This window comes from Crinia signifera, chromosome 1 (genome assembly GCF_055691185.1).
Source record: "Crinia signifera chromosome 1, ASM5569118v1, whole genome shotgun sequence".
NCBI lineage: Eukaryota > Metazoa > Chordata > Amphibia > Anura > Myobatrachidae > Crinia > Crinia signifera.
In genome coordinates this window covers 266,803,128-266,875,216 of record NC_139217.1, presented here as the reverse complement: position 1 = coordinate 266,875,216, position 72,089 = coordinate 266,803,128, and the positions used below count along the sequence as shown (strand labels likewise).

The window sequence follows — 72,089 nt, the reverse complement described above, 5'->3', positions numbered from 1 at the left end:
ACCTGCCAAACATAAATTGGGCACGAGACCCCAACAGCATCAGCACCTGGGGCTAACTGCCTGAAGCGCTCCCACTGAAAGCGCGACAACGCGTCCGCTACCTCCTTAGTGACGCCTGGAACATGCTTTGCCTTGAACAGAATGTTGTAGCGTAAGCATTGCAATGACAGCTGCGCCAACACCCTCAAAACCTGTTGTGATTTCTCCTTCTGATTGTTAATAGCGTGGACCGCGTTGTAATTGTCACACCAGAACAAAACACTACGATTCGCCAGCCGAGAGGCCCAGATCTCCATTGCTACCATAATGGGGAAAAGCTCGAGAAGTAACATATCCCTGACAAGACCGCTCTTCGTCCAGGAAGGAGGCCAAGCTTGCGCACACCAGCTACCGTCTAAGAAGCAGCCAAAACCGAAGGAGCCAGCAGCATCAGTATAGAGTTGAAGCATAGCATTGTCCGTAACAGGGGACAGCCAAATGCGCACGCCATTAAAATCCTCCAAAAAGGAGGACCAAACCGCGAGGTCACGCCTAATCTCAGCGGACAGTCGAACTAGATGATGCTGTCTGGCTACTCCGGCCGTGGCCCTCTCCAACTTGCGGCAGAATAACTTACCCATCGGGATCACCCGACATGCAAAATTCAGCTGGCCTAGCAGGGACTGGGCTTGCCTAAGCGTTATTTTGCGCGATGATTTGCACAGCTCGATTGTGCTCCTGAGCTTGTCAATCTTGTCCTGGGGCAATAGGCACAGGCCAAGGTTTGTGTCAATTTGGATCCCCAAAAATGACAGACACGTCATTGGACCCTCTGTCTTTTCCTCGGCTATAGGGACACCGAATTCTCCAAAAAGAGATCGGATAGCAGACAGGAGTCGCATGCACTGCTCAGAGTGCTGCGGTCCCACGCATAGAAAGTCGTCCAGGTAGTGAGCGATCCCGCTCACACCTGCCGACCTCTCCACACACCAATGCAGAAAGGTACTGAACCTCTCGAAATAAGCACAAGACACTGAGCACCCCATCGGCAAACATTTGTCGATGAAGTAATCGCGCCCAATGCGGAAGCCCATGTACCTAAATGCATTTGGATGTAATGGAAGTAGCCGGAATGCTGACTCAATGTCGACCTTGGCCATGAGCGCCCCGTGCCCGTAGGACCTGACCATCTCAAGAGCATCCTCGAAAGACTGATAGAAAACTGAGCAACAATTCTGTGGAATTGCATCGTTGACGGAAAAACCATCTGGATATGATAGGTGTTGTATCAGTCTGTATTTGCCAGGCACCTTTTTTGGAACCACACCCACCGGGGATAAAATCAAGTTCTCCAATGGTGGCTCCAAAAAAGGACCGGCCATACGCCCCAGTAGCAGCTCTCTGTCAACTTTTTCCCTAAGGATGGCAGGAAGCGATTGCGCAGATTGCAGGTTCCTAAACGATCCACCCCTAACTTCGCCTTGAATAGGCAACTTGAAACCAATTGAAAAACCATCAAATAAAAACTTAGCTATCTCAACATCTGGGTACTGTCGTAGCCAAGGGGCCATGCGCTCGACTAGTACCGGAGTAGGCGCTCTAGCGAGATGGTCCTGCTGCCGAAGGTTTGTGTGCAGCCTGTGCGCCCGCCCCTCTAGCGGGGCGGCCTCCTCGAAAGCAGGTGGAAGCCGGGTGGTTACCCGAGCAATTGATGCACACATGCTTATATTTGCAGCGCTGCCCCAGCTGGCAAAAAGAGTTGTTGAACGCGTAACATTTCCCTTTGGCAGAACCTGGGGCAAATGTCCTGCCCCCAGGTGTGAAGCGCTTTACTGCAGGAGTTTACCCAGCCTGTCGTTGCTGCCCGTATGTTTGCGCTTGCGCGGCTGGCAGAGGTTGGGCTTCAACGCCGACCTCGGTGTGGACTCTGGCTATCTCCATCCATGTCTCAACGTCCTTGCAGCCAAAGTCCATAACATGCAGGCAATCTTGCTTGCGCCTAAATCGCTCGTCGTACGTTCTCCATGCCATTCCGCCGTAACGCACGTGCATATCATGGACCATATGAATGTATCTAATGACATTCATGTGCTCCTCTGGGCGGTCCTCTAAATAGCAGGCAGCGAAGACGCAAAAACCAGCCAGCCAATTATCATAAGAGCGGTAGGCTTCTGCCCCAATACCGCCCTTAGCCTTAGCTGCCTTATAAGCCTTCTTTGACTCGTCAGTGAGACTGAACAAGTCAACGAAGTCACCCTTCTCTATTTTCCTCCTGCAGCTATCCCTAAGCCCCCGAAGCACTGCCGTGTAGTCACAGTGAACCACGGGAGGCAAATTCCTACGCTTCCTTTCTCTGCGCGAAATGCGTTCCTTCCTTTTGCGCTTTCCTTGCTTAACCTGCCGACTCGCCTCCTTTTTAGCGTATTTGGCGGCCCGCTTGCGAGCCTTAGCAGTACTGCCTACATCTGAACCCTCAGGAGAAGAAGAGGAGGAAGAGGAAGAATAGTGCGTTGAGTGCGATCCCCCCGATGTACTGCTAGACCCTTCAGCCTCCTCATTGTCAGAATCTCCCTCACCTGATGACTCGGGCTGAGCCGCCCACGTGTCATCATCATCATCCTCATCTGCATGCTCCTCCGTGGTGTCATCAGTTGTCACAGCTCCTTCATCACCAACATCTGTGTTGAAAAAAGAAGGGGACCCAGGGGAACGCCTACGCCCTTTTTGGCCACTTCTACGCTTGCTATGTGCTGGCCGGTCCCTAGATTGCCTGGATTGCTCCCTCTCCCTGCTGACAGTCTTGGAGCTGAGGTTACCAAAAGCCCTAACAAATGCAGCACACCCCGGTATGGTTTCCTTTCCGGAGGACCTGCGCCTGCTTGAGCCTGCAGCTCTCCTGCTGCTAGGTACACCATCCACCAGAGGAGCCAGTGCCCCAGCTACAGAGGACAGTGCTGCAGATAGAAAAGCCGGGTCGAAGTCGGGGTTCACCGGTCCCTTGCGGCTGCTGTGCCTGCGTGCCTCCTCGGCTCCACAGCCACTGCGCCCAGCAGACCTACCCCTGACACTCCCGCTGCCTCTGTCCCTGTCATCGCTGTGCCCCCAACATGCTGGTGACCCTGCGCGCTCCCAGGATGGCCTGTAAGCAGCGGAGTTTCCACTGTCAGCTCTGCAGGCGTCCTGCGTCCTCACAGGGCCTGCAGCACCAGCCTCATCCCCAGTCCCATAGCTCCTTACTGCACTATGGCCGGGGCGCGGGCTGCCACGCCCCCCAGGCGACGACGCCATTAACTCCGCGTCCGCCATTACCTGTGGAGACTGTGGCGCCGCGCGCCCCGAATCCTGTGGCCGTCTTCCCCTCCCCTGACCCCTGGCGGGTGCCGGAGTCTCGGCAGTAACCCGCCGACTACCATTGCCTCGGCCGCGGCCTGACGCGGCGCGGCCGCCTCGCGTCGCCGACCGCCCGCGCCCAGCCTCCCGCGTCACAGCGGGGCGCGCTGCAGCCGCGGCCCTGTCAGGACCAGCGGTGGCGCCGCGCCTACCACCGGAGCCTGCGGAGGGGGCCGGAGGATCGACCTCAGCGTCAGGTAAGGGGTCTGCGGGTAGGCCCGAAACGGCACCCTGAGCAAAACGGGCAGGGGGCCGGGTGATACGCTTGGGACGGGACGCGGGTGTCTGCTTGGACCTGGGCATCCTAACTTCCACTAAAATCACCAATGGAATTGACCTAATGTGCCAAAATAAGCACGGTAAAGGCACCTACAGGGGCAACACGTCTACTCACTCAGAATTTTCTGGAAAGAGAGGCAGACTCCTCCTTTCCCAGCTATAATATTCCCAGCTAACAGGCCAGCCCACAGATCTAATAGGGTCCCCGAGTCACATGACCTACTTGTCACACACAGCCTATCATGTTTAAACTACTCCCTGTCTATCCAGCCACTGCGTTGTTCCACTAGCTGCACTTTGTTTTAATTGCGCACTTGTGGTTGGTACATTTTTTGCTGTTTCCTAATTCACACCTCTGCCCAAATGTAATAGCAATATTACACTAAAAGTACAAAGGGCTCTTTGTACTTATCTGGTGATTGGAACCATCGCTTATAGAAAAAAAAAAAAATCCAATGCTATTTTGAAGTGCATGTAATGTTATGCTTGATTAGCATTTTTATTAAACTTTTACGTTTAATTTTATCCTTATACTCACAGCGCCATCTGAACCGTTCTTTCTTTTTTCGCATATATACATACATACATACATACATACATATACACATATACACACCTACACAAATACATCATAAAGAGGAGAGGATAGGCAGCAGTAGGGGACTTGGGTGGAGAGCCGGCCTTAGGCATAGGCAAACTAGGCAATTGCCTAGGGCATTTGGAATGCCTAGGGGCATCAGCAGCTTCTGCTGATTAAAATGATATGCAGCATGCCCATATTCTGTTGTGAGTGAGGCTGTATCTGCATATGAAATAGTGCATTCATGGAAATCACTGTAACATAGCATTCTGTATGCAGGTACAGCCACAGTCAGTGGCGTAAGTTCATCCCAGGTGCCCGGAGGCAAGACACATGTTGGTGCCCCCCTTCATGCCCGGGAGATATATATATATATTATATATTCCGGTGCCCTCAGTCTAGAGCTATGCAGTACTGAAAAGAACAAATGGCGGCAATCAAAGAGTGATGAATAAATAATGTATTCAAAAAAAGTTTGCATGCTACAAATACAAACATAGTGGGCATGTAACAGATCAATGTTTCAGGGCCTGGAGCTCCTTTGTCAAAGCTTCAAAGCTTACAGCGCAGTGTTAGGCAGGGCAGCTCCCACTGTGCTCAGGTCAACTGGGTAGGCATAAACATTATGGGAAATGGATAGAACTACAGCCTCTGAGCCATAGATATATTGACCAGGTGGGTATTCATCTATGGCTAAACAAAGTGCAATATAGAGAGGGAGAGAAAGAGATAGACATGGGACTATGTAAAAACCGGACCAGGACTAGACTCCGGACCGCCGGACAGGACATCAAAATCTGCAGTTCGGAGCTTGTAGGGTCCGGTCCGGGGGGGTGTCCTGTTCGGGGGTGTCTTGTCCGGGGGGGTCCCTGTGATAGCTATCACCAGGGACATGGGGGAGGGGAGATTACAGCCTCCCCGTGTGGTCCGGACCGTCCGTTTTTTGCTACATGCCCGGACCATACAGGGAGGCTTTATTCTACCCCTCCTCCTCTACCTGGTGACAGGTGTGACAGGCAGAACCCCCAGACAGGACACCCCCGGACAGGACACCCCCTGGACCGGACGATACAAGCTCCAAAATGCAGAGTTTGATGTCTGGTCCGGCGGTCCGGGGGTTTTGTCCTGGTCCGGTTTTTACCCATACCCAATAGACATAGATATCTCTCTCTCTTTAAACACACATACCTCCCAACTGTCACGATTACAGCGGGACAGTACCGATTTTAGGGTCCTGTCCCGCTGTCCCACCCGCGGCAGGCATTGTCCCGCTGCGGGGGGTGGCAGTTGGGAGACCCCCCAATCTAGTAGAATAGACGCTGTGCGCATGCGCACAGCGTCTATTCTCGTATGAAAATGAGGTCGCAGCTAATTAGCATAAGCCGCGACCTCATTTGCATACGCCCGCCCCCTTTTCGGGCGCTCGTGGATATAATGGTATGCAAATTGGAGTGCCGGGCAACTTTGAGCCATGTGACTGTCCCCCCAAAAGTTGGTGTCCTACTTACACTGCCCCGATGGTAACTCAGGCACTCATCTCCTGCCCAGCTGACTGCTGTCTCTACGTGTAGTGTACTGGCCTCACACGCTGCAGCGTGTCTTACCCGGCTCCCAGCTCCTCGTCACAGTGCCGCAGCTGCATCAATCATCTCTCTCGTTACCCGCACTGGCTGCGGAGTCTCCTGCCTGGCCCGACTCGTCACTGTTGGCTGTCTCTCTCAGAGCAGTAAGTACAGCGGCAGTCAACCAGGGAAAGAGGAGCAGGGGGACGCACCGCAATGCGGCATACAATGAAGGTACCGCCAGGCAGCACCAGGCTAAATGCAGGCGTGTGAGTGGAACATCGGGAGGCAATGGAGCCAGTGCCCCCTTTAAGGCTGGCGCCCGGCGGCAGATGACTCCATTGCCTCCGGGAGTTCCGCCACTGGCCACAGTTGCACACAGAATATAGGCATGCCGTATATCATTTTAATCATTGGAAGCTCCTTGTGTGTGCTGGTCATAACGATGCAAATAAGATGAATATTCAGCAAAAATGGCACCCAACGTTAGCAGAACTGGGCAGGAGCTGCATGGCCTATTGAGGCAAGATGTATGAGGAAACATCTGTATCCAAGCAGAGGCAGAGGTCACAGTAGTAGCGGCTGTGCGAGTGCTGTCTGTGGGTGGGTTGGTTGTGCAATAGTGTTCGGCATCTGTGTAAGGGGCATTATGAGTGTCATGTTTAAATGCATTAATAATGTGTGACATATGTGTAACAGGCATTATGTGTGTCATGTGTGTAAGGACATTAATAATGTGCAACATATGTGTAATGGGCATAATGGGTCAGATGTATTAAGCCTTAACAAGAGATAAATGCAAGGGTGATAAGGAGAGATAAATGTCCAGACAAGTGACCTGCTAACTGCCATGTTACAGCCTGTGTTTGAAAAAAGTCAGTAAGGAGCTGATTGGCTGGACGTTTATCTCTCGTTATCACCCTTGCATTTATCTCTTGTTAAGGCTTAATACATCTGCCCCATGTGTGTCATGTGTATAAGGGCATTAATAATGTGCAACATATGTGTAAGGGGCATTATGAGTGTCATGTATAAATGCATTAATAATGTGTAACATATGTGTAACAGGCATTATGTGTGTCATGTGTATAAGGGCATTAATAATGTGCAACATATGTGTAATGGGCATTATATGTGTCATGTGTATAAGGGCATTAATAATGTGCAACATATGTGTAAGGGGCATTATGTGTGTCATTATGTGTATGAAGGGCATTAACAAAGGTTGGCATAATATGTAAGGGGCATTATGGTTATAAGGACATTAATAATTTGTGTCATGTGTAAGGGGCATAACTGTGTGGTATTATCAGGGGTGCCGAGAGAAAGGGGTAGGGGGTACAAATTACCCAGGCCAAAGTCTGATGGAAGGGCCCAGTGGGGGCCCCGGGCCCCCTCTCCTAAAGTGACAGCAGCAGCTGCAGCTCTTCTCCTCTGCCCAGCACACACTGCTTTGTGCTGGTTTGCAGTGTGGCCATGGAGGTGCTTAAAATACAATATTTTCTCAGGATATTTTTCAAAGGGTATAATGTGAATAATGTGAGGAGTAATGTACATAAGAGAAAGTGGTACTACTATATAATGTGAATAAAGGTGCACTACTGTGTGGCATAATATGAATTAGGGGTACTATTGTGTGGCCATGCCCCTTCCCAGCAAGAACACCCCCTGTTTGGGCTGAGCACCGAATGTGTGCACTGTTTCTATTTATAATATTGCGGGTAGGAGCACCAAAATGATGACTGCTATGATGAGGGTTGATGGTGCTGGTAAAGGGGAGCAGGGTCAGAGGCGGAACTAGTGGCGGTGCTAGGAGGCACCAGCCAAAATCTTGCCTAGGGCGTCATTTAGGCTAGGGCCGGCTCTGCTTGGGTGACATAAAAGATGAGTCAGAAAGATGAAGATTAGCAGCACAGGTGATATGAAGAATCAGTTTGTTAGAATGAGTAGATAACTGATCGACTGGGGCACACAGGATCATCGAGGATTGGGTTAGAGAGGAACAGTCAGGAAACACTGAGTTTAAGAAACTGTAGATTGGACCTTTGATCAATATGACCTAATGACCCTCATTCTGGTTTGCAAACTCACCTGTAGGTTTCTGCGGGGAATTGGATGTTGAAGCTCTGCGCATATTCACATATGTGCAGGGGTTCTATCTGGGTGCATTTGGAGACTTGCATTGTCACCGAGGTGCCCGCAGTGGGGGGAGTGTAGGAGGCAGGCAGGGGAAATTCGCAGGCCCTGCTTTTCCTGGGTGTATCCACAAAAATGCTGGGTGTGCCCAGGAAAACGCTGGGTGTCCCTATGTGAGCGCAGGCAGGCACCTGGCTTCCAAGGGCAGGCAGGTGATGTCCCCGGACGTCAGCTGTCTGCCCAGGTCTCTGAATGCCGCAGATCTAAGTCAGGAGAGACTGACTTCGCTTTTTGAGCACTGCAGAAATAATTCGATGGTAGGCGACCATCAAATGATTTCGGCCCACATGCGATTCTGCAACTGGATGTTTATGCAAGACATCCATTCACAGGGCACCGGGGGGTGGGGGGTGGGCATTCGCATGCCCAGAGGGCAGCGTTAAAAGGCCTGCAAAGCAGCAAACTACCGCTGCTTTGCGAGCCATCCTGGATTACCTCCAATGTGTGGACAGGACAACCAAGTATGGTGAAAAGCTGCCAACACGGATTGGAAACAGATGGGCAGATTTTATGCAGATGAGTTGGGACTAGATACCAACAGGTATATATATTTTGGGTATGGATCAGTAGGTCTACAAGATGTTGGTCGACAAGCATTGGGTTGACACCATTAGATCAACATGCAGAAAGGTCAACATGGATCTAGGTCGACATGGGGTTTTTCACTGTTTTTTGAACCGACATGTGCTGACAGGCGGTACTGTATTTCATGCCATCCACTAGGGCATGGTGGGAGGATAAAATAGTGTGCCAATCCTGTGACATCAGGCCACACCTCCATTCTGGAACCAGCCCGTCACCTACGTCAGGATTCCCGCGTACCTCCTCGGGAGGTTGCTTTGTGCAAATATCTGGGAATATAAAATATAATAAGAACAAATCAACAAAAAAATTAGTTAAGTATCGTGAAAACGTATGTCTAAAAAATATAACTACTGGCATTAAAGGTTCGCTCAAAAAAGCTTTAATGTACATATAAAAATTAAGATTAAAACAGAAAACTCAATGTGAAATGGTCACATAATTGTGCAAGAGACATCATGTATAGTTTTAACACTTTTGTTAACCAACATCTAGAAACTAATGGCTAATCTTTAGAAAGTATGTTTGTAGTAAATTAGACAAAAGCACTCCAAGATTTATTTTCATTGAACCCATTGGGAACCAACGTAGATCCACTCAAATTCTCTTTGTGTCAACATTTTATGTTGATCACCTCCTTATGCAGGAGGTAGAATATGGTCAATTATTTTACATTTAAAGTTGGAAAGATAATGGCAAAATTGTTTAAAGTGCTTTTCAACAGGCTGATCCAGTGGCATAACTATAGCCCTGCAGCCCCCGCTGTGGCGGGGAGGCGCTGAGTAACTGTGGGCGCCGGTCTCCGGGGCTATGGTAACTAGTATGCATCTGTGTTTCCGGGATATATTGGCAGCACCGCCCCCCTCCCCCTAGCGTAGGAGTCGGGATTTTGACCGCCGGGATTATATACCAATCCCGTTTAAACGAATGTCCGGGTTCCATAAAACTACAGGCAGTACATGTGGGGCATTGGTAACACCCTGCTTTTTTATATTAAATAACATTTGTTGTTGTTTGGTGTTAACATTAATTTTCACTACCAGGTCTTTGATATTTCTATCCCTGCGATAACTGAGCTTAATTGGAAAATAGGATATATATATATATATATATATATATATATATATATATATATATAACAAATTTCCAGGGGATGGCCGGCACTCCAAACAGCAGCAATGTAGGACCGGGTGCCCTCCCAAAGGGAGAGAGAGACAGGCTCGCTCCAATATAACAGTACGACGCGGGTGGCACTCCAGGAATGAAGACAACAAAACGAGATCAAATTTCCAACGTTTCAAATGTTATTACAACACCCTGAGTAAAAATGTTGTAATAACATTTGAAACGTTGGAAATTTGATCTCGTTTTGTTGTCTTCATTCATGGAGTGCCACCCGCGTCGTACTGTTATATATATATATATATATATATATATATAGTTATAGTTATGCTTCCCTTCCCTGTTGGAGATAGAGGTCTCAGAGAGAGGTTTTCCTTTATATTGGAGTGCTCTCGCACTTTAAAAAGTTTAGACCACCATTGGTGACACGACTCCAAATTCAGCTAAGAAGGAAGAGTTATCCCCCTTCCCCTGGAATCTGTCGAATTTCTTAAAGACATAATTTGAAGATGTATTATTCTGTTCCCCTGATGAATTCACTGTAGACGATACGCGTTGGGACTTTTACTGTTTTGCCTGGGACAACAAGACCATCTAAAATAAACAAGTTTCCTGATTAACTATTTCTGTTTGCTTCATTGCACAACGGATCACCATATATATGGACATTATTGATTAGGCACCACACTACAATTGGTTTGTGTATTGTTAATCTTGTCCCATAACCCTCTGAGGACACTGTGGTGAGGCAGCCATTTCTACATATTTCTGTTTGAACAATTTCTGTAAGCGCCGTGTGGGATTACTGGGTAATATATATAATATATATAGGAACTAGAAAGCAGAGTCGTCTTGTTAAAGAATTTTTAGTGAAGAATGTCCAGTAACAAAACAGGGTACATCCAAACAGGTCAACGTTTTGATGCTGCCCGCATCGTTATCAAGACAGCATGTTACCCAATGATATACCATATATTTATATCTATAGCCCAATCCCTGCAATCTCATCTTCATATGAGGTAACCGCTGGGGTGTATAATAGTAAAAGCAGGTAAATACTTACAACCATATATAGATACAGAACAATTCCCCTAGGAAAAAAAACAGCATTCAGCAGGTTTGTAAATAATATCCATACGTACAGATTTAGTCAAAAAGTTTGCCGACATTTCGATCCCATAGAGGACCTTTCTCAAGGCAGCAGCAGTGTCAACCAAGTATCACAATGTCCACTTATCAAGGAAAAATAGAGAGGGGAACTGGGGACCAGGAAAGCTCTGCCTTGGGCCCTGCTTTTTAATAGGGTCTCTGTACACCCTACAGACTGGTTTTGTTGCTGCTGCCGCCATGTTTTCCACAAAAGTGGAATGCATGAAATCACTTCCTGTTGAAACCGGAAGTGTGGGCCAAGCTGGCAGTGCGGCCGGGATCACTAGATGTACCCATCCTATGGAATGCCCCTCCACACACAATAAGACTATCTACAAGCCACTTCTTCAGACAAGCCTATCATATTTAAGTTCTACACGCATAACCCTCTGAAGCACTTCTGTATTATTCAGCTTTTCTTCTGGACTTGCAACTTGGTGGGACAGTTGCCAGGTTTCCATGAAAACCAGTTGTTAGTGTAGGACTTGCAGTGAAATGGGGTCCCTTGGCGATGGGCTGCAAGCTTAAATGCATTGATCAATTCATGAACTAAAACCCCATTATTTATTTAATTGATTATTTGAATGTTAAGGTGAGTCAGTTTGTTGTAGTGAGTGCTGGGTCCCCTGTGTTTGTATTTACTAGAGTGTGTGGTCACAGGCCACCGCACCCCATCCTGGGAAGTGGGTGCTGTTTGCACCCCATTCTTAGGAATGGCGAGTGTGTAGGTACTTCTGTATCTATATATATATATATCTATATACAGGTTGAGTATCCCGTATCCAAAATGCTCGGGACCAGGAGAATTTTGGATAACGGATTATTCCGTATTTTGGAATATTTTAATATTTCAATGATGTATTTTGAAGTATCTTGCATTTATGCTGTATAAACACATCAAAGACATGAAATGCACACAATATATATTTTATTTGTTCAAAAAACAAGGTTTCAAAACATGAAACAAAATTTGTGTACTATCTCAGGCACCAAAAATAAGGTAATGGCAATGGATCGCACGATACTACTACAGACAAAACCGCAATTGAAAACCATGGAGGAAAAATTGCCATGGGAAACAACTTATAACCATCAGAGCCCTGAGACGGTTAAAATTGTAAGAAATCATTGGCCTGTAGTACAGGCAGACCTAGAGGTAGGCGTATCCAAAACCTCCTTGCTACCTAGCTTTAAAAGATCCAAAAATCTACGTGATAGAGGTAGAAAGTATCAAATGTGCTATAACCAGCGCTATCTGATACAGTACTTCGGAGTCTCAGCAAATATGAAAGCAGATGTATTAAAAAAAAAAAACAAGTAGTGCAATTTTGCTGCTTATCATTTTTTGGGGGCATGTTAGCAGGTGGCCGCTATGGGTCTTCTGGTGATGTTTGCGAGATCTTGCGAATGCAATGTGTACTGGCCAAGAGATAAAAAAAATGTTAACCGCACTGCTTATACGCTGAAGTTGCTTGTGGCACTGCATTAACATTTTATGTTATCCAAGACATTATCTCATGCGGTCAGATGTTACAGTGTATGCCGGGCAACTGCGTCACACACACCCTTGAAATTGTATGTGAACATTTTAATTTTGTTTTGATTTCTGATATGGAATGACCCATCTCTCTGCACCTACTATCCAGCCTCATTCAAAGTTGATAATGGTGATACGGTGCCATCTTCACTACTTACAATACGACAATGGATTGCAGAGATTTCTGCCTAGATATAGGGGCTGATTCATATATGATCGCATGGCTGCAGATTCTTAACTAGCCGTACACCTGAATTCGCAAGGCGGGTTTTCACTATAGTGGGGCGGCGTCTACCTGTTTGCTGGCTGTTGCACATTCGCAGCCGAGCGATGAGGTCTGAATTACCCCCATAGTACATAATATGTGGATAATGGCACTTAATACTGGGGTGTGTACTATGAATAGAAGTGGATATCTAGGACAAATACAAATATCTCATTAGAAAAACAATAGCGCTTCAAAAAAATCTTTAAAAATACTCCCCTGTGGACGTGCTCTTAGGCGGTCTCTTTTCTGAGGGTCTCAGGATGATATCAAGGGTATATGCAAAAGAAGAGAGAGAGTATACACTTCCCCTTGTGCAATACTGTTAGCCGGTATGGTAATTCACTATATAGATTACTTCAAAGGTATGAAAAAAATATTTTGTTTTTTTCGGGGTTCTATTCCCCTTCCTATTGCACTCACAGGTTAAATGGTTTCAACAGGCATTCAATAAAAGTGTGCTCCAAATGGTATCTTCTATCTTGAAAAAAATTTATATATGTGGTTTGGGGGCGGTCCCCTACATTAATTACTTACAAGCTAGTACTTGTATAACTGCATATCGGATGGGTCTTTTCTCCGGATTATCGTTTTTTTCTCACTCCCTCATGCACTATCACTGGTTAATGATATATACAAGGGAAGCACTGTGTAAAGTTCTTAGTTATCTTTAATCACAGTACATACATTTACAGAAAAAACAAAAAAAGTGGGTACACTTAGCTTCAAAGGTATTTCTGGGACCAGGGTTCCTATGATGTTTACAGGATACGACGGGGCCCCGACAATCCCAAAAGGAGTCCCTTCTGTCCACACTTTGAGCCAGTTCCCACCACAAGCAATAATGGAAGAGTCTCCACCAACGCGTTTCGATCTAAACGTAGATCTTTTTCAAGGTGTATGGATACTCTTCCATTGAGGGTTTAAATAGCCCCTTAATTACACTTCAAGTCCATACATCTGTTGCACCTGGGCCCCATACCAGGTATATTCTAAAATAAATTATGCAGTTATGTTTTTTACATGTTCTGGGTCCCGGCGACTTCCGGAAGTGCACGCAGCGTCACATCCGGCTATGTGCGGTCCGTCACTTCCGGTATTCTCGTGTGTCTCCTTCTCTTGAATGGTGTGTATGTTTATCCCGTGCAGCGCAGACTTCCTGTCCTATCCTCCGTCTATTACGCTGAGGGACCTCCGGTCACGTGATCTGGTCCAGTGATCGAGCGGCCATTTTTAGTGCTGGAAAAATGGCCGCTCGCTGCCATGGCGATAAACATACACACCATTCAAGAGCAGGAGACACGGGATAAACATACACACCATTCAAGAGAAGGAGACACACGAGAATACCGGAAGTGACGGACCGCACATAGCCGGATGTGACGCTGCGTGCACTTCCGGAAGTCGCCGGGACCCGGAACATGTAAAAAACATAACTGCAAATCGGAACCTACTAATTTATTTTAGAATATACCTGGTATGGGGCCCAGGTGCAACAGATGTATGGACTTGAAGTGTAATTAAGGGGTTATTTAAACCCTCAATGGAAGAGTATCCATACACCTTGAAAAAGATCTACGTTTAGATCGAAACGCGTTGGTGGAGACTCTTCCATTATTGCTTGTGGTGGGAACTGGCTCAAAGTGTGGACAGAAGGGACTCCTTTTGGGATTGTCGGGGCCCCGTCGTATCCTATAAACATCATAGGAACCCTGGTCCCAGAAATACCTTTGAAGCTAAGTGTACCCACTTTTTTAGTTTTTTTCTGTAAATTTATGTACTGTGATTAAAGATAACTAAGAACTTTACACAGTGCTTCCCTTGTATATATCATTATCCAGTGATAGTGCATGAGGGAGTGAGAAAAAAACGATAATCCGGAGAAAAGACCCATCCGATATGCAGTTATACAAGTACTAGCTTGTAAGTAATTAATGTAGGGGACCGCCCCCAAACCACATATATAAATTTTTTTCAAGATAGAAGATACCATTTGGAGCACACTTTTATTGAATGCCTGTTGAAACCATTTAACCTGTGAGTGCAATAGGAAGGGGAATAGATCCCCGAAAAAAACAAAAAAAATTTTCATACCTTTTGAAGTAATCTATATAGTGAATTACCATACCGGCTAACAGTATTGCACAAGGGGAAGTGTATACTCTCTCTCTTCTTTTGCATATACCCTTGATATCATCCTGAGACCCTCAGAAAAGAGACCGCCTAAGAGCACGTCCACAGGGGAGTATTTTTAAAGATTTTTTTGAAGCGCTATTGTTTTTCTAATGAGATATTTGTATTTGTCCTAGTATTGTGGTGGGTCAAGTGATACCCTTCTTTCTCATAAAAAACATAAGCGAATCTTTTTTAGCGCAGATAACCTCCAATCCAAACTTTTTCCATAAGAAGTGGATATCTGTTTTCCTGGCACATGAGAATATAATGTAGGTTAAACATTATATCGTAAACAATGTACATGAATTACAAGGGATCTAAAAATGAATGAAATAAAAGATAGTGTGGGCAGCATGGGTGCGACAGTGCTTAGCAATACTGCCTCACAGCATTGATGTTTTGGGTTTCATTCTAACCAAGAATTGTACGTTCTCCCTGGGTATGCATGGGTATACATATGGTAGGTGATATAGATTCCAATCTCTAAACATGTGAATGACTCAGAATGTGTGCGCTGTATAAATGACTTCATAAACTCTGTGTAAATCTTCTTGTGTTGGTGTTCATTTGTCATTAGTCACTAAGTCGGATATTATATTGACTGTTGTGTGTTTGAACTGTTACAGAAAGTCCTCCCTCCCGATTCTATGAAACCAGAGGCAAAGAGGCTCTTGGAAAGATTGCTTAAGTGGGGTCAAAGGAATGGCTTAAACCTTTCTGCTGAGATACAAGAGGTAAGGTTTATATCTGTTCTGTGTGGGACATTTATAAGCACTGGCCAGTTACACTCTATTAAAGTTTAAAAAATTCAAGCTGGTTGGTTGCTAAGGGCACCACCGCCCTTTTTTTCCGGTCTCTTGTAAACTAATCATCATATTACCTAATGTATTCTCTCTGCCTGTGATACTTGTTTCCCTCCTTTCATCTGTTTTTTCCATGCAGTATAGTCTCTTCTAAGGGCTTTTGTGTGTATGTTCATATGTGGGATTCGGTATGAAATCCCGACGGTCAAAATCCCGACATTTAAAATCCCGACAAGGTCAAAATACCAACATATAGAATGCACATGTGAAACAGTCAACATGACTTTGTGTCGACAGGTCGCGAGGTCGACATGGGTTTTTTCACCGTTTTTTTTACCCGAATATCAACATGGACACAGTTGGAAGTGAATATCAGCCCCTCGCATCGCTCACTATGCCTCGGGCGCGGTGCTTCGCTGAGCTCGGCACACTATTTTATTCTCCCACCACGTCCTAGTGGATGGTAGGGCAGGAAATACCGCCTGTCGGCACATGTCGGGTCAAAAAACAGTGAAAAAACCAATGCCGACCTGTCATGTTGACTGTTTCACCTGTACATTCTATATGTCGGTATTTTGACCATGTCAGGATTTTAAAAGTCGGGATTTTGTCCTTGTCTGTATTTTGACTGCATCCCCATATGTGACCCTAGCATTAATGGGTGTGGATTACTTGGTCACCAGCAAGTTGTTAGACAGTCATTTGGTCGACACCATCAGGTAGACATGCATTTAGGTTGACATGGTTGTAGGTTGACACAAGGTTAGGTTGACAGGGGTAAGGTCGACATGGTCATTTTGTCGACATGGGTAAGGTCGACATGGTCATTTTGTCGACATGGGTAAGGTCGACATGGTCATTAAGTCAACAGTGAAAAAGTCGACTTTAAAAAAAAAATTACCCTTATGTCCTAGTGGATGGTAGGGCATGAAATAACACCTGTCGGCGCATGTTGTGTCGACATGGACACCGAGCCGTACAACCACGTCCCCTCACATGCTACGCTCGGCACACTATTTTATTCTCCCACCACGCCATAGTAGATGGTAGGGCATGAAATACTGCCTGTCGGCTAAAAAAAAGTAAAAAAAAAAACATATCGACCTATCTGCATGTCGACCTAGTGGTGTCAACCTAATGCTTGTCGACCTACTTGGTGGTGACCCAATGACCGTATCCCGCATTAGTAGGGTGTAACCTGGGACACCATATATTGCTTTTTTTCCCCTTATTGTTAGTGGTGTGGGGTTACCACTTCTGGTGTACCCACCATAGGCTGCCAGGTGCACCAACTGATTTTTTTTCTTTCTGTTTATGCTGTAAAAAAACAGGTATGCAACTCCACTGATTTAAATTAAGGGTTGATCATTGTTATACTAAAAGGACAATCTGACCTCTATATTTCCTATAACTACAAATTACAGCAGCAGTACGTGTGCAATTAAGAGGTCACAGTAACGATAGAAGAGAAAAAGTGAATCAGTTAGGTGGGATGCACTCCTGTTCCACAAACTTAAAAAGAAGTTCTACCTATGAATAGGTGTATATTTTATTAAATCTCGTTTTTTTGTTTTTTGTATTTTTAGAGTTCTTTATTGAACTAGCAGGTCATCATTCTGTGTTGGTGTTGTATTATACAGTAAACAGTAATGTGAGACCTTTCAGATAAGTAGCGAAAATATTAAAAAAAGAGTTTATAGATATAAAGAGAAAAAGAAATATTAAAGATTAAAAATCACTCTGTGAATAGAGTAGCTAAATGTGATCTAAGTTACTGCTTAGACTTGGTATTGATGCTAGTAACTGTATCAGTTGCCTAAAGTGTTTTTGTGAGTAATATTCTCACTGTCTATTGAGAGAGTTGTCTGATGTGTCGTCAGAGTGCTCTGGGTCTGTATCCCTCTGTCCACAGCGGGTAATCCTACAGTTGTTTTATAGCAATTCACCAATGTGTTGCTGTCATGTATGTGTGCTTTCTTGTATTATTAAGCCACTATGTGTTGAATACACAACCACTCGGGCATACAATAATCAGAGGCGTCCACACACGGTAATCCTGATATTGGATCTGCCCTGGCACTGCTTAGTGCATAATATACATGTTGGTTGTCACATATATGAGTTATCTGGCGTCCACATGAGACAATCTCGTAGTGGGATCACCTGAACTCTGGGTTGTGCGTTATATGCAGTTTATATAACACAAATACACATGTGTAGCTATAGGATTGTGTGATTAATGCCTGAGGGATCTACCCTGGTACTGAGTTATGCACAATACACATAAGGGTTGTCACACACATAAATTGCCTTCTGTCCACATTCGGCAGTCTTGTGATAAATCACCTAGACACTGGGTTCTGCGCTCTGCATAATTTATGTCCAATTGATGCAAGTGTGGGCACAGGGCCGTCAGTGGCCTCTATGTTTTATTGCATTCAATCCGTTGTTCTGGTATTACCATGGAATAATCATGCACAGATAACCTGGTGTACACATGAGGCAATCCCGTGATTGGATCACTTAGGTACTGGGTAATGTGCTGCAATTAAGAGGTCAGCAATTTAAATGTGCCAATATGCTACATGAACGCAGCACTGATCCTTTCATTAAGCTGAGCAAGCACAGCCAGCGCATTAAGTCGGGATGCGGTCATTGGTCTACAGCAGGGCTGGGCAACACCGGCCCTCCAGATGTTGATGAACTACACATCCCAGCATGCCTTGCATCAGTTTCAGCATGGCCACGTAGCAAAACTAATGCAAAGCATCCTGGGATGTGTAGTTCACTAACATTTGGAGGGCCGGTGTTGCCCAGCCCTGGTCGACACCATAAGGTCAACATGGTTCTAGGTCCAAAGGTCATTAGTTCGATAGGTCATTAGTTTGACAGTGTCTAGGTCGACAGTGAAAAGGTCGACATGGGGTTTTTCACTGTTTTTTGAGCCGACATATGGCGAAAGACGTAATTTCATGCCCTACTAGCCACTAGGGCAGTGGTTCCCAACCCTGGTCCTCAAGTACCCCCAAAAGTGCATGTTTTGCAGGTCTCCACACAGAATCACAAGTGCTATAATTAGCTCCACCTGTGGATCTTTTCAAATGTGCCTGAATAATGAGTGCACCTGCCAGGTGACCTGGAAAACGTTGGGGGTACTTGAGGACCAGGGTTGGGAACCACTGCACTAGGTCGTGGTGGGAGAATAAAATAGTGTGCCGAGCATACCGAGGCACTGTGTCTGAAGCATAGCGAGCGATGCACTTTAAACGGTGTCCATGTCGACCGTGTCTACATTCGGGTCCTAAAACAGTGAAAAACCCCATGTTAACCTTTTGATGTTGACCGAGACATTGTCACAATAATGACCTTTCAACCTTTTCCCATGTTGACCTTTTCCCATATCGACCTAATGACTGTCCACCATCATGCTGTAGACCAAATGATCCCAACCCATTAAGACTACATGTTAGCTACTTTAGTAGCACATTGTACACGCATATAGCAATAATAACTTTCTGCCCAAGAATACAATGTTGCAAAGCATCACACTATTCATGAGATCCGTTCCTAATACACAACAGAGGCACACTATACAGTGTATATATTTAATGGAGATATTTATCTTAACCCTGTATCACTTGTATTGTCCCATGACTGCTTAACTTCAGGGTACAAAGCTATTAGCTCTGATTTGTTCCACAGTAGCCTGCACGTTCTTTTGTTTTGAAGTGGCTCGTGAGTCATGTGAATCTCATATGAAGGTAGACTCTTTGACATCAGAACAAATTAGATACCCTGCACGTATTCAAATTTATTGGATAAGATGCTTAATAATATTACTATACAAAGGAGATTGATTCTGGCACAATGGAATCCCCACACCGATACTCCAGGTATAAAGATCCAACGTAATTTTATTATAGGTGCCCATACATGGTGCGATGCAAAACGCACGTGTTGCGATGCAGCCCATAACGGGTGCGATCATTGAACCGTGTATGGGCACCTTAAGGCATTAGCGAAATGTACACAAATGGCCCAACAGCAGTTTTAACTGCACACAGCAGGCCCTTGAGGAAGACGCTTGTGCATTTCTCTCGTGCCTTAACAAAATGATGTTGGATCTTTATACCTGGAGTACGGTGAGTGTTATTACTTGCTCATACTTGTATCTACTAAACCAGGCATGACCAAACTATGATCCTCCAGCTGTTGTGAAATGACAAGTCCCATCATGCCTTGCCACAGTTTTGCTATTAGGGAATGCTAAAACTATGGCAAGGCATGCTGGGATGTGTAGTTTCACAACAGCTGGAGGCCACAGTTTGGCCATAAATCATCATTGTTTATTTATTTCAGAAAATTAAGAGCATCAAGAAAAAGATTAGCACACTGTCCATTGACTTCAACAAGAATTTAAATGAAGTGACCACATTTTTATCTTTCTCCAGAGAAGAGCTAAGTGAGTTTTGAGTGCTTGGACAATAAAAGCATGTCTTTATTCTTGCAGAGGGTTTCAAGCTAGCACATTTATATACATTCTGGGCCTAATTCAGAGAGGTATGCAAACAGGATTCTTTATGTACATCACCCATGGTATGAGATCTGCGCATGAACAAATCTCGTTCTGTGAGATGACATAGTTACTATCTACTGCCATGGTGCCAGCCAGCAAGGCCATGTCGACATGTATTCTGGGTGTGCTGAGGCCTTTGGCAGCTACTCTGGCCATCCTGAGTAGCCTGACTGAAAACAGATGACCTATGTTCATGCAGATGATTCTAATTTGCATCTTCGGATGCAGCAGCAGATCACAGAACCATGCAGTAGGTGTCATTCTACTGCAGAAGCGGTGCCCAGAGTTGCATATTGTAGCACAGCCACTGCTTAAAAAGAAGCATCAGCTGGGTTACGGTGTCCACCCCTGTATCATGCCTGTTGTGAGACATATGCAGGAGATAATGTTGCTTTGCAGGAGATAATGTTGCGTTGTATTACAGGATTGTGAACTGACCTCAATTACTTTCTTATTTCAGTGTTTGGTACTTGTGTATTAGCCAGGCACCCGGTACGTAGTTAGCGTAGCAGCGCTCTCAGAATCAGCGTAGTGTTTACGCGGCCAGCATAGTTAGCGTAGTCCGTGTCAGAATCAGCGTAGTGTTCCCGCATAGCGTACTCAGTCAGAATTAGTATAGTGTTGCCGCTGCCAGACAGTCAGTGTCCCTGTCATAGGTGAAGTGACAGTGTAATGGCTGCAGAACCTGATCTTTTCTCCTTTTATTATTAAAAAAAATCCAGTTAACACATGTTGTCATTACTGTCTCAGATGTATGATACGGCAGGTGTGAATGTGTGCCTGAAACACCCCCACTATCCACACCAGCCCGAAGCGTGGTGAGCGGATGCGTTACGCGTCCTCCCAACCTGTTGTTAACCCCACTATCCACGTCGGCGTGGAGTTGATTTTATAAAGTATGGCGAGCCTCCGAGCCCAAAGCGTGGAGAGCGGACGCGGATTACTTCACATGTGTTCCGCGTCCCCTCGCGGGGCTCTCTGTGCTCGCCACGCTTCGGACTCGGTGGCTCGCTGTGCTCGCCACACTTTCTAAAATCAACTCCACGCCACCGTGGATAGTGGGGGTATGAACTGGTCGGGAGGACGCGTAACGCGTCCCCTCGCGGGGCTCACTGCGCTCGCCACTCTTCGGGCTAGCGTGGATAGTGGGGGTTTGAAAATGCCTCCGTTATTGTTCATAGGACGCACTTGTGCCCGCATACCCCCTGTATGCATGAAGCGTTAGTTACTGAGACGCACTCAGACAGCTGAAGCACCTCTCCGCCGGCGCCCGCATGATCCCCTCTCTGCCGGCGTCTGTCAGCGCAGGGGATCTGGCGGTTAATGGAGCTGTGTGAGAGGAGCTCACTAGGCTTGGCATGGGCGCCGGGGACAGAGCAGGGCTGCCGTGGAGTCACTACACTAACTACGCTAAGCAACCGTTGGACTATGCTGACAGCGTAGCTTAGCCTACGCCTGCGTACTTATGCTAATTCGGCGCCCATCTAATACACAAGTACCCAATGTTTTTAAAATTGTAATCACCTTGTAAAGGATTTCCTCTTTAAAATAAAATGTCCATGATCACCCTGCATCCCACAGATTTTGGTAATACCATTACATCATGCCCTCTCTTTTAACTCTTTCACTAGGTACAAGATACAGCAATAGACATTGGCGCATATCCTATTAGTTGTGAAACTTTGGCTGTAAAAATTAATGCAGCTTTTGCAATAAATTTTTCAATAACGTAATTATGCATTCTCCCAATTGCTGCTCAATCCAATAGGAAAAAAGATTGTTGTAAAATGTTGGCTAACAAACTTGCACAGGAAATAATAATAAAAAAAAACAAATTGTAACCTCTTGTACCGTAAAATGAGGACCTATTTGGTGTAACTATATTGATGTCTATTACTATTCCATAGAAAAAATATTTAGTGCTATTATAACTCTTTACAATGGCTGATTTCATTTTTTTTTTCTTTTTTTAAAGATGAAAACTTCCAAAGGATTTCCCAGAGTTTGCGCATGCTCTAAAATCACAAAACAAAAGCTGCAGTAATTCCTGTAGAAATTATCATTGCTGAATTTATCTCAGGAAATTGTACTGTAATGTACTACGTTGTTTTACACGTCTAGACCTTATGGTGTACACACGCGGTGAGATCCCCTTGCTATTCGACTTGATTCGAGTGCTATGCAATCTTTGCTATCTCTGTACTTTTTCCATACAATCCATACAATCTGCATTAGATTTGCACTATATAGTCATTGCTGCCCTGTCTATCTGGGTTTCGATTTGGGCTATCACGGGACAGCGCAAGCTAAAAAACCTGTGCGATCTGCATGCGATTTTGACTATATAGTCAAAATCTAATGTCAAATCTCACCGTGTGTACACAGCATTACTTAAACATTAATTGTTGTGATTTGGGTTGCAGTGGGCCTTCCAGATGACTTCCTAAACTCCCTGGAGAAAACAGAATCAGGAGAGCTAAAGGTCACTTTAAAGTATCCCCACTACTTCCCACTCATGAAGAAGTGTTCTGTTCCTGAGACAAGGCAGAAGCTAGAGTTAGCTTTCAACTCCCGCTGCAAAGAGGTTTGAGATCATACTTGTTGCTTAGACTTTAGTCCAGTGGTTCCCAAACTTTTTGAATCACGGCACCCTAGCATATCAGATTTTATCATGGCTCCCCTAGCAATAAAATATTTTATTGATGAATTTGAAATAAGAGATTAAATTAAGCAAATGGTGCCTCTTTTTGTCATTTTTAGGTTAAGTTATGTGCTGGCGTACATGTGTGCTTCTGATTATTCACATGTTTTAAGATTGGCAGCCACTAACACTTGATTTGGCCATCACTGTAAACCCCATCAATTTTTTTAATTGGTCCTGGACCACCAACCTGAGGCACCCCTGGAAGTGTCTCGCGACACCCCATAGTGCCACGGCAACACAGTGTGGGAACCACTGCTGTAGTCTAAAATCCACCAACATAGCCTTTCTAATTTTGATGCGGTCTGTTTTAGGACAATGACCATATCTTACGGGAACTTGTGAAACTTAGGGAAGAAAAGACTCTCTTGCTTGGATTTGAAACGCATGCTGATTTTGTCTTGGAGATGAACATGGCGAAGAACAGCAAGACCGTGAAAAGTTTCTTAGGCAAGTGTGTGTTTTTCTTAATAAATTGAAGACCGCACAGTTTCCTCCTGTAGTAAATGCTTATATTTGTGTTGCACAGTTCATAAAAGATAAATATTTACACTCACCCTCCTGTAGACAGAATAGTGGAAGAACGGCACTCCAGGTATAAAGATCCAGCGTAATTTTATTAAGGCATGAGAGAAATGTACATACATGGCCCAACAGCCGTTTCAACTACACACAGCAGTCTTCCTAAGCGGCCCTTGTGTACAGTTGAAACGGCTGTTGGGCCTTGTGTACATATCTCTCATGCCTTAATAAAATTACATTTGATCTTTATACCTGGAGTGCCGGTTCTTCCACTATTCTGTCTGCAGGAGATATATTGAAGTAAACACACTGAGGTTCCTATTGCACCAAGCATTTAAGAGTATCACATATGGATATTCTTTGAGATTAATTATCACTAGGTGTTTGTGATTTAAACTATATTTAGAAAATTGTTTTAAATCTGTGTTTTATCAGATGAATTATCCCAAAAGCTGAAGCCCCTTGGTGAGAAGGAGAGAGCAGTCATTTTAGAACTAAAAAAAAAGGAATGTGAGAAGAGGGGACTTGATTTTGATGGGCAGATTAATGCGTGGGACATGAGGTACTACATGAACCAAGTGGAGGAAACCACGTACAGTGTGGACCAGAACATTCTCAAGGAATATTTTCCTATGGAAGTAGTGACCGCCGGGCTGCTAGATATTTACCAGGAGCTGCTGGGCCTGACATTTGAGCTAGAGAAAGGTGCTCCAGTGTGGCATGAGGATGTGTCTATGTTCTCTGTAAGAGATGCAAGGACAGGACAGCTGGTTGGAAAGTTCTACCTTGACTTATTTCCTCGGTAAGCCATAAAAAAAAAAAAATTCATATTTTTGTGATCCACTGTTTTTTTGTTGGACACGTCTTAGAATAAAGAGACTAACGGGGGTGTTCAGTCAGGTGTTGCATCCCTTGTAAATCCACAAAATTGCTGCAAATTCATCTGGTTTTGATGAACTTGCGGACATTTTTGCCCATGCCGATTTACCCCCCAAAAAAGGGCGAAAATGTACTAAAAGGCATGTGAAACTGCCCGTGATGGAATACTGATAGGCCAGTCGCTGACTTATTTTTTTTTTGCCTTTTGATCTCATCCTTAGGGAAGGAAAATATTCCCATGCGGCTTGCTTTGGGTTACAGCCTGGGTGTCTACTACCTGATGGTGCCAGACAGATATCTGTGGCTGCCATGGTTGCCAACTTCACTAAACCCACTCAGGATGCCCCATCCCTTCTGCAGCATGATGAAGTGGAGACGTATTTTCATGAATTTGGTCATGTAATGCATCAGCTCTGTGCGGAGGTAGGTGTCACCAGGTACATATTGTGAAATGTAAATGTATACACTTTGGGCCAAATATAATAGGGTGAGAGTTTCAGAAAGTGAGAGATTTTTGGAGAGTTTTCCCATGTTTTTTAAAGCAGCAATCAACTACATGGCAAAATCAACCTGTTTTTGCAGTGTAATTGATTGCTGTTTTAAAAAAAAGGGGAACACTCTCCCAAAATCTCTCACTTTCTGAAACTCTCACCCTATTACATTTGGCCCATCGTGTTTACTGTAGCTTTAAAATCATATATGTTCCACAGGCAGACTTTGCAATGTTCAGTGGAACGCAGGTGGAGAGAGACTTTGTTGAAGCTCCTTCACAGATGTTGGAAAATTGGGTATGGGAGAGAGAATCTTTGCAGCGAATGTCAAAACATTATAAAACTGGCAGGCCCATTCCGGAGGATACGGTGGAGAAGCTCATAAAATCTCGTCTTGCAAACACAGGTATGATGTATTTACATTATTAGCCTACAGTATTGGTTTATCTGATCAGTGTTTTGTTTATTATGAGCTCACTTATCATTATTATTATTATAATTTTATTATTATTATTATATTTTTTTTCTTAATTTTTTTTTCTTGACCACTTTCTTCTGCCCCAAAATCTGTCTCTCAGTATTTACATACTATTTTCACACACTAATAGTATTCCTTCATAAATGCATAAACGCCGAAAAAGTATGATGGGGGGGGGGGGGGGGGCGCCGAAAAAGTTTGGCGGGGGGGGGGGGGCGCAAATTATATAGTTACGCCACTGATGTCGACAAAAGTAATCGGACACTGACAGCAAATAGATCAGTTAGATGTTATTGATGTCAGTGCTTTGTAGGTCTGCCAGGTGCATTGGTTACGGCAGACACCCTTGTAGGCAGAAAAGATTGCCCAGATGGGTAAATCAAGCGCAGTTTTGGTATATATATACAAAATGGGTTGAATCTATATAGAGGTATAACTCCAATCCACAGCTTAGGTGCTGCTCCCAAAAAAGACTAATGAGTCTTTCTGGCGACGCAAAATATAACAAAAATGAAGAGAGCGCAATGTGTTGATCTTTGTTATTACTAGAGACAGGATTATATGCAACATAAAAAGCTTGAAATATGCATGCAAATATGCATGAAAAATGCTTAAAATATGCATGAAAAGTGTTAACATATGCTACATTAAATAATAAAAAAAGTACTTTTTAACTTATTTATTTAAAAATCAGCGTACAATTAGTTGCAAATAAACCTCAAAAATAGGCCCACAGCATCTGCAGATGTCTAGTGCTGTACACAGGATTTCTTTTCTTCCTGGCTGCTACAGCATAGTGCAGCGTCCAAAGCTCTTCTTGCATCAACTACATGGACCCTCATCTCCAGCACCGATGGATCAAATGTCAACATAGCGTGTGAGGGCGGCGCAGTGTAAGGCTTTCTCCCTGCGCAGCATACTCACTGTGACACGGCATTTCCTCCGCGCCGCGTGATTTCACAACCCTTCCGCCCGCCTCCTCTGCTGCAGAAGTCTGTCTCTTGGTGTAAAGTCCCAGGCCAGGGGCAGGCAAAGGTTCAGGAGCTTCGTAATGGCATCCGCCCCGACTGACTTTTATCAACATGGATTGGCAGCTAGAGCAGTGCCATCCAAAGTTCCCCACACTGCGCACATATTGCCCAAGCCTGCACACTCTACCACTACCTGGCAAGCAGCAGCAGCAGGGCAAAGCAGTGCTGTGACTCGCGGGTGGAAAGGTGGCGGGGCCTAAAATATGCACCATCACTAGATTTTAGATAAAATATGCAGTAACCAGTGAGAATGGGCAAAATATGCAAATGCATATGCAAATATGCAAATGCATATAATCCTGTCTCTAGTTATTACTTTTTACTTAATAGTTATTTTTAATACAGTAAATACACATTAAAATACAAAATTATAAAATACATACATATACACATTTAAAATAAATTAGAATTCCGACTAGCACCACTTAAGGCCCATTGGTTATAGTTGCCAACCATATGAAAAGTTCCCAAATAGGAATTGGTAAAGTAGATATCACTTTGAATTAAGGATATTGTGGTAAACCGGTTTATTTAGGAAGCAATGTTTATATGAGTATATATTACCGGCTGATGTTTTGATGATGAGGGCGGCAGAGATCAGATAGCTGCGTGTCCGCTACCACCGGTGTTGCTCCGATGGACTGGGAGCCGGTACCGGGAGCAGGCACTCCTGAAGCAGGTTTGTAGCTGGTCTGCTGACAACCAGCGTAGCCCCGATGTTGGGGGAGCCGGCGCTGGGAGCTGACACAGATGTACGGTGCTGTACCTCTCCGGGAGCAGGCAGTCTTAAGGCGGGTAATGTCCGGTCTGCTCACTACCAGCGTAGCCCCGAGATGGAGAGAGGCGGCGCTGGGAGCTGACACAGGATCAAGATGGTAATGACGCCCAGGTATCTGCGATGGAAGGAGCACCTCTTTATCTTTAGTATGACGCTTTGGATAGATCAGATGAGCGGTGGAGTAATTCAGTCCGGCTGGTTGGAAACTGGGCAGTAAATGGATAGTGGGAGTCAGAATGGTAAAGATAGAGTCTTGACACGTTTCTCTGTCTGTTAGTTCTGACGGTTTCCTCAGAAGATGATGACCCTTGTAGGCAAACTGTCCACAAGGTCCTGGACATCAGGAGGTGGTATGGTTTCTGCCCTAAGTACAGTGACCACCTTTGACATGGAAGAAGGGCAAGCCGGCCTAGAACGCACCTGTCACTCCAGTTCTTTAAAAAGGTTCTCAGTGGGGTTAAGATCTAGACCACAGGTCTTCAACCTGTGGCCCTCCAGATGTTGTAGAACTACATGTCCCAGCATGCCCTGACAGTTTTAGCATGCTCTTATAGGAAAAAATGTGGCAATGCATGTTGGAACATATAGTTTCACAACATCTAGAGGGCCATAGCTTGAAGACCCAGTCTATCCGCATTATTGGATTTTCGGTACTTGTGTATTATCACGGCGCCCACTACGGCATTTGCGTAGTGGGCTATTCACGGTAGTGAAATCGCATCGCATGCCATTATTGTATGGCATGCGATGCGATTTTCCTATATAATGTATTCACTGCTCTGTGTCAGTGAATCCATTATAAAAATAGGGTGCGATAAAAAATCGCATCGCATGCCATTATTGTATGGCATGGGGTGCGATAAAAAATCGCATTGCATGCCATTATTGTATACGGGGGGGGGGGGGGGGGGGGGTTGTGTGAATAAATAACATTATGGGGAAATTTACTAAAGGAATTTGTAAAAAAAATAGGTGTATTTGTATCCAGAAATACACTTATTTTTGACATTTACTATCCCGAAAATACGGCATTCATAGTCGTATTGATGTGCTATCAATACGAATATGAATTGCCGTATTTTCGGGATAGTAAATGTCAAAAATAAGTGTATTTCTGGATACAAATACACCTATTTTTTTACAAATTTCCCCCTATATGTCATTTAATGGTATAATACATTAAATGCCATTATAACTGTTTAAAATTGCATCGCATGCCATACCATAATGGCATGCGATTTTACTATGTTTGTCTTCGTAGTAAAATCGGGCGCTGTGATAATACACAAGTACCGTATTTTCTATATAACAATGCAGTGTCACCTTAGCAGCATGACATTGTCTTTCTGGTAAAAAAACATTCATCGTTTCAGTAGAACTGCCACAATGTGGAGAGAATAGTGTTATTGAGAACCTATCTATAATTATCATTGCTAATGTGACCATGCATTAGAACTAGTGGATCTGTACCACACCAGCTGATAGAGCCCCACAGCATAATGCCACCACCTCAATGCTATACTCATAGCATTAGCCAGCAGTGTCCCACTTTCCAGTTTGTGTGCTCTTTACACCATGCTGTACTTTTCTTTGTTAATGAGCCGCTGCTCGCCCATAATATTCAAGTGCGTAGGCCTCCCTAGTTTTTGTCGAAACAGACTCATTAGTGCCAACTTGTGTACAGTGCTACACATGCGGCTGAACGGGGGAGAAATTCAATGCTCGCACACCATCGAATGATTTTCCTCCTCTCCGGTAATAAGTCAGTGTAGACTGACTTTTTTATTCTGGCTGTTATCCCCTGATCTTGGGGCGGGCGCTAATGTCATGTGCCGTCAACCGCCCACCACGAGTAGGTGTGTTCGTAGGAGAACGCCCAGGGAGGGCTAGGCATTTCCCTGCCTAGCCCTCCCTTCCCAGTGTGAAACTCACCGAAGTCACTCCCAGGGTTTTTACATGAACATCGGAGATGGGAGACTAATTCGGACCCAAACAAATTCCCTGAGCTCAAGTACAGTGAAGTAGTCCTCCCTTCGTTCTGGGATCTCCTTTCAGATCTGTAGGTAAATGTGTGTTAGCGGGTATTCTACTGCACAAAGAAAAGCTGGAATTGAATAGTCTTGGATATAAAAGCCTGAGACTACCACCCTTTTCCCAGCTTTGTACATTGCTGCATGTAATTCAATTCACCCCTAAAGCTGCTTCAATACAAAAGTTGGACATTTCAGACAGGAAATTGTTCTGCTTTAAAATTGATTCTATTTTGTTAGCCCGTCATTTCATACTGAGGACAATTTATATGTGTACCTGTTTTTTATGATGTTGCTTGTGTTGCTCTTATTATACATGCAACAGACATTTCCTCCTTTGCAGGTAGGTTAGGAATCTACACTTAGGGCATAATTCAGTCCCGCTTGCTAAGCGCCTTAACTCCACTCATCCAACCGCCCCGTTCCCCTCTGCCACCAGATCCCCTTGGTAACGTTCTAGGGGACTAAGTCAGTTACAACTGCTGAGGTCATGTGAGACGTCAGCCGCCTGCCCCCAGCAGGCATTGACCCACCTGCGTTCCTAGGGGAATTCTTCTAAAATTCTGGGAGTCCCCCTGCTCTAGCCCCGTTTCCGCGCCCATCCCTCCCTCCTCGCAACGAATGGCCCGGCTAGTGCGTAACTTGCCGAAGCCGTTCCGTGCCTGGGTTTGCACATGCACAGAAATTTGCATGCACAAACCCAACATCGGGACTGGGGCCGAATTCTGTTTGCTACGAGTGATACTGAATCAGCCCCTTAATTCTGTGAAGTTGCAAGAGAATTCCTTTGTAAGTGAAGAATAAAGTTGCCATAATAAACACCAAAATGTTGGTGTGGTCCAGAACAACTTATCAGATTAGTTGCATTCTAGAATCTGCTATGGGCAGCACCACTACAGTCCTCGTTATATAAGCTTTAGTAATCTGCTGCCAATATTAAGAACTTTATGGTCCGCTTTGATAATATAGTATTGGGTAGAGTTTTTTTTTCATATATTTTTTGTTAAGGCTCCTAGGGAATTATGTTGTTGTTGTTTATCTATACCTTAACTTAACTCTTAAGCCTAGAAATAACTGGACAAACCTTAACTGAAATAAGACACGGACACCAACTGCGTAAGGTTAAAGGTCATGAATATTTATTTAAATGGTATGAACCCTATTTGTATAAGGGATGGCAAAGAAAGCACTTGAGACCAGCACCAGTTCCGGGTGTTGCCATGGTAACGACCGCAGCGTCCCAATCTAGCAACACCCCTTCACGTGGGGTACAGCCCGCGCTGTGACGGACATACCGCCCCCTTCTATTGCATGACGCGGACCTTCCAGGAAGTGTCCGACGCCCCCAGCCGGAGCATGGGGACTCGCCCGCCTTCTTGGCAAAGGGGGGGCAATACCGCACAGTGACCACCTGACACCCCACCTGACTGCTGGTCGAGAGCGCCTTCTCGCCGATTGGTTAAACTAAAACTATGGCATGCTAGCCGAATTTGGTGAAATGGCGTCAGGCCAGATAGCACAGAGGAAAAAGAGGGTAGGGAGGGTGGGAATCCAGACTCAAAGAGGCTCACTTCCTGGCTGCAATCCCAGATATACCCCTCTCTAAGCTGACGCCCCCCTGCACCCTGATTGGTAGTTCCACCTGCTACTCTCTGATATTACCCACGGCTATGCACTGCTGTTGTTGTTACACTACTTATGGACAACAAATTCCCAGTATCTTAAATTCCCTCTGACCTATGCGGCCCTCGCTCTATCTAAGGCTCCTAGGGAATTATGTTGTTGTTGTTTATCTATACCTTAACTTAACTCTTAAGCCTAGAAATAACTGGACAAACCTTAACTGAAATAAGACACGGACACCAACTGCGTAAGGTTAAAGGTCATGAATATTTATTTAAATGGTATGACCCCTATTTGTATAAGGGATGGCAAAGAAAGCACTTGAGACCAGCACCAGTTCCGGGTGTTGCCATGGTAACGACCGCAGCGTCCCAATCTAGCAACACCCCTTCACGTGGGGTACAGCCCGCGCTGTGACGGACATACCGCCCCCTTCTATTGCATGACGCGGACCTTCCAGGAAGTGTCCGACGCCCCCAGCCGGAGCATGGGGACTCGCCCGCCTTCTTGGCAAAGGGGGGGCAATACCGCACAGTGACCACCTGACACCCCACCTGACTGCTGGTCGAGAGCGCCTTCTCGCCACAGCCCGGGTTCCCAAGACCCCAGGGGTCGTCACCTGGAACCCGGCCCCGCCATCCAACAAATAGTTCCCCTACGCTAAACTACACTAAACTAGCAAAAATATTCTGCAGAAAAACTGCCATACCGGTGTCCGACAGATGGACCCCGTCAGGCCTGTACAAACCGGGGGACTCGGTTACTATGGAGGGGTGCCTGACCGCGGTGCCACCTATGGCGACAATGTGCCTGGTGACCGCGTGGTTCAACTTCCGCCTGGCCCATTTGATTGCCGCCACATTCCGGCACCCACGCCAGTTAACGCGTGGAATAACGTCAGACCAAACCAGTCTCAAACCCGGCCAGAGTTCTAACAGACGTGACAAATCTTTCTTGATCTTAACCGTCAAGTCGATGCCTGTCCTTCTAACCAAGTCATTGCCACCTAAGTGGATAACCAGCACATCGGGACGGCCCCACCTCCGGGCTTTGGCAGACACCAGGTCCCAAAAACCGTCCCACTGCAGGCCCCGAACCCCGAACCACCGTGTTTCTGAAGCCTTTGCTATGACGGGGGCCCCGGAGGCTAAAGGGTGCCTAGCTGCCCAAAAAATAAATGAGTGCCCTACGAACCAAACCCTACCCAGAGTCAATTCGGAGGGGAGAGGGGCTGAAAAAGAAGAAACCTAGAGGTTAACATCATGATATACTGTATACACAACAAAATACATTTTCTACGACCCAAGTGAAGGTGAAAAACTTAAAAAACCTCCTGTGGACTTTAGGGGGAAGCCAATTGAATTAGACCACCGTAGGAGGAAAAATTAAAAAATTCCCTTCACACCGTCGATTCCGGAACGCTAGCCTTCCAGAACCGATTGTAAACAATCGTTTTTGGGCCGGCGCAACAGGCGCTTACTCTACTACTTATCTAACTTATCTAACCTTACGTATTTCTTATAAGCGGAAGACTTCCACCTGCCAACCGCTTGAATAGCGGAAGGTGGAAGCCCTGCCGCCGCTGCGCAAGTGGCTGCTCCAATTCGGAAGGAATGTGTTCCGAAATCTTGCTCCCGCAGACCTAACTCAGCCAAACATCGCCGAAACACAGCCGAAAACTGGAATCGGGTCAGCGGTAGTCCATCCGCATGTGCTAGGAACTGCAAGGCAGCCCCCGGTCTGCGGGAGCTATATTCCCGACATAAGGAAACTGGACATGTAGCAGCGTTAGCCTGCGCTTTCAGGGTAACCCATTGGCCCCTGCCCAATTGGTCCGTTTTGGACCTCCTGAGTTTGCATAATACCTGTCCTCCTCGAGAGATTACGTCTTCCCCGAGGAGTCCAGTGAGGGCGTGCTTGCTAGGAGCCACCAGCTCACTGATGCGGAATGCGCCATAGAACGCAAATGCGAATGCAACCCTAAATAATGACGCCTCAAACTCGTTTTCTGCTACTGAGGCTAAACATCCTATCAGCTCCCCCAGCAAGTTCTCGTCTATGGGTTTGCGTGCATCCGGGGGCACCGGGGGCACTTTCGCCCAACCCTTCATGGCTTTTGATAGGACAAAGGACCTCGTGGGGTCTGGTTCTCCGCATAAGCGCGAATGAAAGGCGATGCCTGCCAAAGCCGCCGCCATAGCCGACTTTGACCTGCCTCGCCTATGATGACCCCAAACGAAAGCGAGTAACCGGTCGTTGACCGACTTACCGCTGGCTTCGGGGGAGCCCTGAAATGTCGACCAATCCTGCCAAGCAGCCCCATAAGCTCTGCGGGTGGAAGGGGCCAATGACAATAAAGCCAGGTCCGTCATGCCGGCTCTATGATCTGCCACACAGAAGGGGGACACTTAAGCCCCAGTGGTGAAGCTTTAGGGGCCAATTCCCTAAACCTACTAAACTGAAATCTAGAAAGAGCGTCCGCTATATTGTTATCCACCCCCGGGACATGCCTGGCTCTAAAATGAATGTTGTGCCGCAAGCAGAGTAACACCAAATGCCTTAGGAGGCGCAATGACTCTGGGGATGCCGCTCGCTGATTATTGATGGCATGCACAACCCCTAGGTTGTCACACCAGAACACTATGTGCTGGTTCGCTAATCGCGAGGCCCAGAGTTCTGCTGAGACTATGATCGGGAAAAGTTCAAGCAGCAGCAGGTTGACCGTGAAACCACGGTCAACCCACGACTGAGGCCACCTTGCGGCGCACCATTCCCCATTGAAATACGCCCCAAAGCCTGACGATCCCGCCGCGTCCGTGAACAACTGCAGCTCAACGTTGGAGGCGGGGTCCAAAGGCCAGATGAGTTCCCTATTGAAGTGTTCCAGGAATGTGGACCACACCAACAGGTCGTCCCTCATTTCCCTGCACAGCCTAACGGTGTGGTGGGGGTCCCTTACCCCTGCTGTGGCCCGTTCCAGCTTGCGGCAGAACACCCTACCCATGGGGATGACGCGGCATGCGAAGTTAAATGATCCAAGCAGAGACTGCAACTTGCGCAGCTGGACCCTCTTCTTCTGTCTGCATTCCTCTATGAGGGCGTGTAACTTAACCACTTTATCCTCAGGGAGTCTACAACAACCCGCTCCCGTATCTATCTCTATGCCCAGATATGACAGAACCGTGGTAGGGCCCTCTGTCTTATCTGCTGCAATGGGGACCCCTAGGGCCGCCATGATCTCCATGGCTGCCGCTAATATGTTCCCGCACGTGTCACGGTCTCCTGGCCCCATGAAGAGAAAATCGTCCAGGTAGTGCGCGACTCCTCTACAGCCTGTGTTGGTTTGGATGCACCAATGTAGGAAGGATCTGAATCTCTCAAAATAGGAGCAGGAGACCGAGCACCCCATGGGCAGGCACTTGTCTATGTATATCCCCCCGTCTAGCCGGAAACCCATGAACCTAAATGACTGGGGGTGCAATGGGAGAAGGCGGAAAGCTGACTCTATGTCTAGCTTAGCCATAAGGGCACCCCTGCCGCAATCCCGGACCATGACGAGAACCTCATCGAATAATTGATATCGCACACTGCAATAGCTTTCGGGGATGGCGTCGTTGATGGACGCCCCGTGGGGGTAAGACAAATGCTGAATCAGCCTGTATTTGCCGGGCGTTTTCTTGGGGACCACCCCCAAAGGGGAGAAACACATCCCCGGCAATGGCTCGGTCTGAAAAGGCCCCGCCATGCGGCCCAACTCTATTTCAGCTCTGACTTTAAGTCTTACCACCTCGGGGAAATCCCTCGCCGACTTGAGGTTCTTGTGGGACACTACTAACACTGATTCAGGGACAGGGAGGTGGAAACCGTGGGTAAAACCTAGGCCCAGAAACGATGCGTCGGCCCTGTTAGGATAACTGGCCAGGCGGCGCAACAGTTCCGGTACCACTATCGGGGAGGGGGCCTTATTTACTGCTAGTTCCAGCATCTGCCTGGTGCCCGGGTACTCTACAAGACTTGCCCGGGTGCCCTGCCCCGCAATGACGGCATTCATGGCGGAAGCGACATTTCGCGCCCCGTTCACATTTGCCGTCATTGAAAGCAAAGCACTTCCCTTTGCCGCCAGGTTTAGCCCCGGGTTTCCCCCCTGGAAAGGACTTCTTTGATGAGGACTCCGTGGAGGGCTGCCCCTTACCTATCACCTCCAACCATATCTCGACATGTTTGCACCCCATGGGCATGACTCTGGACCCGTCGTGATTAAGCCGAAACTTCTCGTCATATTCACGCCAGGCGTTAGCCTTGTAGGACATGAATGTCTCGTTGATTAAGAATAAGTAACGGATGACATTCATGTGTTCCTCGGGCCTGGTGCTGAGGTAGCACGAGGCGAACACCAGGAACCCCTTCAGCCAATTGTGAAAACTCTTAAAGGCGAGCTCACCATTGCCTGGGGCCTTTTTGGCTTTGTCCAGGTACTTCTTCATGTCCGAGGTGAGTGCGAACAGGTCAACGAACTTGCCCCTTTTTATCCTGTCCTTGACCCCCTTGCGTAAACCTCGGGACACGGCTGTGTTAGCGCAGTGCACCATGTCCCCGGAGGGGGGGGCCTCAGCTGTGGCGGTCTCCTTCCTGGGGTGCTTGGTGCCCTTGACCCTCTTTGCTACCGCGCGTGCCACTAATTTAGCCAGCTTACGCGGGCGCTTGGGGGAACCAGACCCATCACTACTGGCAGATGAGTGATAAGATGAAGAATCACACATAGAAGAACCAGTATGCTCACCACCCATGGATGTTTCGCCCTGCTCCACAGCGGCTGATGTTGACGGCTCTGTGTCGGCAGCCGCCGCTGACAGGCCCAATGCCTGGTGATCCCCTGAAGCAGAGCCGGCTGATTCCCCGCCTGTGGAGGCCGTTGGTGTGGGTGGTCGAGGTGGTGGGGCTGCTCTTCGGACAGACACGTTGACGGCATTGCGGGATGGCCCTCTAGGCACAGCGTCAGGACCAGCACTTGCGTCATGCTCTGGAGACAAAGGTACAATATTACTGGCTGAGCCGTAACGGGAAGCCTGCGCCTGGTTGTATCCCCCAAACTGCCCGCCCGAAAAGCTACTAGCGGATGAGACAGGGGGCTGGGTGGGTGCCACGTACTGTTGCTGCATTTGGGGGTGCCCTGCGCCCTGATAAACTTGCTGATGGCCGGTCGGCCATTGTGGAGCTGGTTGTGGGGGGTACCCCTGCCAGTAGGGGCCCGAAACCCCGGTTCCCAAACCACCTGTGCCCGGGAAATAGGGGAAACCCGGGGAGGGGCCCCAGGTTGGCTGCTGAGCAAACTGAGGCGGGGCGGGCTGGTAGCCTTGGCCCACGCCCACCGTTGGGGTAGCTCCGGGCCACGCCTGGGAAAATTGTCCCGGGGTAGTGTGGGGCTGGACATGACTAAGCCCGTGGGGCCCTGAAACGGGTGCCCCCTGCTGAATCTGATGGGGGCCCAGAAAACCCGCACCATAACCTGCCCCGGTGCCCATGCCGGGGTACCAAGGCTGTTGCTGTGGGTATGTTGGTGCCGTAGGAGGGGGATGGGCTGCGGCCTGTGCCCGCCCTGCGCCCCCTGGCTGCACCTGGATTACCATGGCCGCCATGGGAAAAACCCCTGGGGCTGTCCCCCTGCTGCCAGTGGCGGAGATCCCCCCACCCCTGGGAAATGAAATGACCTGGCCGGCCATGAGGGGAATGGGGCTGCTGGCTGGTCCGCCAGTGATGCGCTGGATGGGACTGCCCACAGGAGTGGATGCCCTCAGATTGCCTGGGAGGGAACCTGTGGGGGAGCCTGGCGTCTGGGTGGCGACTAGGCCCCGACCAGGTAAGCGGTGGCTGTATGGGCTGCCTAACGCTGATGATGATTCAGAGCCTCCGGCGGCGGGGGGGGTCCCCCACGCAGCCGCTGGGGTGGCGTCTGACGCCCTGCGTGTGCCGCTGCTGCCCGCTCCGTCGGCCGCGTGACTCGCGGCCTGGAGCAGGGACTCGGCGCCCGCTGTGCTGCCGCGGCCGCCGGGTGAGCCAGGCGCATGGCGCGCGTCAGCACCCGGCGGCAGCATGTACGCGCGCACTGGTGACCCTGTGCTGGGAGCTGAAGGCGCAGGCCCTGCTGAGTAGCGGGGACCTGCCGGCGTCCGCCCCCCGCGACGCTGCGGAGGATAGCGGGCGGGCGGCGTCCGCAAGCCAGCGAGGTGGGGGCGCTGAGCGGCGTGGGCGGCCAGACATGTTTGTAAGGTAAGGAAAAGTACTTAGCTTCGCTTCAAAGACTGTCTCCAGAGGAATCCAGACTCAAAGAGGCTCACTTCCTGGCTGCAATCCCAGATATACCCCTCTCTAAGCTGACGCCCCCCTGCACCCTGATTGGTAGTTCCACCTGCTACTCTCTGATATTACCCACGGCTATGCACTGCTGTTGTTGTTACACTACTTATGGACAACAAATTCCCAGTATCTTAAATTCCCTCTGACCTATGCGGCCCTCGCTCTATCTTATTGATGGAAATGTAATCACTTATACTGATAATATATGTTATGTTGATGTTATGTTGATGTTTTGTTTTGCAGGTCTTTTGAATTTTCGGCAGATAGTTCTGGCCAAAATCGACCAAGTCATACACACACAGAAAGATTTAGACCCTGTAGATGAATACAAAAAATTGTGCGGAGACATTCTTGGAGTCCCTGCAACACCCGGTGAGAGGATAAAACCGCTCTAAGGCAACAGCCCCATCTAACCACTAACCATCATCTCTTTACTGGATATGATTAAACCATCTCTTTTTCTACTTAGAATAAGACAGTCTCATGTATCATAATAGTATAGGCAGCCTGACTGATGTCTGTATTTCGAAAAACTGATATTTATTATCCGTATCTACGCTCTAAAGGCCCACATACACTAGTCCAACTTGACCTGAGGACAAGTCGGACCAATTTCCCTTCAGCTCCCCCAGCAGTTCCCCAGGAGAGCTACCTAACTATTTGGCACTTGATGTGCCATTTTTTTTACATGGGATAAATCGCATGTGATTTATCCAATGTTAAACTCTTGGGGAGCTGTGGGGGCAGAAGAGTTCAAAAAAACAAACAAACCCTGTGGTGTAGCGGAGGTGCGGGTCTGCGCTGATCGCCTGGGGGGGTGTGGGTGACGAGCATGCAGCGGCGGAGCGGGCAGTTTGCAGTGTCCGGGAAGCGCGGAGCTGACCTGCAGCAACCTCGACTCTGATAGGTTGAGAGAGAGAGCACTCTGAGCCAATCAACCGCTACTGCAGATCCGCTCAGCGCTTCCCGGACACTGTGCACTGCAGCGACGCTGCACGCCAGTGCAACCCAGACCCTACCGCTGCCCGCCCCTGCACATAAGTGTGTGCCAGCATTGCTTCACCGCTGGCACGCACCTACGGATCAGACCAACAAATCGCGGGTGCTAATAAGCACCCGCAATGTGCCGCTGATGGGTCCGATACGACAGATTAACCTGCAGCTGATTCAATCTGTAGGGTCCAACCCGATGCACACAGGACCGTGTATCCGGTCAAACACATTTGATTTGGGACGATTTCTTGGCCTGATCTATTGGGATCGGGTGAAATTGGCCCAAATCGGATCAGTGTATTGGGCACCTTTTAGAGTAGTCACTGATGTGATAGGTCTGCCTTTAAACCAGTATTAATATAATTACAGATGCAGAGTAATGCATATATGTTGAGGCAATAAGACTTTAGAATTCAGTTGTTGGGATGGTGCTACCACTAAGTGTGTTGTGTGGCTATGCTCCCCTCATTTTGTACATATCAATGGTGCGCCGTTAAACGTGCACTGGGCACATAGCTGTGGCAGTGGGAGAGTCACCCCTTAAGAGGCCCATGTCATTTGTACCCACGGAACCAACTTACTCACTTGGATTTGTGCAAGTATAAGATTATATATATCTCATGAAACAGGAAAGAAATATGCCAGCACTTGGTTATACCCATATCATACATGGAGGCAGATGTATTTAGCCTGATAAAGCAGAGATAAAGTGGAAGGAGATCACGCACCAGCCAATCAACCCCCAACAGTCATTGTACAAACATAGCTGATTGGCTGGTGCATTATCTCCTTTCACTTTATCTCCACCTTATCTCTTCATCAAGCTTAATACATCTGTCTCATGGTACAATCTGTGTGGCAAAATGTATGTGATATCGTCATTTCTACCTGTCTTGCCAACTACCATTCTGTTGTTCCAGGAACAAATATGCCTGCGACTTTTGGACATCTTGCTGGCGGATATGATGCCCAGTATTATGGGTATTTGTGGAGTGAGGTTTATTCTATGGACATGTTTTACACCCGCTTCAAACAGGAAGGGGTCATGAACCAAAAGGTAAGAATAGTAGTCTCAATCCAGTAAAGTTGATTTATTATATTTACCAGTACAATTGAAACCCAATATAATTATACTGCAGATCAGTGGTTCCTAAACCTTTTTTGAATCACTGCACCTTAGAGTATCAGAATTATTTTCACGGTCACCCTAGGATAAAAATTCTTACTGAGAAATGTAAAAAAAAATATTCATTTTAAATTGTGTTTATAGGTCATCCTTGGGTGGTTTGGGGCAGGACTCACTTCTGTTTCAGTATATGATAGGCAAAACCATTGCTGGCAGCTGCCAATCACAATGATTGTAAATAATTTGCAATGATCCTGGACCACCAACCCGAGGCTCCCCTGCAAGGGCCTGAGGCACCCTAGGGTGCCACGGCACAGTTTGGAAACAACAGCCTCAGGCAGTAGCAATATTTTAAGTGATTAATGATAGGCAGCATGGTTTGTGACCTTACTTGCTTAGGGCAGTATACATATTTTATTTTATTTATTTTTCTCATTTCCCTTCAGGTGGGCTTAGATTACAGAAATTGTATCCTGAAACCTGGAGGATCTTTGGACGCCAGTGATATGCTGCGTAACTTCCTGGGTCGTGACCCAAAACAGGAAGCATTCCTTCAGAGCAAAGGACTCACCAACTTGACCTGCTCTGTGCCTTCAGCCTGTTAATAAACCAGAGTATTGGCTATCCACCAGACCGAATGCCTTGGGCACATGAACTGTCATTTGTAACCGGTTTCATACACAACAAAACCTCAAAGTTGCTGTAAATTAATTATTCTGTCATCAGTATTTTAAGGTTCAAAATAAAAGAATTTTGATAATTTGTATAAGTCATATGAACACTATTAAAAAATATGTAGATATTTGGAAACCCTTCATGTAATGCTCACAGTTATCACTGGGGTTGTCTGAAACTACACAGACCATTTTAATTTCTCATAACTGAGAGAATGTAATAATCAAGATCTCTTCCTAAATAAATAAAATATCCAAGACCAATATACTACCTAATTTTTCTTTTGTATTTTGTATTAATGCTTCTGCAATCTGTCACTTTGAGCTCTCAAACTCCACCCCCATTCCCTATCTGCTTTTACCTCCAGTCTCTGTCTTCACATCTCCCTTTGAATGGATCACCGTTCCTGCAAAAATTGCTTTCGCTTTCTGTTATGACATCTTTTAGCACACAAAGGAGTCATTTTGTTATGTTGAGTGGCCTCTTGTGGTCACTGGTAGTACTACGCCTTATGGCGGTGATGAGTGGTTAGCCTTTTAGCTAGATAGATATCGAATATATGACCTACACGTTCATTTAATGTGTTTCTGTTATGCAGAGACATTAGGTGCAGATTTATATTTTTGCAATTATATTGCCAGGCGTTTTTGCTCAATAGCTAAGTAGCAAATCTGGATCTCTCTTGGCACAGTGGTTAGCACCGCAGCTTCCCAGTCCTGGCTTTATGGGTTTGATTGTGACCAGGGCCAGATCTGTGTTTATATGTTCTTGTATGTTATCTGGGTGCACCAGTGTTCCAGAGCATTGTGGTATACATTGTCAACATACGGGATATTGATATGTTGACGCAATGCATGTCAACACTGCTATTCTACCCTTTTCTCAACACAAAGTTAACACTCCTATGTTCAATATGTACACCCACATAAGGTTAACATGTTTATAATATTGACAAGCAACATGTTGACATTGCGAATGTTGACCTAGAAATCACATACAGTACCCTCCAAAGATATACGGGTAGTTGAAGTCAGCGGGTTTAAGAGAGTAATGTTGGATCAAACCTGTACCCTCCAAATGAAAGTGCATATGGCTAATGTTAAGTACCAAGGAAATCACTAACAGGGTTACCACATCATTCCTTTAATTCCGGACACATATTAATTACACAGGTTCTGTGGCAGTTTAAAACCAGGTGAAATGGTGTCTTGAAGTCAGCCAGCCACAGAACCTGTGTAATTAATATGTGTCCGGAATTAATGGGATGAGGTGGTAACCCTAACAGTACTTCATATTTTATTTTTCGAGACGTCATGGTGAAAACGTTCTATCTAAGATCATGGTTATTAATGTCACCCAGGGCCATTAAGATAGCTGTGGGGCCCTAGTATTTACATGGGCATGGCAAAATCTGGGATGTTTGGCCATGTCCCTCCAAAATAATAATAATAATGGGAAATACTATGTGTGGCAATAAGTAGCTATAAAGGGGGTAATTTGTTCACCTGAGCAGCTGGCCATACTATTATGATCTCACTGTGATGTCAGACCTTTTTGAATGGTTGCTAGGCAACGCACCAAACAGAACTAAAAGAAATAGCACAATCCAGCATTTAGCGTGCAGACTCCAGAGGAACTGCAAGCATTATTTTGTCAGCGTAGACTATTCTATCAGCATAGACTATTCTATCAGCGTAGACTATTCTATCAGCGTAGACTATTCCAATATGGATCAGCCTAAGTTACTCAATCGACAAGCACAGGAACACCGGTCAGTAAATGATTCTCTTCTGTAAATCGGAGAACACCCATTATTTGCTTTTCAGTGTTTAAAAGATCTTTTTACACAACTTGAGGGGAGATGTATTAAGCCTATGAAAGATATCAAATGGAGAGACACCAACTGTAACTGCGATCTCACAGGCTGTGCTTTATAAATAACAGTAGCGGATTGCTTGGTACTTTTATCTCTCTCCACTCTGGCTCTCTCTCCAAGGTTTAATACATAAGTATAGCAGGAGAATGGAATTGACTACTGTACACAAACCCAATACCGCCGTGCAGTGCCAGGTGTGGTTAATGCTAACACTTTACCAGCTGTTTTAGAAATGTAGACCTTTTTATTGACGTGTATTACATTTCCCCCTGGCAAAGTGTCTAACATTTGTGTACCCTTGGTTGGTGCCCCTGCTCCTTAGGTGTGATATAAGTTAGACACTGCCTCCAAAACTAAGTAGAGGGGTGGGATTCAATGCCACCTGAGTTTGGCAGCTGTCCAGGGTACCTGTCGAAGGTTTTTTTAAAGAGGCAATCGCTTACAAGCATGGTTTTGCCTTGTAAGTGATTGGCCTTTAAAAAATGGCTGTGTTCAGCCAGCATTATATCTTCCCTGTAATGTTATAATATGAATGCAAATGTCAATTGTAAAATCAGTGTTACCCTCTTCTCAACTCCACTGAAAGCCGACCATCTGGGACAGATTTAGGGTCAAAGTCAACATAGTAGGAGCTCAGATCAGGATGTCCAACACTTTCCCTTTACAAGTTTAATAACTCGTACATAGAATATTGACAAGAATCTTCCCTGCAAATTCCTAGCTGTCACTGCATAAATGTTTAGCATTTACGTTACAATAACACCCACTACAAGTCTTAAGGTGCCCATACACTAGTAAGATTTATCTTCAGATCTGGCTGGTTGGAACAAAAACATGGTTATGGATGAGTGACAGTTTGTCAGTTTTACAGCATTTCCAAGCAAATGGTCAACTGTAATTTGCTCTCATCCATAACCATGTTTTTGTTACAACCAAACAGATCTGAAGATAAATCTGCGTGTGTATGGCCACCTTTAGTCCCTGCATCCAATTCTTTGTCTCGGCATGCCTCCGGGTTGCATGTGCGATAAACTTGGACACAGAACATTGGCCAACTGCACACATTTCGTCACTGTGACTACCTCTGAATCACTCCCTGTGTTTTCTGTAACATTTACAAGTATGCAGCATCCCTTATTTCTGCTTGGGGTAAATGTTAATGGTGATCTATGGTTATGAGAATTGTTTAATCACGATGTTGGACCCTGTGTTACATAGAACTCTGCATTTCCATGTAACAGTTATGTGTTACAGTGTATCAGAGATTATGAGGTGACAGTTGGGACAGCTGAGTCAGGGCAGTACATGGGCCCTCATTCAGGTGCGAATACTTCAAGGAATTTAAGGATTTTATTTAACAACTCTCCTCTCTTAAGTACCAAGAAACTCAAAAGCGGTACCTCATATGTTAGTTTGGGAGAGGTCATGTTGAAAACGTTATATCTAAGATCGTGGTTATTAATGTCATGCCAGGTCATTAAGATAGCTGGGGGGCCCCAGTACTAAACGGAACATGGCAAAATCTGGGATGTGTGACCATATCCCTCCAAAATAATAATGGAAAATACTATGTGTGGCAATAAGTAGCTATAAAGGGGGTTATTTGTTCACCTGAGCAGCTGGCCACACTATTTTGATGTCATTGTGATGTCATGGAGCTTTCTGAATTGTTGCTAGGCAACGTACCAAACAGAACTAAAAGATATAGCAAAATCCAGCATTTCGCGTGCAGACTCCAGAGTAACTGCAAGCATTATTTGGATCAGTATAGACTATTCCAATATGGATCAGCCTAAACAACTACTCAAACGACAAGCACAGGATCACGGGTCAGTGAATGATTCTCTTCTGTACATCGGATAATAATTTTTACATAACTTGAGGGGAGTTGTATGGAGAGAGACAACAATGGAGAGAGACAACAACTGTAACTGCCATCTTTATAAGCCATCTGTGCTTAATAAGTAACAGAAGCGGATTGCTTGGTACCTGGTAACTCCTATTTGGGTTTCTTTGTGTATAATGGTTCAACTCCAAATATTCTCCCAAATGTTGACGTATCACATAAGACATCCCAAAAAAATGGAGTTGTAATACTTATGTTATGGTTTAAAAATGTATTTGTACCAACAAAAGTCTCAAAGTTGGGAAAAAACACATAAAATAATTACAAACTAAAAGTATTCCCCAAAAATAGTAAAAATATTTATTTCAATAAAAGAACAGGAAAGTACGAATAGTATACGTTACATGTATAGGTAAAAGGTAGCGCGGGACTCCTTTACCTTTAGTAGATTAAAAAAACATTTTATCAGTGCCTCAGGCCGACCGGTATCACCTCGCTAGGAGACTTTGGGCCTTATTCAGATCTGAGCTCAGTACAAATTTGTTTGGAAAATGGGCAAAACCATGTGCACTGCAGGAGGAGCAGATGTAACCTGTATAGAGAGAGTTAGATTTGGTTGAGTTATTTTGTTTCTGTGCAGGGTAAATACTGGCTGCATTATTTTTACACTGCAATTTTGATTTCAGTTTCAGCACACCCCACCCAAATTTAACACTCTTTGCTCCGGTTACATCTGCTCCTCCTGCAGTGCACATGGTTTTGCCCATTTTCCAAACAAATTTGTACTGAGCTCAGATCTGAATAAGGCCCTTTATCAAGAGTATAAAGTGAAGCGCTCACATGATAGTACTGTGCCTGCAAAATCTTGTTGGTGCAACTGCAACTCATTCTGAATCGGATATCAATGCCGCTTTGTGACTACACCTGAATAAGGGACATGAAGCATAATATTCATATCACCTGGACCAAAAATCTTTTCTTGCATTTGTTTACTACACACAAAAAAGTAGTTTGGGGGAAATTTACTAAGATGTGTATTCTACTTCACATGTGATGTTGCTATGGCAACCAATATGATTCTGACTACTTTCTTCTAGAGCAGGGGTGGGGAACCTTTTTTGTGCCAAGGGCCATTTGTATGGGGAAAAAATTCTTCGGGGGCCATATGTAAAAATTTCTCTTACAAATTGTCCTGCTGCAGCCGTCCCTCGCTCCGGCGGCTGCCACTGAATAGGAGTGACAGTCTCCGGCTACTGCTGATTAAGAGGAATCTCGCCAGAACTACCGACCTCTCGTGAGAATTCCCCTGTACTTCCGGCAAAGCTGCCAGGTGGGTGGAAGGGCCACTCAGACCGGTTAGTTCCCCACCCCTGTTCTAGAGGGTGCTAAATAAATGAGAAGTAGATTCTGATTGGTTGCCCATAGCAACACCACATGTGAAGTAGAATACACATCTTAGTAAATTTCCCCCTTTGTCTTCTTTTTTTTATAGAAATATTCTCTTCCCATAAATCCCATCTCAGAAATGCAAAGTTCTGTACTGATAAACTTGACCCTTATCCCTTTATGTTTTTTTTTATTATAACAGTGATGAAAATTACTGCCCTGTGCAAAATGAAGTACTTTCTTCCCTGAAACACTCATACCAAGTGCTAGAGTTTCTGGGACAAGGATCTTTCGGCAAGGTGGTGAAATGCTGTGAAAGAGGCACCGGGAGGAACGTAGCAATTAAGATCTTTAAGAACACCCCTTACTTTGCCAAGGAGGGACAAATGGAGGCAAATATAATGACGTGGCTCAACAGGAATGGAGCATATGAATACAACATTGTTCAAGCATATGAGAAGTTTAGCCACAAGAACCACACATGCATTGTTTATGAGCTGCTGGGACAGGACCTCTACCAATTTATGAGGCAGAATAGGTTCAAGCCAACACCACTTGTAGACATCCGACCGATCATACACCAAGTGTGCACTGCTCTCGACAAGATGAAAACCCTGGGCATCATCCACACAGACCTAAAGCCCGAGAACATAATGCTGGTGGACCCTATAAAAGAGCCTAACAGGGTAAAGGTCATTGATTTTGGATCTGCCATAGTGAAGTCCAATGCAAAGCATCCCAGCTATGTGACAACCAGGTATTACAGGTGAGACATAGTCAGATTAGCCCCTTGTAAGACTCAGATTAGTGTCTCAGGACAGCAGTTTTATGTAACATGAGGAATAATATGGCGGTGGGATCTTGTATACTACTTTATTTCATGTTTGTGTCAGTGTTATATAACTCCTTTTGTGCTTCTGTTGCTGAGTAACTATCGCTGTTACTCTTATACATAGCTCGGTTCTTGTAGATGCTGTCAGAAAGCGGTAAATTTAGGCCCGCCATCAGGAATTTTGGGGCCCGGCACTCATTTCCAGTCGCCCAAACCCCCCCTCTCCCTCCTCACTTGACTTACCATAACCTGGCTCCTGCTCCCCATCTCCTCTTCTGCTGAGCTGTAGCCCAAAGGTCCCAGAGCAAAGGATTCTTCAACTCAAGATCCCGGCAGACAATTAAAATGCAGCACCAGCTGGTGAGCCAATTAGAGCTTGCGTACCGTCTGCCGCTCTGATTGGCTGCTGCCACGCAAGCTCTGATTGACTCAAAAGCTGGTGCAGCATTTTAATTGGCCGCCAGCGTCCTGGGTTGAATAAGCCTGCGCTCAGGGACATGCTTTGTTCAGCACAGCGGAGGCAGTTGGGGGGTTGTGGCGGTCAAAATGAGCTGCCTGGGCCCTTCCAGAGGTCGGGCCTCGACAGCTGTAACCATAGCACCCCCCTATTGGAGGCCCTGAGTAAAGGTAATAGATGAATAGGATTTAATGGATAAGTTACTGTCTACAAGAGCATGAGAGGCCAACAGCACTGTGGCTGATTGTTCTAACTGCCAGCACTGCTTGTTCTAACTGCCAGCACTGCTTGTTCTAACTGCTGGCAATGCTTTTTCTAATGGGCCCCATACATCAGCAATCACAATTTATGGATTTCCAGATCCAGGGATTTTTTGGCCAGATAAATGGATTTTACAATCTATCTGACTTTGCCCACACATTACAGATTTATTTCAGTGATCGCCAGATTTTTCCATCTAAAGATTGCATCTTCATATCTGGAAATTGCCCAATCGATTGCTGTTCATAATGTAAATAGATGGAGAAGACGAATTGGGAATGCCCACACATATAAAAAAGATCTGCAGATAATACCAGATTATTAAACATGTTTAAAAACCTGATTAAGCAATCGATTGGCGATTTTGATTGGGATTGCCAAAAGGGGGAGCCCACACATCTAAAATTAATTGTGGCAATCATCTCCATATCTGAAAATTGTCACATCTCCATATCTGAAAATTGTCACAATTAATTGCTGATGTATGGGGCCCTTAACTGCTGGTACTGCTTGTTCTAACTGCTGGCACTGCTTGTTCTTAAACATTTTAGCACCTCATGTGTGTGTACCTCTAGCATGTTAAACCTTAACTTAACTTATCTTAACATTAAACCTGAAATAAAGACTCGGAGACATAGGTTTGGCAGAAATTGTTAGCTGATTTATTATTTGAATATTTAAGCTAGTTTTTGATTTGATTAAACTAATTTAAATAAATGGTGGCCAAGAAAGAACGGCTACTAAACTAAACTCCACCCCCAAACTCAGCATACGTAATCAAACTACCCTACCAAGCGGTATCCACTCGACCTACTACATTGACTACCACCCAGCCAGGTGGTCTCGCTGCCCCCAAGCGGGAGATCGAGCGAAAGGCATAAGTCAATGAATAGGCGAGCGCACCGAAAACAATCTATATGTTGCATAAACGGGTAATGGACAGGGGCAAACGCAGGATTTTCAGAAGGGGGTTTCCAGAGGGGCGGAGCAAAGCACGGAGATGGACACTTAGGTGACCCAGTATATGCTTTGATGTCCCGCGGGTGGTAGGGGTATTATATCAACCGCTCTGCCTGTACGGCCTGGATCAGTAATTTCCACTAATTACCCCTTTACTGCACAAATGGTGGGAGATGGGGTGGGAGAAGGGGGCATTGGGCTGAAAGAAGGGGCCCTGATACATAACTTCCAGGGTGGTAGAGGATGTTTAATATGCAGAGATGGGGTGTATAGTGGAGTGGGCTTATTATTCATAATTTTCTGGTGGGAGGACAGCTTGCTTGACTGCAGATATCTCCAGTTCCCGGAAATAGATTTCTTAGATTTTAATGGAATTAAAAACTAGAGAATCTCACCTACCAAATGGTATTGGGGACTAGGGGATCAGAGTTCAGGAGGCAGAGCAATCTGCCAATGAGTATATAAAACTACATACCAGGTGTGTGGAGCTGGAGCAGTAACCAGCTGCTGGAAGGCTGATATCTCTGGTTCTGGGCACAGTAGAGACAAGCTTCTAGTGTCTTTCAAAGGGGGAGAGTCCCAGCTTTTGGGATATACCCCCAGAAAAACTCTATGTCAGAAAAAACCTGAAATATCTGACTGGGAAGAGCAATTAACAGGCTTGGATGGGGACCACTGCTTTGAAGTCAGATAGCTTCGGTTCCCAAGGTCCGATTTTAAAAAGACTCCTGGGGGGGTTTCTGGGTACTCGGAAACCCCCCCTGCGTGCGCTACTGTGGAGGCTAATAAACTATTAACCTGCCGTTCTTTCCCGCAAAGGCATGAACCCTGATCCCAGGGTACAGCCCCACCACCAGTCTAAGACACCCAAGCAACAACCAGAAGCAGATCCTCCAGAAACATAAACAGCCCCTCTGGAAATAAATGAACCCCATCAGGCCTATACAGGTGACGGCACTTAAACTTAATCCGAGTATGAGGTATAACAGCACCGCCGGCCGTTAAAACCCACCTTGTAACAGCCGAATTAAGCTTCTGTCTGGCCTCGTCAACCACCTTAGCATCTCTGGCCCCTCTCCAACAGATACGAGGCACAATAAAAGTCCACACTAACGTACAGTGTGCCCAGGCTGCACAAATGGCCTCCAGATCACTCAGGATCTGGGCCCGCAATCTCAATTGGGACATTTTCTCGAGGTCGTTGCCACCGAGATGAAGCACCAGGACTTCGGGCACCCCAAACCTGCGAACATTCACCATAAGGAATGACTTCAGGGTGCCCCAAGTCATTCCCCTAATACCCAACCACCTAATGTATTGGGAGCAAGGAAACTCAGCCCCCCCCCCAGAGGCAACCAACCTAGCAGCCCAATAGATAAAGGAGTGACCCACTACCCACACCTTTAACCTATCGTACCCCACACCTATAAAGGAGAAGAAAAAAGAAGCCATTAGTACGGTTGAATTGTTATGAAGGGACATGGTATTGGACTAGAGGATCTGCCAAAAAAGAAAAAAAAAATTAGATTCTGATTGTGGCACATATTGGTGCCGGAGACATGCTTCAATCACAATTGAAGCCATACCAGGACACAAAAGGGAAGAGTCACAAACAATTGGGGGTAACAAATACGTTCTCGACCCCGGGCACGTGTTGCGCCCTGAACAATATGTTGAAGCGCAAACATTGAAGAAACAGATGGCTCAACACGCGCAACACAACAAGCGACTTGGCCCTCTGGTTGTTAATGGCGTGAACCGCCCCTAAATTATGACACCAGAAAAGCAGACTCCTGTTTGCCAGGCGAGGCCCCCAGATTTCCATGGAAACCATAATGGGGGACAACTCCAACAGCAGCAAGTCACGTGTCAGGCCCGACTCAAACCAAACAGAGGGCCAAGGAGCAACAGACCAACTACCAGCTAAAAAACAACCGAAACCAGTGGAAACTGCGGCATCAGTGAACAACTGCAACTGAAGATTGTCCACTACTGGAGCCAACCAGATCCGAAATGCTGGAGGAATGCAGCCCAGACCTCCAGGTCTCATCTGATCTCGCTCGACAGGCGGACTAGGTGATGCGCTCTGGCCACCCCAGCAGTGGCACTCTCCAACTTCCTACAAAACAACCTGCCCATAGGGATAACTTTGCACCGAAATTCAGCTGCCCCAGCAAAGACTGAGCTTGACGTAATGGGACTTTTCTGGCTTGGCGACACACTTCTATGGCCTCCCCGAGTTTCGTGACCTTATCCAGTGGCAGCGAGCAAAGCCCCTGCACTGAGTCAATCTGGATCCCCAGAAAGGAAAGGCACGTGACAGGGCCCTCCGTTTTCTCTTCCGCAATCGGAACCCCGAATTGATGGAAAAGAGAACGGATATTTTCTAGGATGGCTGCACAACGGGTGGACCCAGCCGGCCCCACACACAGAAAGTCATCGAGGTAATGAGCGATCCCGCTCTCCCCAGACGACTGCTCCACACACCAATGCAAAAAGGTACTGAACCTTTCAAAAAAGGCACAGGATACTGAACACCCCATCGGCAAGCATTTGTCGATGAAATACTCCTCTCCTATGCGAAAGCCCATTAACCTGAAAGCATTGGGGTGCAATGGGAGCAGCCGGAATGCGGACTCAACATCGATCTTAGCCATAAGGGCCCCTGCGCCGTATGACCTAACCATAGCCAGGGCGTCGTCAAATGACTGATAAGCCACTGAACAGCACGCTTCTGGGATGGCGTCATTGACAGAGAAACCCGCAGGGTAAGACAGATGTTGAATTAGGCGGACTTTGCCAGGGACCTTCTTGGGCACGACTCCTACGGGGGAGATAACCAAGCCATCAACTGGGGGCTGATCGAAAGGGCCAGCCATACGCCCCAACTGTAACTCTTTGTCCACTTTATCCCTTAACACTTCAGGGAGTGAACAAGCAGACTGCAGGTTTCTGAAGGAGCCCCCTCTAACTACACCCTGAACTGGCAACTGGAACCCCTGACTAAAACCCTGAAACAAAAACTCTGCAGTCGCCCTGTCTGGGTATCGACTAAGCCAGCCGGCCATCGCCTCGACCCTAACCGGGGTATGAGCCCTATCGAGGGTTCCCGGAGGGAACCGCCTTGGAGGAGGAACCTGCGCCCGCCCCTCTACCGAGGCGACCCCCCCCCCCGAAAGCAATTGGAGGCTGGGTGGTTCCCAGAACAATTGATGCAGACATGTTTAAACCTGCATTTCTGTCCCAGCTGGCAAGAGTTGTTGTTATAGGCAAAACACTTCCCCTTCGCCTGTCCTGTTCCCGCAGGCCTGGCCCCAGGGGCAGGACGTTGCGCCTGTGGGGTGCCCAGTGAAACCCTGGGAGCAGAGGAGGGGGCCGCGGCTGCCGCTGTAGCCACACCCTCGACTGCACTCAGATGGACCCTGACCACTTCCATCCACACCTCCACATCTCCACATCCTTACACCCCAGGTCCAATATGTGCAAGCAATCCTGCTTGCGTCGGAACTGCTCATCGTAAGTACGCCAAGCAGTGCCCCCATACTTGAGGTGCATGTCATGGACCATATGGATGTACCTTATGACATTCATATGCTCCTCTGGCCTGTCCTCCAGGTAGCAGGCCGCGAAGACGCAGAAACCTGCCAGCCAATTATCGTAGGAGCGGTACGCCTCCGCCCCTATCCCCCCTTTACCCTTGGCCTCTTTAAACGCCTTTTTGGACTCCTCCGTAAGGCTAAACACATACACAAAATCTCCTTTCTGAATTTTTACCCTACAGCTCTCTCTAAGGCCCCTCAGCACTGCCGTGTAGTCACAGTGCACCACCCCGGGAAGGTTACGCCTCTTGCGTGATAAGGCCGCCTTCTTCCTCCGTTTTGTCCCCTGCGCCAAGCGCCCTGCGGCCTTCTTAGCGGCCCGCTTCGGGCCTTCGCCGTGCTGCCGTGGTCAGACCCACCAGCAGAAGAAGAGGAAGAAGAGGTGGATCGGGTACCCTGGGAACTGCCTGAAGACCCCCCAGAAGCAGACCCTTCCCCGTCCTCATCAGAGGCCTCACCTGCTGACTCTGGCTGAGCAGCCCAGGTATCATCATCCGTGTCGGCATCGTCAGCCGTGTCGACCTCCTCATCGACAACATCGTCGACATCTGGGAAATCCTCCTCCATGGCCGTATCATGCTCATCCGGGACGGGGGCTGAGCAGCCTGAGGCCCGGCATGAAGGACCCCGCCTACTGGCCCGCCGTGGGGTGGAATGAACGGTATTGGGGTTACGGGCAGACCTCCCCCCCAGCACCGCTACTGCGTCCCCCATATCCTGGATGGCCCGCATGAACTGGGAGCTCCCACTAGCACCGTCACCCTTCGCGTCCCGTGGCATTGCCTGCACCAAAGGAGCCAGAGCCCCAGAAACCGAGGACCAAGCAGCAGAGAGGGCCTCAGGGTCAAAGGCCATGTCGGCAGATCCCACTGCAGAGCCCCGACCAGTCATCCGACCGTGTCGACCCCCGCGGGCGGAGCTACTGCCCCGAGCATGTCCAGAACGCCCAGGACCCCCCTCCGCAGCGTCACCCCCCGGCAAGCCGGGACCTATTGCCCAGCAAGGTGGGCATATATGGCCTCGGTGACCCCGGTGGGGAATCCCTCGATATTCCCAGATACCGCCGTGCCCCCACACCTCCCCATGCCCTAGCTGGCATGCGCACAAGCAATGCCCTCCGAGCCCCAGCAGCAGGCTGGATGCTCTGAATCAGGCCCCTATCAGGCAGAGGAGACACGCTCCTCTGGGACCCCGTGGATTCACCCCTCCCGGGACCCCCCCGCCGACTCCTAGCAGGGGCCGGGGGAGCTGAGGCAGCATTAGACCCACGCCCACCCGCGGACGCGCACCGCGACACGGCTCCACGCCGCCCACCAGCCGACACGGAGGAGGCTGCAGCCGCACCCGCAGCCCGGGGGCTGGGGCTAGCAGACACAGCCCTCCTCACACGCCGACCTGCGGGAGGCGCGGACGCCGTTGCCGCGGGCGACCGCGCGGTAAGCGTGGCGGCGGGCAGCTGGGCATCCTCAGCAAAACGGGCAGGCAGCCTGGCAGAACGCCGTGGGCGTGGGGACCGTGAGGACATGCTAGCAGAGGGAAAGGTGCTTAAATTAGGACAAGTGGAAGCTCAAGGGAGAAACGTCCACTCACCAAAATCTCAGCAGGAAAGAGAGGAAGACTCCTCCCTTTCCTGACCCCATATTCAGCTAGCTCTGCCATTCCCAAGCAGTTTATTTGATCCCCGAGTCACATGCTCCCTAATGGTCACACACACACAGCCTGGGACCCATTCTATGCCTAGTGCTAGCATTACATTAATCAACTGCCGACATTGCTAGTTCTAACTGCTGGCACTGCTTATTATAACCGCTGGCGCTGCTTATTATAACTGCTGCCTCTACTTCTTATAACTGCTGCCTCTACTTAATGTAACTTAGGATGCTGCTCATTTCATTTGCTATGACGACTTGGCATTACTGCTGTGTACAATTGTAAATTGCCCAGATAAAGCAGTCCATATTGACATGTTATGTGGCATGAAAGGATGCTAGTTTTTAGGGTCATAATAAGCATGCCCCTTAAGAAGAGTATGTCTGAGCTCTGTCATCCCAGGCCAGAAGAAGTGCACGGGTTTGGCTCTGTTATCTCTGTATTATATGTGTGCACCTGTCTGTATTTACATACATTCATACTCATCATGTTATCGACACATAGGTGATTTACTTAATGCTAAAGTGTTTAACATGTAACTCTTCCTCTCTCTCTCGGCGATACAGTATGTAGTAAACACAAAAAAATTATATAGTGGAGAGTGATAAAGTACCATCCAATCAGCCCCTAACTATCATGCTAAAGGCTGTTTGAAAAATAACAGTTAGAAGCTGATTGGTTGGTCATTTATCATTCTCCATGTTGTCAATTTTCAAAGCTTAGTACATCTGTCCCTCCCACAATCTCTCTCTCTCTCTCTCTGGATCTACCTCCATCTCTCTCTCTCTCCCTCTGCTTTGTCTGTCTCTTTTTCTTTCTCAGTCTGGATCTACTCCCGTCTGTGTCTCTGCACTAAGGTGGGAGATGTACTGAATATGGGATGGCAACCAGATTTTATCTATTATCTTCTAGAAGATGCTAAATAAATTGTCTCTGTCTATCACTTTTTCATTCTCTTACTCTGAACTTTGCAGGTCTCCAGAGGTTATCCTGGATTCGCCGTATAATGAAGCCATTGACATGTGGTCTTTGGGCTGTATAATGGCTGAGCTGTTTTTGGGGTACACCCTGTATCCTGGGTGCTCGGAATATGACCAGGTAGGTAGTGCTGTGCCAGATAATCATGTTTTCTATGTGGTTTATATGTATACACTGAACTATTCAGTGCTGTATCTATATAAGCTGCAAAGAGTGCCATGTGCATATGTACATAGTAACATACATAGTAATTAAGGCTGAAAAAATACATTAGTCCATCGAGTTCAACCTATCTGACTTGTAACCACTGACTTGAGTAAGTCATATCTTTAGGATTCCCTTAGTGGCCAGAAATCAATTTTGATTTAAATTCATTAACAGTTGCTGTAACCACCCCCACCGGCCATGACTTCCAGAATGTTACTGCTCTAATGGTGAAGAATCTTCTTCTTAATTCAGTTTGGAATTTCTTTTCCTCGAGCCTCAGTAGATGCCTGCGTGTCCTAAGGGAAGCGGTACATCTGTCAGAACAGACTTAGGTCTACAGTCATTAGGTCGACCCCGGAAGGTCGACTGTCCCCAAGGTCGACAGGGTTAAAGGTCGACATGGCTCAAGGTCGACATGACTTAAGGTCGACATGGGCCAAGGTCGACATGGGTTTAGGTCGACAGTCATTAGGTCGACATGAGTTTTTCACTGGTTTTTGACCCGGATGTCGACACAGTCGACATGGACACAGTTGGAGTTGAACAGCAGCCCCTTGCATCGCTCGCAATGCTTCGGGCACGGTGCCTCGCTGTGCTCGGCACACTATTTTATTCTCCCACCAAGCCCTAGTGGATGGTAGGGCATGAAATACCGCCTGTCGGCACATGTCGGCTCAAAAAACAGTGAAAACTCATGTCGACCTAATGACTGTCGACCTAAAACCATGTCGACCTTAAGTCATGTCGACCTTGAGCCATGTTGACCTTTAACCCTGTCGACCTTGGGGACAGTCGACCTTCCGGGGTCGACCTAATGACTGTCGACCTAAGTCTGGTCTGACAGATGACCGTTTCCCATCCTAAGTATAGGCCTGTGGGACCACAGGGCTCGTCAGACCAGGGAGAACCACATTGCATACTCTGCACCCATATAATCATTACTTCTTCTCTGAAGTCCAACATCAGCGGCGGCACCACACTGCAAATCACAAGGTGGCCATTCTCCTGGTGATTCTGGAATCCTGGACCTTGTGTGCTGTGGGGTCCCGTTTTGAGGCCTAGTTAGGGATGGCCATCGATATGTAAAAACATCGCTGGTCATCCGTTGCATAGTTATACACTATCGATGGCCAGTTTTACTTTTGAAACGATGGCCATCCCTAGACCTAGTTGTTGCTCAAGGTGTTTGTAATTGTCTTTTTTGTGTAATAATGCGTGTCATGTGCATCCACACAGATCAGATTCATCTGTTGGACCCAGGGGCTGCCGCCAAAAAACACTCTCAACTCAGGGAGAAAAACCACCATGTTCTTCCATCGTGACTCTCCTGCTTCTCCGTGGTGGCTGAAGGTAGGAAAACTTTCCTTTTTAATCCATGTTGTGTAGCAAATAGGATACATTGTAATGTGACATCTAGGTGACATCATAGTCCGCACTGCTCGGCTATATTATATACTATATAGTGACATCATAGTCCGCTCTGCTCAGCTATATTATATACTATATGTTATTAATATCAGATCTCCAGTAATGTCAGATCTCCAGCACGTATAGTTCTCTGCTCTCTAACAATTGTTTCTTTGACGCAGAGACCTGAAAACTGTAGCCAAGAATCACAGGAGTTCAGCGATGACAGATTTCTTAGTCTGGATGACTTACCGAAGGTACTTCCCTATGAGACACTGTTTGGGGTATATTGGCTCGCTCTAAAGGTTTCATGTATGTACTTTGTGGCACAGATGTGCACTCTACAAACATGTGTATATGTAAGTGTAGGTTCACAGAAGTAGCCGCCAATCAGATTCTAGTTATCATTTATCTAGCACTTTCCACGAGATAATAGGTAGAATCTGATTTGTTGTAAACCTGTAAAAGTTATACTTTGGCTTCCATAGAGCACCTGATGGGACAGTGTGTGGCAGCGTGTGACTTTAGGTGTTCCATCTCTGGATATCCAGAGTGGTGAGCAAGGGTTTTTGCCAGAGGTGTTATGGGAGCCAGAGCCTGGGGGCTTATCGGTTTTGTTATTCTCTACAGACGGACAGACTGCATTACTGACGTAACATGTCCGCTTGGTCTCTTTGCAGGTGAATGAGCGAACAGATCTTGATGGCTTTGACTTTGTTGTTGAGCGGGCAGACAGAAGACAGCTGGTTGATCTGCTGAAAAAGATGTTGGACCTGAATGCGGCTACAAGAATGACACCCAGTGAGGCTCTGAGGCACCCGTTTCTCACCATGGCCCACTTCAAGGATTTCCAACACTGCTCATAGTACGGAATTTATTTGATGTTTTGCGGCGCACTGGGGAACATAGTGGTAGCAATATAGGGGGCACTGGGGAATATAGTGGTAGCAATAAAGGGGGCACTGGGGAACATAGTGGTAGCAATATAAGGGGCACTGGGGAACATAGTGGTTGCAATATAGGGGGCACTGGGGAACATAGTGGTAGCAATATAGGGAGCACTGGGGGACATAGTGGTAGCAATATAGGGGGCACTGGGTAACATAGTGGTAGCAATATAGGGGGCACTGGGGAACATAGTGGTAGCAATATAGGGGGCACTGGGGAACATAGTGGTAGCAATATAGGGGGCACTGGGGAACATAGTGGTAGCAATATAGGGGGCACTGGGGAACATAGTGGTAGCAATATAGGGGTACAGGCAAATTGGCAGCGTTACTTCCAAACTGTCTGCAGCCCAAAATGTAAATCAATGTTTACTTAGAAGTCATGTTACTGCATGTGGGGCTATTTCATGTAGTGGGGTGACAGGGGTCCCAGAAAATTATTTTACGGGTAAAATGCAGATATTGAGGGTCAGCTGACAATGTAGTGGTTGAAGCTGTACATATACATATGTGTATAACTAAATGTTAATAGATATGAATTAATTATTTAGATAAGGGATGCCTTGTCCTTTGCTCGATCTGAGACAGAATATTCTCTGTATAGTGTGAAGGCTTTCTTCTGCCTCATATGATTTCTTGTTCACTCAGTGACATTGTGTCTTTCTTCCATCTTCCTTTCCCATTTTCGTCTCAATGCACAATTGAGTCCTTCCTTCTCTATAACGTCCCTCTTTCTCTCTCTATATCATAGTATAGACAGTTGTGTCCGGAATATGAGAATATGCAAGAGGCCAATGGATAACTGCAGCACTGCAACTAAGCTATCTCAGGTGCAGCAGAAGATGCAACCTCAACCGGTGCATCAGCATATCCCGCCTCGTCCAATGCCGAAGAATATCCAGCCTCGCCCAATGCAGCAGCATATCCAGCCTCGTCCAATGCAGCAGAATATCCCGCCTCGTCCAATGCAGCAGAATATCCCGCCTCGCCCAATGCAGCAGCATATCCCGCCTCCTCCCATGCAGCAGCATAAACCATCTTGCCAGATGCATCAACATATCCCGCCTCCTCCCATGCAGCAGCATAAACCATCTTGCCAGATGCATCAACATATCCCGCCTCCTCCCATGCAGCAGCATAAACCATCTTGCCAGATGCATCAACATATCCCGCCTCCTCCCATGCAGCAGCATAAACCATCTTGCCAGATGCATCAACATATATCGCCTCCTCGGGTGCAGCAACGGCCATTTCAACATGTAGAAACCAGAGACATACTGCGCCTTCTCGCACGTTTGGAAGCAGAGAAATATTATGCCTAATTCACACCTCTCAATGTATAACCTTAAAAGAACAATACAGATATCACCATTTCTTTCCAAATAGATTTTGCATTGGAGATTTCTCAGACGAGTGATAGTATCTGAAAAGATAACCACCAATTCTCACATAATATGTGAGTTGGTGGAATAGAGGACAATCATAGTGCAGGTTATCTTTGGTTAAAAAGAGGTTTTAATACAAGTCCGCACTTACAACAAGTAGACTTTTTCACAGCATGTATGATAAAACCCTCAGGCAAAGCTGCTGACAATCAGATGGAACAGGAACAAAACAGCATCGATAGGTCCATATACCAGTCCGGAACCAGATGATGGAAAATCTTTGCTGTACCGCCTTGTGGATCGCCAGACAGCCTCTTCTTCCTGGGGGGTCGTCACATCAACACTCAACGCGTTTCGATAATCTTCTTCAGGAGTGTATCATACACTCCTGAAGAAGATTATCGAAACGCGTTGAGTGTTGATGTGACGACCCCCCAGGAAGAAGAGGCTGTCTGGCGATCCACAAGGCGGTACAGCAAAGATTTTCCATCATCTGGTTCCGGACTGGTATATGGACCTATCGATGCTGTTTTGTTCCTGTTCCATCTGATTGTCAGCAGCTTTGCCTGAGGGTTTTATCATACATGCTGTGAAAAAGTCTACTTGTTGTAAGTGCGGACTTGTATTAAAACCTCTTTTTAACCAAAGATAACCTGCACTATGATTGTCCTCTATTCCACCAACTCACATATTATGTGAGAATTGGTGGTTATCTTTTCAGATACTATCACTCGTCTGAGAAATCTCCAATGCAAAATCTATTTGGAAAGAAATGGTGATATCTGTATTGTTCTTTTAAGGTTATACATTGAGCGCTGTGTGTTAACACCTTTTTTGTCTACTGTATCTATTTGGTGGTATTTTCTTGTATCATACACTCCTGAAGAAGATTATCGAAACGCGTTGAGTGTTGATGTGACGACCCCCCAGGAAGAAGAGGCTGTCTGGCGATCCACAAGGCGGTACAGCAAAGATTTTCCATCATCTGGTTCCGGACTGGTATATGGACCTATCGATGCTGTTTTGTTCCTGTTCCATCTGATTGTCAGCAGCTTTGCCTGAGGGTTTTATCATACATGCTGTGAAAAAGTCTACTTGTTGTAAGTGCGGACTTGTATTAAAACCTCTTTTTAACCAAAGATAACCTGCACTATGATTGTCCTCTATTCCACCAACTCACATATTATGTGAGAATTGGTGGTTATCTTTTCAGATACTATCACTCGTCTGAGAAATCTCCAATGCAAAATCTATTTGGAAAGAAATGGTGATATCTGTATTGTTCTTTTAAGGTTATACATTGAGCGCTGTGTGTTAACACCTTTTTTGTCTACTGTATCTATTTGGTGGTATTTTCTTGGATGTTATACCCTAGGTGATATACACTAGCTGCACTTTGTTTTAATTGCGCACTTGTGGTTGGTACATTTTTTGCTGTTTCCTAATTCACACCTCTGCCCAAATGTAATAGCAATATTACACTAAAAGTACAAAGGGCTCTTTGTACTTATCTGGTGATTGGAACCATCGCTTATAGAAAAAAAAAAAATCCAATGCTATTTTGAAGTGCATGTAATGTTATGCTTGATTAGCATTTTTATTAAACTTTTACGTTTAATTTTATCCTTATACTCACAGCGCCATCTGAACCGTTCTTTCTTTTTTCGCATATATACATACATACATACATATACACATATACACACCTACACAAATACATCATAAAGAGGAGAGGATAGGCAGCAGTAGGGGACTTGGGTGGAGAGCCGGCCTTAGGCATAGGCAAACTAGGCAATTGCCTAGGGCATTTGGAATGCCTAGGGGCATCAGCAGCTTCTGCTGATTAAAATGATATGCAGCATGCCTATATTCTGTGTGTGAGTGAGGCTGTATCTGCATATGAAATAGTGCATTCATGGAAATCACTGTAACATAGCATTCTGTATGCAGGTACAGCCACACTTGCACACAGAATATAGGCATGCCGTATATCATTTTAATCATTGGAAGCTCCTTGTGTGTGCTGGTCATAACGATGCAAATAAGATGAATATTCAGCAAAAATGGCACCCAACGTTAGCAGAACTGGGCAGGAGCTGCATGGCCTATTGAGGCAAGATGTATGAGGAAACATCTGTATCCAAGCAGAGGCAGAGGTCACAGTAGTAGCGGCTGTGCGAGTGCTGTCTGTGGGTGGGTTGGTTGTGCAATAGTGTTCGGCATCTGTGTAAGGGGCATTATGAGTGTCATGTTTAAATGCATTAATAATGTGTGACATATGTGTAACAGGCATTATGTGTGTCATGTGTGTAAGGACATTAATAATGTGCAACATATGTGTAATGGGCATAATGGGTCAGATGTATTAAGCCTTAACAAGAGATAAATGCAAGGGTGATAAGGAGAGATAAATGTCCAGACAAGTGACCTGCTAACTGCCATGTTACAGCCTGTGTTTGAAAAAAGTCAGTAAGGAGCTGATTGGCTGGACGTTTATCTCTCGTGATCACCCTTGCATTTATCTCTTGTTAAGGCTTAATACATCTGCCCCATGTGTGTCATGTGTATAAGGGCATTAATAATGTGCAACATATGTGTAAGGGGCATTATGAGTGTCATGTATAAATGCATTAATAATGTGTAACATATGTGTAACAGGCATTATGTGTGTCATGTGTATAAGGGCATTAATAATGTGCAACATATGTGTAATGGGCATTATATGTGTCATGTGTATAAGGGCATTAATAATGTGCAACATATGTGTAAGGGGCATTATGTGTGTCATTATGTGTATGAAGGGCATTAACAAAGGTTGGCATAATATGTAAGGGGCATTATGGTTATAAGGACATTAATAATTTGTGTCATGTGTAAGGGGCATAACTGTGTGGTATTATCAGGGGTGCCGAGAGAAAGGGGTAGGGGGTACAAATTACCCAGGCCAAAGTCTGATGGAAGGGCCCAGTGGGGGCCCCGGGCCCCCTCTCCTAAAGTGACAGCAGCAGCTGCAGCTCTTCTCCTCTGCCCAGCACACACTGCTTTGTGCTGGTTTGCAGTGTGGCCATGGAGGTGCTTAAAATACAATATTTTCTCAGGATATTTTTCAAAGGGTATAATGTGAATAATGTGAGGAGTAATGTACATAAGAGAAAGTGGTACTACTATATAATGTGAATAAAGGTGCACTACTGTGTGGCATAATATGAATTAGGGGTACTATTGTGTGGCCATGCCCCTTCCCAGCAAGAACACCCCCTGTTTGGGCTGAGCACCGAATGTGTGCACTGTTTCTATTTATAATATTGCGGGTAGGAGCACCAAAATGATGACTGCTATGATGAGGGTTGATGGTGCTGGTAAAGGGGAGCAGGGTCAGAGGCGGAACTAGTGGCGGTGCTAGGAGGCACCAGCCAAAATCTTGCCTAGGGCGTCATTTAGGCTAGGGCCGGCTCTGCTTGGGTGACATAAAAGATGAGTCAGAAAGATGAAGATTAGCAGCACAGGTGATATGAAGAATCAGTTTGTTAGAATGAGTAGATAACTGATCGACTGGGGCACACAGGATCATCGAGGATTGGGTTAGAGACAGGGCCGGCGTTACACGCTCAGCAGAGCCTGCAAAGCAGGGAGGCGCCATGCTGGATAGGCGCTCCCTTGCTGTGCGACTCTACTGCTGTCTGCTATACCTGCCAGCAGCCGCTGCCCCTGTCTAAGTACAGTATGACAAGAAGCAGCGCCGATAGCTTGAGCCCTGAAGTGCGGCTCTCGCACCATGCAGCTGCTATCTTATGTGCTGCTGCAGACCAGACAAAGCCCGGGGACTTACCACTAAACAGGGCAGGACCTAGGACCCAGACAGCACTGCAGCTGCTCATCCCGGAGATATGCTGCGTAAGAGAAGTGACACCAATCACACTCTGTTATCTCCGAGGCTCTTTTCAGAGCTGGGAGAACGGACGGACAGAGAGAGAGGTCAACAGCCAGGTCAGTGACGTGTGCAGACGGCATGCTCCAGTCTCCTGTGCACCTGGACTGAAACTACTAATAACCTACAGTGCCTCAGCCTCACCCTGAGAATCCCATACAAGCGGCTAGCAGTCCACAGTGGAAAGTAAGTTTCTGACAATGAAAAAGTGAAAAAAGGGCCTATATATTATCTGTAATAATTAATGAGCCTACTCTTTCACCCACTAGTGATCTGGTAACATCTCTCTCTGCCCCTGGACATTCCGTCTATCTCTCTCATACCATGCTGTCTTCCTGTCTCCCTCTCTGTTCCTGGTCTTTCTGTATTCTTCCCCATGTCTCCATCTCTCTCTGCCCCTGGTCTCTCTATATTTCCCATGTCTTCCTCTTTCTCTGCCCCTGTCTCTCCCATATCTCCCTTTATCTCTGCCCCTGGTCTCTCTCCATCCATCCATCCATCCCATGTCTCCACCCCTCTTTCTCTCTCTCTCTCTCTCTCTCTCTCTCTGTCCCTGGTCTCTCTCCTCTGACCTCTCCATCTCTTCAATGCCCCCTCTCTCTTTGCCCCTGGTCTCTCTGTTTCTCATGTCTCCCTCTTAGTCCCTGGTGGATATTTATCTCCCTCCACTAGCCTCTCTCCACCCTTCCCATGTCCTGACCCAATCTCTCTTTCTCCCATGTCACCCTCTCTCTTTAACACCAGTTACTCTCTATCTCATGTCTGCCTCTCTATTTAGCATTGGTGTCTCGCTCTCTCCCGCATGCCTTCCTTTTTCTCTGACCCTGGCCTCTCATTAACAATTATTCACCAAAAAAGTGAAATACACCCTCCCCCAGTTGACCATGCCACCATGCTCACCACGCTGAGCTACTCTGCAGCCATCCACTGTTGCTGTTGGCCGCAAATGCAGCTGTCAAACTGCATGACAGGCAACAGCCCCAGCAGTGTCGCATGTCAGGTGGGCAATACCAGGGAGGACACACAATGATTGTATGCAGTCTCACACACACACCTGCGGCCGCAAGTGCATTTACTGTTTCCAGCATACACTGCTACAGGAGTGATGTTGGGGTTCTCACTGATTGGACTCACATGCTGTATGTGTGTGTGTGACCAGCTCCAGGGATTGGGGAAGTATTTGTAATGGGCACTTCTGTGTCATAATGTGAATAAGGTACACTACTATGGTGTTATATGCAACAGGGACAATAAGTGGGTGCAATGTGAATGAGATTGTGCTAATGTGCTCAGTAATTTGAATTTGGATGGTTGTGAGACCACACTCCTTTATTATGCGCTATCCCTTTATTAAATATGGGAGGGCGCAAATTTATAGTTTGCAGGGAGGCGCCGAACACCCTAGCACCGGCCCTGGTTAGAGAGGAACAGTCAGGAAACACTGAGTTTAAGAAACTGTAGATTGGACCTTTGATCAATATGACCTAATGACCCTCATTCTGGTTTGCAAACTCACCTGTAGGTTTCTGCGGGGAATTGGATGTTGAAGCTCTGCGCATATTCACATATGTGCAGGGGTTCTATTTGGGTGCATTTGGAGACTTGCATTGTCACCGAGGTGCCCGCAGTGGGGGGAGTGTAGGAGGCAGGCAGGGGAAATTCGCAGGCCCTGCTTTTCCTGGGTGTATCCACAAAAATGCTGGGTGTGCCCAGGAAAACGCTGGGTGTCCCTATGTGAGCGCAGGCAGGCACCTGGCTTCCAAGGGCAGGCAGGTGATGTCCCCGGACGTCAGCTGTCTGCCCAGGTCTCTGAATGCCACAGATCTAAGTCAGGAGAGACTGACTTCGCTTTTTGAGCACTGCAGAAATAATTCGATGGTAGGCGACCATCAAATGATTTCGGCCCACATGCGATTCTGCAACTGGATGTTTATGCAAGACATCCATTCACAGGGCACCGGGGGGTGGGGGGTGGGCATTCGCATGCCCAGAGGGCAGCGTTAAAAGGCCTGCAAAGCAGCAAACTACCGCTGCTTTGCGAGCCATCCTGGATTACCTCCAATGTGTGGACAGGACAACCAAGTATGGTGAAAAGCTGCCAACACGGATTGGAAACAGATGAGCAGATTTTATGCAGGTGAGTTGGGACTAGATACCAACAGGTATATATATTTTGGGTATGGATCAGTAGGTCTACAAGATGTTGGTCGACAAGCATTGGGTTGACACCATTAGATCAACATGCAGAAAGGTCAACATGGATCTAGGTCGACATGGGGTTTTTCACTGTTTTTTGAACCGACATGTGCTGACAGGCGGTACTGTATTTCATGCCATCCACTAGGGCATGGTGGGAGGATAAAATAGTGTGCCAATCCTGTGACGTCAGGCCACACCTCCATTCTGGAACCAGCCCGTCACCTACGTCAGTATTCCCGCGTACCTCCTCGGGAGGTTGCTTTGTGCAAATATCTGGGAATATAAAATATAATAAGAACTAATCAACAAAAAAATTAGTTAAGTATCGTGAAAACGTATGTCTAAAAAATATAACTACTGGCATTAAAGGTTCGCTCAAAAAAGCTTTAATGTACATATAAAAATTAAGATTAAAACAGAAAACTCAATGTGAAATGGTCACATAATTGTGCAAGAGACATCATGTATAGTTTTAACACTTTTGTTAACCAACATCTAGAAACTAATGGCTAATCTTTAGAAAGTATGTTTGTAGTAAATTAGACAAAAGCACTCCAAGATTTATTTTCATTGAACCCATTGGGAACCAACGTAGATCCACTCAAATTCTCTTTGTGTCAACATTTTATGTTGATCACCTCCTTATGCAGGAGGTAGAATATGGTCAATTATTTTACATTTAAAGTTGGAAAGATAATGGCAAAATTGTTTAAAGTGCTTTTCAACAGGCTGATCCAGTGGCATAACTATAGCCCTGCAGCCCCCGCTGTGGCGGGGAGGCGCTGAGTAACTGTGGGCGCCGGTCTCCGGGGCTATGGTAACTAGTATGCATCTGTGTTTCCGGGATATATTGGCAGCACCGCCCCCCGCCGGGATTATATACCAATCCCGTTTAAACGAATGTCCGGGTTCCATAAAACTACAGGCAGTACATGTGGGGCATTGGTAACACCCTGCTTTTTTATATTAAATAACATTTGTTGTTGTTTGGTGTTAACATTAGTTTTCACTACCAGGTCTTTGATATTTCTATCCCTGCGATAACTGAGCTTAATTGGAAAATGGGATATATATATATATATATATATATATATATATATAACAAATTTCCAGGGGATGGCCGGCACTCCAAACAGCAGCAATGTAGGACCGGGTGCCCTCCCAAAGGGAGAGAGAGACAGGCTTGCTCCAATATAACAGTACGACGCGGGTGGCACTCCAGGAATGAAGACAACAAAACGAGATCAAATTTCCAACGTTTCAAATGTTATTACAACACCCTGAGTAAAAATGTTGTAATAACATTTGAAACGTTGGAAATTTGATCTCGTTTTGTTGTCTTCATTCATGGAGTGCCACCCGCGTCGTACTGTTATATATATATATATATATATATATATATATATAGTTATAGTTATGCTTCCCTTCCCTGTTGGAGATAGAGGTCTCAGAGAGAGGTTTTCCTTTATATTGGAGTGCTCTCGCACTTTAAAAAGTTTAGACCACCATTGGTGACACGACTCCAGATTCAGCTAAGAAGGAAGAGTTATCCCCCTTCCCCTGGAATCTGTCGAATTTCTTAAAGACATAATTTGAAGATGTATTATTCTGTTCCCCTGATGAATTCACTGTAGACGATACGCGTTGGGACTTTTACTGTTTTGCCTGGGACAACAAGACCATCTAAAATAAACAAGTTTCCTGATGAACTATTTCTGTTTGCTTCATTGCACAACGGATCACCATATATATGGACATTATTGATTAGGCACCACACTACAATTGGTTTGTGTATTGTTAATCTTGTCCCATAACCCTCTGAGGACACTGTGGTGAGGCAGCCATTTCTACATATTTCTGCTTGAACAATTTCTGTAAGCGCCGTGTGGGATTACTGGGTAATATATATAATATATATAGGAACTAGAAAGCAGAGTCGTCTTGTTAAAGAATTTTTTAGTGAAGAATGTCCAGTAACAAAACAGGGTACATCCAAACAGGTCAACGTTTTGATGCTGCCCGCATCGTTATCAAGACAGCATGTTACCCAATGATATACCATATATTTATATCTATAGCCCAATCCCTGCACTCTCATCTTCATATGAGGTAACCGCTGGGGTGTATAATAGTAAAAGCAGGTAAATACTTACAACCATATATAGATACAGAACAATTCCCCTAGGAAAAAAAACAGCATTCAGCAGGTTTGTAAATAATATCCATACGTACAGATTTAGTCAAAAAGTTTGCCGACATTTCGATCCCATAGAGGACCTTTCTCAAGGCAGCAGCAGTGTCAACCAAGTATCACAGTGTCCACTTATCAAGGAAAAATAGAGAGGGGAACTGGGGACCAGGAAAGCTCTGCCTTGGGCCCTGCTTTTTAATAGGGTCTCTGTACACCCTACAGACTGGTTTTGTTGCTGCTGCCGCCATGTTTTCCACAAAAGTGGAATGCATGAAATCACTTCCTGTTGAAACCGGAAGTGTGGGCCAAGCTGGCAGTGCGGCCGGGATCACTAGATGTACCCATCCTATGGAATGCCCCTCCACACACAATAAGACTATCTACAAGCCACTTCTTCAGACAAGCCTATCATATTTAAGTTCTACACGCATAACCCTCTGAAGCACTTCTGTATTATATAGCTTTTCTTCTGGACTTGCAACTTGGTGGGACAGTTGCCAGGTTTCCATGAAAACCAGTTGTTAGTGTAGGACTTGCAGTGAAATGGGGTCCCTTGGCGATGGGCTGCAAGCTTAAATGCATTGATCAATTCATGAACTAAAACCCCATTATTTATTTAATTGATTATTTGAATGTTAAGGTGAGTCAGTTTGTTGTAGTGAGTGCTGGGTCCCCTGTGTTTGTATTTACTAGAGTGTGTGGTCACAGGCCACCGCACCCCATCCTGGGAAGTGGGTGCTGTTTGCACCCCATTCTTAGGAATGGCGAGTGTGTAGGTACTTCTGTATCTATATATATATATATCTATATACAGGTTGAGTATCCCGTATCCAAAATGCTCGGGACCAGGAGAATTTTGGATAACGGATTATTCTGTATTTCGGAATATTTTAATATTTCAATGATGTATTTTGAAGTATCTTGCATTTATGCTGTATAAACACATCAAAGACATGAAATGCACACAATATATATTTTATTTGTTCAAAAAACAAGGTTTCAAAACATGAAACAAAATTTGTGTACTATCTCAGGCACCAAAAATAAGGTAATGGCAATGGATCGCACGATACTACTACAGACAAAACCGCAATTGAAAACCATGGAGGAAAAATTGCCATGGGTAACAACTTATAACCATCAGAGCCCTGAGACGGTTAAAATTGTAAGAAATCATTGGCCTGTAGTACAGGCAGACCTAGAGGTAGGCGTATCCAAAACCTCCTTGCTACCTAGCTTTAAAAGATCCAAAAATCTACGTGATATACTGGTTAAAGCAGATGCTTCACCTGCTAGTGCCAGGAATATCAGTAGTAAAGTAGGATGCATTCGTTGTACCTGTACCACATGCAGTTTCCTTATACCAGGGGCATCATTCAACCACCCCCATACGGGGAAGGCCATACCTATACGTCACCTCCTCACCTGTAATACACCTTTTACTGTATACCAAATTATTTGCCCATGTGGATTAACATATATTGGGAAGACGGAACGTCCTTTCAAGGAACGCATGGCAGCGCATCGATCATCGATACGCAACGCCATAAGTAAAGGATCTAGCGACCAACCTGTCTCTAGACATTTTCTGACAGCTAAACATGGTCTGTCCACATTGAGATATAGGATGATTGACCACATTCCCCCTTCGATTAGGGGGGGGAATCGGGGCCTTCTCCTACTTAAATGTGAGGCACGTTGGATCGCTAGACTCAATACAGTATCCCCTGCGGGTCTTAACGAATATTCGGGCTCTAATGTATTATTATAGTCTCCATATAGTAGATATCGCTCAATCATCTATGATACATTTCTGTTACTACATGGGTCCATCGTTCATTCATGCTGCTAGGAGTGTTTTTATATTTTGTTTTGATTTCACTTTGTCCTTGTAATATGGTGCAATATACTTATGTTGCATTTCATCTTAATACCAGTCACTATTGTTTACATATGTATTGCGATACATTCTTATTACCTTACCGATTTGTCACTTGTTATAATCTTTCTATTGTTTATTTTTCTATGTGTTGGAGACAGTGATCTGACAGGGATGTCATCAGCTGATCCTATTCAGTGGATTCAGCTGTGTGATACACCTAGTCTGCACACTGATGCGTTGGGGGGCGGGATGCGAGTACCGCCTCCTACGCAAAACGTCACTTTGGTTTGATATATATAGATGTTACTGTTCACTGTTGTATTGAGCCTGAAGATAATACATACCTGTATTGAAACGTTGCTGAGCACAATAAAATTATTTGCTGTTTGAAGAATTCGTCTGGAGTGCTGCGTCCTTCTCCCGTCTATATATAGATATAGATATATATATATATATATATATATATATATATATATCTATATCTATATATAGATATATATATATATGTATATGTGTATATGTATGTGTCATGTTTGTAACAAGAATTTATAGTATCCCTTATCCAAAATGCGCGAGACCAGGAGAATTTTGGATAACGGATTATTCCGTATTTCAGAATATTTTAATATTTCAATTATGTATTTTGAAGTATCTTGCATTTATGCTGTATAAACACATAAAAAACACACAAATATATTTTATTACCAAATAAAATACACACAAATATATGTTATTTGTTCAAAAAACAAGGTTTCAAAACATGAAACTAAATTTGTGTACTATCTCAGATACTGAATTTGAATGCCAAGCAATCATTGTCTTGTACATATATAGTGCCAGTTACATATCATGTCCTCAGTAGTGCTGTTACAAATGTCCCTAGTGAGTTTTTAGAAAAAATATATATATTTTTTTCACTTTCTGGAATGTATGGTTTTCGGAATAATTCGGATAACGGATATTCGGATACGGCATGGGTCCTCAAACTGCGGCCCTCCAGATGTTGTGAAACTACAAATCCCAGCATGCCTTGCAACAGTTTTAACACTCCCTTATAGCAAAACTGTGGCATGGCATGCTGGGATATGTAGTTTCACAACATCTGGAGGGCCGCAGTTTGAGGACCCATGGGATACGGGATACTCGACCTGTAAAATGCTGTAATGTGATGGTAACAGTGGTTCCTAGATCGGGATGCTTTATTAGAAAATGTCCTGAATTATCAGTTTACCTGCTTGCACAAAGTTAATCGGTCCCATGGTAAATCATTTCTAATTCTCTGAAGTTAATGTGATCACAGTGCTACTGATGGCATCAATTCACTGCACAGCAAATTGAGCACACGGCATTTTTATATTTGTATATAAGTTGAGTACCTGTAATGTATAAGCTTATTCCTTAGCCATGCCCACTTTTTGAACAGACCACGCCCACTATTAGGTAGAAGGGGGGGGGGGGGGATCCCCGGGAATCGATTTATCATTGTCTACAATTGTAAAGCGCAATGGAATCTGCTGCGCTATATATGAAACTGTAAATAAATAAATGTATGTCTAGCAAGGACGTATCTGTTTTCTGGAGTGCTGCCCATTACTGCTCCTTCCGTCCCTCCAATAGCCAGAGCATTTCCATTATGCTGCCACTTGGGAGTCACTGCGACCGGAAAATGCCAGATATGTACATAAGCCGTCGGGATAACCAACATCTCTGAATCAGGCTCAAAGCCCAAAGAAGCTTAATGCAATTATTAATGCCCAAGAAAATTGATTGTAAACATAATAATATTTCGTAATTTGGGGAATACCAGAAACAGTTTGGTAAAAAGTGCTATTCAGATTATGGCAGACCCCTTATCCCAGGCATGTCCAACCTGAGGCCCAACAGCTGTTGTGAAACTGTATCACGGATGGTGTAAGGGTTAGCATTACCGCCTCACAGCACTGAGGTCATGGGTTCAATACCAGATTGTATATTCTCCCCTTGTTTGTGTGGCTTTCCTCTGGGTACTCTGGTTTCCTCTCACAACCCAAAAATACACTGGTAGGTCAATTGGCTTCCAATAAAATGAACCCTAGTATGTCTGTGTGCGCATGTACATGTGGTAGGGAATATAGATTGTAAGCTCCACTGGGGGAGGGACTGATGTGAATGTTCAACTATACTCTGTAAAGCGCTGCGGAATATGTGTGAGCTATATAAGAAACTGTTAATAAATAAATAAGTCCCATCATGCCTTGCCACAGTTTTGCTATTAGGGAATGCTAAAACTATGGCAAGGCATGCTAGGATGCAGTAGCTGGCTGGCAACTTTTAGCCTGGGGGCAAGTCCAGAGCATTGGCACATAAGTAACAGCGCATCGATTAATGGAGTTTTTTTCATTTTAAAAATATGTATTAATAAAAAAATGAAAAATAATAGGACAGCACAGGCTGCTCCCCTGTATAATATCAGGACACCACATGCTATTCCCCCTGTCTTATAATAATAACAGGACACCACAGGCTGCTCCCCTGTATAATAATAGGACCCCACAGGCTGCTCCCCCTGTATAATAGGCCACAATAGGCTGCTCCCCCTGTCTTATAATAATAACAGGACCCCACAGGTTTTCCCCCTATAGAATAACAGGACCCCACAGGCTTCTCCCCTGTATAATAACAGGACCCCACAGGCTGCTATCCCTGTATACCAGGACAACACAGGCTGCTCTCCTGCATAAATAAAGAACAGGACACCACAGGCTGCTCTCCTGCATAAATAAAGAATGGGACACCACAGGCTGCTCTCCTGCATAAATAAAGAACAGGATACCACAGGTTGCTCCCTTGCGTAAAGTACAGGACACAACAGGCTGCTCCCTTGCATAAAAAACAGGACACCACAGGCTGCTCCCTTGCATAAAAAACAGGACACCACAGGCTGCTCACTTGCATAAAAAAACAGGACACCACAGGCTGCTCCCCCTGTATAATATTAATAATGCCATGACACCACAGGCTGCTCCCCCTGTATAATAATAATGCCATGACACCACAGGCTGCTCCCCCCTGCATCATGACAGGAAGAAACAACAGGCTGTTCCCTCTGAACATTAAAAGGAGGACACCACAGGAAACAGCAGATTTTTTTTTTTTTTATTTGTGAGTTAGATCCTCTAAGAGGAAGAGGGAAAGGGCTGTTTGATGGGGAACGCACTGATAATCAAAATAATTTTAATATATAACTTTTATTGGTTCTATCATTAATATTCCCAGTATTTACTATATGGGAATCACAGTTGCGGTGAAAAATAGAGGTAAAAACATAGACATACAAGACATATACACTCAATGTGCTCAAAAGGAAGGAAATTTGTGTGTTAAAATTACATGAAAATCCAATCGAAAAGATGCTTGTTGGGTTGTAGCTGGTGATATTTTGATCTGACAAAATAATCCCCTCACAAATAAGATATATGTTTAATTTAGTGCCACCTGCTGGTTTATTGGGTGTGTTATGTACCACATTCAATTTGTGTCATACTGTATATACAGTAGTCAGAGGGATTGCTTATACAGCAGTTAGAGGGGTAGCTTGTATAGCAGTGGGAGGGGATATCATTATAGCACTCTTGTACTTGTCTGGGAGGGTATATTATACATATTTACATACAGGAATTGTATATAGCTTTTCCTGTCTTTTTTCTATTTTGTAAGAGTGTGATCAGATCCACACACCTTTCTACCTCTCCCTGAATTCTCTCAAAACGTGATAATTTTGCCTAATGTTTTGGGAATCCTGTAACACAGTGCTATATCAGACAATCTATATCACAAACAATATATTTAAGCTAACAAGCATTTCAAACTGGATTTCATGCCAACGTTAACGTTTCACTGTCTAACACAGCTTTGTAAAAATCAGATGAATGCGGAAAACATATAATTGAAATAAAAGCGATTTTTAAAATAAAACTTTTATTTAAATTATATTTTTTCCGCATTCATCAAATTTTTACAAATTATATCTACGGTCCTTAGCGCAATTTACTCCCCCATCACCTATATCTATATAATTGGGCCCCCATACAGAAGGGCCCCATTAATTGCTGCAGGGGACCGTATAATTATACCAACCTCCCTCACTCAAACACCAAGCGCCTTACAGAGTTTTCTCTTTTTTTCCAGTGTTCTCTTGTGAGTACACTGGCGATCTGACTAGATTTTGACTGCATGCAGTCAA

General features: G+C 45.8%; 2 protein-coding genes across 2 annotated transcripts; both read left to right on the top strand.

Annotated features, from left to right (window-relative positions):
* The first annotated feature begins 15,261 nt into the window (after positions 1–15,261).
* LOC146071729 (thimet oligopeptidase-like) lies at positions 15,262–40,146 on the top strand. The gene is made up of 11 exons (XM_083179457.1): positions 15,262–15,276; positions 15,443–15,550; positions 19,979–20,081; positions 22,619–22,779; positions 23,211–23,346; positions 23,854–24,220; positions 24,519–24,720; positions 25,008–25,194; positions 37,326–37,454; positions 38,996–39,132; positions 39,648–40,146. The coding sequence occupies exons 1-11, from the start codon at positions 15,262–15,264 to the stop codon at positions 39,804–39,806; spliced, it is 1,704 nt and encodes a 567-aa protein (XP_083035583.1). The 3' UTR covers positions 39,807–40,146.
* A 3,388-nt stretch (positions 40,147–43,534) lies between these two features.
* On the top strand, positions 43,535–57,604 carry LOC146071713 (homeodomain-interacting protein kinase 2-like). Its single transcript, XM_083179456.1, has 7 exons — positions 43,535–43,581; positions 45,187–45,750; positions 53,718–53,841; positions 55,165–55,278; positions 55,518–55,592; positions 56,016–56,200; positions 57,034–57,604. Exons 1-7 carry the CDS (start codon positions 43,535–43,537, stop codon positions 57,602–57,604), a joined length of 1,680 nt encoding a protein of 559 aa, XP_083035582.1.
* The last annotated feature ends 14,485 nt before the right edge of the window (positions 57,605–72,089 follow it).

Excerpts from the sequence above, each read along its gene's own strand:
- LOC146071713 (XM_083179456.1), top strand. The coding sequence starts at position 43,535 with ATGGATCAGCCTAAACAACTACTCAAACGACAAGCACAGGATCACGG. Across the intron at positions 43,582-45,186 it reads CGACAAGCACAGGATCACGG|TGATGAAAATTACTGCCCTG; the intron begins GTCAGTGAATGA and ends TTATTATAACAG. Across the intron at positions 55,593-56,015 it reads GTCTGGATGACTTACCGAAG|GTGAATGAGCGAACAGATCT; the intron begins GTACTTCCCTAT and ends GTCTCTTTGCAG.
- LOC146071729 (XM_083179457.1), top strand. Across the intron at positions 20,082-22,618 it reads TTTCTCCAGAGAAGAGCTAA|TGGGCCTTCCAGATGACTTC; the intron begins GTGAGTTTTGAG and ends TTTGGGTTGCAG. Across the intron at positions 23,347-23,853 it reads GACCGTGAAAAGTTTCTTAG|ATGAATTATCCCAAAAGCTG; the intron begins GCAAGTGTGTGT and ends GTGTTTTATCAG.